Raw genomic sequence first — 72,089 nt, forward strand, 5'->3', positions numbered from 1 at the left:
TAATGCCTTTACCAGCAACAAAAGGCACAGCACAACACTCACAGTTAGGTTTTCAAGTGTGTCTGAGCAAACTCCCTGTCTGCTCTCCCAGGTGAGACAATCAGCCCTCAAAACACTAGGCTTATATTGGCCACCCTCAGGTGGGAACCCAATCAAGCCTGTTACCAGGCTGCGAGGACCAAAACCTGGAGTGGCCATGGGAGGAACCCTCCCTCTCCTCTCACCCACAACCCCCAGGTCCCAAACCGGCTTTTCAAAAAGCCGAGACTCAAGCCTGCTACACTGCAGACTTTCTCCTGGGGATTTAAAACACATAAGACAGGAATCTGGGATAAATGTCCCTGTCACAGACCACTTTACCAGTGATCTTATCACATATCCCCCCCCTTTGTTTCGACCTATGGGTCGGAAAACAACTGAAGCCCCCAAACAATGAACGCGTGACAACGCGTCTGCATTAAACAACAGGCCCCCTGGCCTGTGTTCCACTGAAAATTTTAAAGTTTGTAACGCCAAGAACCATCTCGTAATTCTCGCATTACTGTCCTTATTTCCGGACATCCACTTCAAAGGGCATGGTCAGTGATCAATTTGAACTTTCTTCCAACCAAGTAGTACCTGAGAGCCTCTAACGCCCACTTTATCCCCAACGCCTCTTTCTCCACTGTGGCATTGGGTAGGCATCGAATTTTGAAACACTGTTCAACTTTCGGAAGTCATTGCAGAAACGCACACTCCCGTCGGGCTTTGGAATCAACACAATGGGACTTAACCATTCACTATGTGATTCTGCAATAACCCCTAACTCTAGCATATTTTTAATTTCTTTTGACACCGATTCTCTTTGTGCTACTGGTACCCTATAGGGCTTTAGATTTACTGGAGGGGCTCAGTCAGCCGACAGTACCGTTCTATCTTTCCAGGGCTTTAACAGATTTTTATGGTATATCTGTTCCGGATTTCTTTTCCCCGGCTGGTAAACTTTGTAATTGACCTGTCCCACTCTTTCTAAGATTTCAAAGGGCCCTTGCCATTTAGCCAAAAGTTTATTTTCCACAGTGGGAACCAACACTAACACTCTGTCCCCGGGAGCAAAGCTGCGTAACCGAGCATTGCGGTTGTATACCCTCTGCTGTGCCTGTTGAGCCTGTTCCAGGTGCTCTCTCACTATCGGCACCTCTATAATAGGCAATGGAACTAGTGGACCCTTAAAATGTGATCTTGGAGCATGATACTGACACTCAGGGCAGGATGCGCAAAAGTCAGATACCTCTTTACGAAGCCCGGGCCAGAAAAACCTCTGCATTATTCGCTCAGTGGTTTTCTCTACCCCTAGATGGCCTGCCGTTATATGACCATGGGCCAGATCCAACACTGTTCTTCTGTAGGCTTTGGGAACTATTAGTTGTTCCACAATATCTTCCCCCTTCTTAGTCACCTGATATAACAATTCCTGACACATTACCATGTGGGGATAGGACAAAGGACTATCAGGGTCTACGGGTTTACCATCAACTACTTTTACATTCTCCCTGGCTTTTACCAAAGTAGGGTCATTCAACTGCTCCACGGCAAAGACCTCTCTTCTGACCTCTAAATCAGGCAGACGATCACCTGGCCCAACAACACTTCCCACCTCAATGGGAGGCACATCAGTTGGCGGGCCACCGTCACGCTCCGCATTCTCTAGTTCGCCAATCATAGTAGAAAAAGGGAATAACTCTGACTCAGAAGAAACTCCCTCCTCCACTACATCGACAACCTTCTCAAATGGATCAGGGTTGTTCACCTCTGGAACAAAACGGCTTTCCCACAATTTCCAGAAGTGAGCAAAGTCTCTCCCCAATATTGCATCGTACATAAGACCAGGCATCAAACCCACAGAAACTATAGCAGAGCCACATGGTGTCTCGATGTTCACCTTGGCAGTAACATAATATTGATTATCCCCATGTATGCAGGTCACACCAACAGTTTTCCCCTTATGCCTCAAGGGGTTCACCAGCTCAGCTTTTATAAGTGTCACCAAGCTACCAGAATCTAACAGTGCCTCTACTCGGTTGCCATCTACAGTGAGTACACACATGTGCTTATCAGTCTCAGCCTGCCGGTCAGCCGTACAGGCTGTCTGTGCAAAGAAAGACCCCCTGCGGTAGACATGAGCAGTATCACATTGCATAGGTTCAGTTGTAAGTGAACAAGTAGCGGAAATATGGCCGAAGTCACCACACCGGAAACACTGAATCATATTAATGTCTAGTCGTTTACGGGGCAAGAACCTTCCTGGCCTGGCAGGCCTGTCTCCAGGTTCTACACCCTCAGTCTTAGGTACATCCCACCGCCCAGCACCCTTCTCCCCTGGAACAGTCTTACCAGTGTCTGTGGGAGTTCCCCGGTGCGCCATCGGGGCTTGGTGGGGCATACTCCTCAGCTCCTCAGCCACCACGTACCTCTCCACTAGCTCGACCAACTGGTCCGCGGTCTTAGGGTCTGCATGGCTCACCCACTTACGCAGAGTCACGGGTAATGATCGCAGGTACCGGTCCATCACGACCCTTTCCACGATCTGTGGTCCCGTCAGCGACTCGGGCTGTAGCCATTTTGAGGACAGATGGACGAGGTCATGCATCTGTGAACGTTGAGCCTTGTCCATATGGAACTCCCAGCGGTGGACCCGTTGGGCACGAACAAAGGTGGTGACTCCCAAGACTTGCCCACTGCTCCTGGGGCCAACTCTCCCTTTCGGCCGTTCTTTCAAATGCGGCGAGATAGGCCTCCATATCATCGCCCGAAGTCATCTTTTGGAGGAAGTGACTGGCTCGTACGGAGTGAGTGGTGGTGGGAGGACCAGTATTAACATCTCTGGGCCGGGCGACCAGGTGCTGTACCACCTCTCTTATGGCCTGGCTGTTTTCCGCTAAGGCCTGGCGGGTTTCCTCAATGGCGACCTGTTGAAGTCTGTTAGTCTCCTGCTGAGCTCTGGTGGATTCCTGCTGAGCTCTGGTAGATTCCTGCTGAAGTTTGTTTGTCTCCTGCTGAGCTGCTGTAGCTTGAAGCAAGGCCTTAATAATGTCCTCCATTTTGTCCTGGGGTGTAGGTTGGAAGCTGAACCTTGCCTCTCTGAGCATTGGCTGACGCCTCCTCTATGGGACTCCAAGGACACAGTGTTATTTCCACACTCACAAATTGGGTGTCTGTCCCTTTAATTTTTAAACGGAAAGTTTTCCTCTCGCTGCAACTTCAGTGTGTGTGGGTGCCCGCATTCTCCACCATATTGTGACACAGTCAGATTAGGAGGTCCCTGTCCTGGGTAGGAGACTCCTTCCTTACACACACACACAGCAGCAGGGAAGCAGCACACCAGTCTGGATGCGGGTACAAGCTGGTCGGCGCCAGTCTTTATTGTACAAATGTCAGAAATAACATAAAGAAAACATAAACATAAATCCTAGCCCTGTCGGGGCACTAACTTCACAGGTGGTTCCCTCACTACCAGAACCTGGCAGGGCCTAATGCCCTCACCAGCAACAAAAGGCACAGCACAACACTCACAGTTAGGTTTTCAAGTGTCTCTGAGCAAACTCCCTGTCTGCTCTCCCAGGTGAGACAATCAGCCCTCAACACACTAGGCTTATATTGGCCACCCTCAGGTGGGAACCCAATCAAGCCTGTTACCAGGCTGCGAGAACCAAAACCTGGAGTGGCCGTGGGTGGAGCCCTCCCTCTCCTCTCACCCACAACCCCCAGGTCCCAAACCGGCTTTTCAAAAAGCCGAGACTCAAGCCTGCTACACTGCAGACTTTCTCTTGGGGATTTAAAACACATAAGACAGGAATCTGGGATAAGTGTCCCTGTCACAGACCACTTTACCAGTGATCCTATCACGTTAAATAAATATATATATATATATATATATATATAAAATATATATATATATACATGTTTGGAGAAAATTTATTAAACTCATAATTGCATATACACATATATATTTTTTATCACTGTTTGAAATAGGACAGGGTAAATAAAATAAAGGCTGTTACATTGGTTCTGTATCACAAGAGAGAACCTCAGAAAGGATTACCACTGATTAATACAAATTGTTAATTTTAAATTTGTTAGTCTTTTTTTTTACATTTATAGATTGTATTTATAATGGCAATCTTAATTATGCTAAATACTATTCCAGCAAACTGTGACCCTCCTTGTTTCCCACTGTAATACTATCATATAAAAAAAAAAAATTTTCTAGGGTTGTTGTGTGAATGGCATTGAAATATTGTTAATCAGTAAGACTTGGATTGCGGTTAACAATTAATTCCTATAGTATATTTAGCATATTTACTAAAGTACGGATTTTTAGAAGTGGAGATGTTCCCCACAGCAACCAATCAGATTCTAGCTATTATCTTCTAGAAGGTGCTAGATGAATGTAAATTAGAATATGATAGGTTGCTATGGGCAACATCTCCACTTCTAAAAACCCACATTTTTTAAATATACCCCCTAGTATCTGTTAAGGGCTGACAGAAACAGGAGATATATATAAGCTGGATTTGATTTTTTCTGCAGTTTCATAAATTGAAGACAAGGCTTTCTGAGAGATGGGAACTTCAGCCAGAAAGAAATGTGGCAGAGGGGAGCCAAGGAACAAGTTGAGAAACTATATGGATCACACTGTGTCAACAGCTAATAACAATGAATGGAGCTATTATCAACTCACAGCTTGGCAAAAGACTTGCATTAATTTCCAAAGTGAAACCCATTTCGGTTTCTCACTGAAAATTTATACAATTTATTTTTTTAGGATGAATTGGAGTATAAATAATTACTTTCATCCTTTCAAGTACTAAATGCCAGATTTATCAAACATTAATATAATCATAATGTATTAGATATGTTAGAATGTCTAATATAATACCCCCTTCTCTACATTTTATATGGTCCTGCTGTATTAAAGTGCATACTGTGCAAAGTGTGAAATTCTGTATATTTCTCTATTTATTAATTAATAGGAACTCCTTGGCTGCACGATACCTGTATGTGCAAGAGAACGGACGGCAAGGTACTGTTCATGAGAGAAAAGTGTCTAAGAGCAGTCACTTGTTAGACTTCAGAACACCTTACGCCACACATAGTACCTAACTGGAAGAACAAGCATTAATCCAGAAATGCTGCCCTTCATTTTAATTTGTGGCTCTCAGTCATTGCCTTTATCTACAACTAAACATTTACCCTAGTCTATTGGATGAATTTTATGCATAGGGTGATGACAAGTATAAATCTCCTTTTTGAAATGCTCTCTGAGATAATCCTAAAATGAAATCAGGATAAAAGACTATTGTATATTTAAGTGTTACGCTTACTTGAAGAGAAGTTTGTGAATAAAAACTATTAGGGGATCTGTTTGAGTTACAATAGATCATAATTTGAAAAAGCTTATTTGTACAGTATCTACAGTACTGTGTATCAAGTGTCCCTTTGTCAAATACTGTACTTGTTTTTAATAAATTGTACATTCTCTTACAATATGTATGTTATGCTTTAGGAACACAATAAACTGCTAACATTTCATATTACACAACCTGAATAACCTTGAGCTAGCCATTGGAGTCCAGTGGTTAGTCTTGACAATTCTCTGTCTGCTCTCTTGGCACCTCATCCTGTCTTCCAGGGTCTGACATGTGGCTAGTACTGACAATTATCTGTCTGCTCTCTTGGCATCTCATCCTTTCTTCCAGGGTCTGACCCATGGCTAGTACTGACAATTCTCTGTCTGCTCTCTTGGCACCTCATCCTTGCTTCCAGGGTCTGACCAGTGGCTAGTACTGACAATTATCTGTCTGCTCTCTTGGCACCTCATCCTTGCTTCCAGGGTCTGACCAGTGGCTAGTACTGACAATTATCTGACTGCTCTCTTGGCACCTCATCCTTGCTTCCAGGGTTTGACTTGTAGCTAGTACTGACAATTCTCTGTCTGCTCTCTTGGCACCTCATTGTTGCTTCCAGTGTCTCACCTGTGGCTAGTACTGACAAATCTCTATCTTCTATCTTGGCACTAAATCCTTGCTTCCAGGGTCTGACCTGTAGCTAGTACTGACAATTCTCTGTTTGCTCTCGGCACTACATCCTTGCTTCCAGGGTCGGACCTGTTGTTATTATTGACAATTCTCTATCTGCTCTCTTGGCACCTCATCCTTGCTTCCAGGGTCTGACCAGTGGCTAGTACTGACAATTATCTGTCTGCTCTCTTGGTACCTCATCTTTGCGTCCAGGGTTTGACTTGTAGCTAGTACTGACAATTATCTGTCTGCTCTCTTGGCATCTCATCCTTTCTTCCAGGGTCTGACCCGTGGCCAGTACTGACAATTCTCTGTCTGCTCTCTTGGCACCTCATCCTTGCTTCCAGGGTCTGACCAGTGGCTAGTACTGACAATTATCTGTCTGCTCTCTTGGCACCTCATCCTTGCTTCCAGGGTTTGACCAGTGGCTAGTACTGACAATTATCTGTCTGCTCTCTTGGCACCTCATCCTTGCTTCCAGGGTCTGACCAGTGGCTAGTACTGACAATTATCTGTCTGCTCTCTTGGCACCTCATCCTTGATTCCTGGGTTTGACTTGTAGCTAGTACTGACAATTCTCTGTCTGCTCTCTTGGCACCTCATTGTTGCTTCCAGTGTCTCACCTGTGGCTAGTACTGACAATTCTCTATCTTCTATCTTGGCACTTCATCCTTGCTTCCAGGGTCTGACCTGTAGCTAGTACTGACAATTCTCTGTTTGCTCTCGGCACTACATCCTTGCTTCCAGGGTCGGACCTGTTGTTATTATTGACAATTCTCTATCTGCTCTCTTGGCACCTCATCCTTGCTTCCAGGGTCTGACCTGTGGCTAGTACTGACAATTCTCTGCTCTCTGGGCACCTCATCTTTGCTTCCAGGGTCTGACCTGTGGCTAGTACTGCCAATTATTCAGTGTTCTCCTGAAAATCAGTTTCCTTCATCACCGGATGAGCACCTTGTCATTGGATCATCTGGGATCAGTATTCAGTATTATGTGAATAAGCAAAAGGTTAACATGTGAGTAGAATAAAGCTAAGGGTGTCTGTCTAGGTGCTTAATGAGAATACACATGTACCTCAACTTTTCCTTTTTGAGGGAATTGGGAGGGATCCTCATCCACTGATTCATCTCTATGAAGAAATGCTGGGGACTGTATGGTACCCTGCTCCCCTAGCACAGCTCATATTATATATTATCAAAACATATAATTTAATTGAAGTACCTGTATAACATTGGATATTATTTTAGAAACAATCAAGTTGAAGTGTTTTCAAATGATCCTTATTAAATGCCCAATCAGAGATGAAACAGCACACCTGACACAATGTGTTTTTTTTAAGTACAGATTTATTTCTACAGTATGTGCATGGATGATTAATGTTTGGTTTTAATAAATGAGGGAACTCTATATCTAACTAACCAGCACATCGAGGATGATGCAATGATGCAGAGAGTGCCACAACTGAGGTCACAATCGTAGGCACTAAACAGCTACAATTGCATGCATATGCAAAGCTGTAATTATGGCAAGATGCATGAGGGAGTAACATCATATGTGTCCAGCTCACACCAAGCATACATCATATAAACTCACTGCCATGATTTTAACCATTTGAATTACTTACAAAACACAGATTTTACTATTAGTCATCAATAAAACTTAAAAATAATTTTCTAATGCAGTAGAAACAACTTTCCATCTTGTGCATGAAAAAGGTTTAGTTTTCTAAGACATGCATTAGCTTTTCACGCGAGCAGGTGTCTACCACCATCAGCCCTTGTTACACTGCAAAAAATATGGCTTTTTCAGGCATATATGTATCTGTGTCCTGACAATTATGTCAACACGCTCTTACTGTACTTGGTCTAGGTTAGAATGTCCCTCCCTTCCCTGTATCACCTCTCCAGGTACAAGTGGGTAACAGTGCCAGAATCACCCAAATCTGCAAAGTGCATATGTGCCCTCATTTCAGAGAATGTGCAGAGATTTCACACAAGATATGCTTTGCAAACTGATGTAATTCTCACTCTGTACCATCCTCATTGTGTTATGATTATTAAAGAATATTTAAAAAGTACTGCTTTTTAGCATGAAAAATGTTTCTCACATTATTTTGTAACCGTCTGTAAGATTGACATTGGAACAGAGACAATAACATGACTAATTTCCTGTTCTCAGAAGATTGCCTAAAAGCATTAAATCCAGGTAAAGCATCCAGCTGTTCCGGCTGCTTGCTGTGAAGTTGGGAACTCCTCCAGAAATGGCATAGTTCATGTAAATTGTTTAGATCTAAGCTCTTTGAACAAAATCAGGCACCCTGTGTCTGCTCAGTCAGTGCCGTGGCCACTCAGTCTTTTTGATTACTTTTTCTCAGTGGGCTTACAGTAAGTGGTTTTATTACTTACAACCTTGAGAGGAAACTCAGTAGTCTCCATAATGTCTTTCATAGTTAACTTTGCTCATGAAAAATAGTTGATTGAATGTTCAAAAGCAAAATGTAAAAGTTAGCACTATAACTGGTGATATAACTATAGTAAAAGAGTCACTGATATGTATTACTTACGAATGCTTAAAAAAATAACACTTTTCCCCCTTTATCTTTGTTTCTAAGATGTTTCATAAAATATATCATGACTGTTGGAGAATATGCAAAATACTACTACATTTAACAAACTAATTATTTACCAATATCAGAAGAACATCTAATTAAGGCAGAGGTTCACAAACTCAGTCCAGGTTTTAAGGATATCCATGATTCAGCACAGATGGTTAAATCAAAAGACTAAAGCACTAATTAAGTCACCTGTACCCAAGGATGGTGGCTGCCCAGATGGAGGCGTTCCCATGAGAACGCCTACCGTCTGGGGGCGGCCCCACTGATCACATGTGATGTCAGTGGGAGAGCTTTCGGGTCTGTTTGAGCCGAAAGCTCTCTGGGGCTTGCGGCAATGAGACCCTACCACAAGGGTCTCGTCGCAAGCCCGATGGTCATGATGGTCTTGACCATCTTCTTGGCCGCTCGCTATAGCTGTGGGTGGTCACGAGCGCTCTGTCAGAGTGACTGGCTCTGAATCAGGGCCAGAGTTTGTCAACTTCTGAATTAAGGGAATGTTCAACAAGTATTCAAGGTTTGTAACTTTGTACACAATAATCTCACATGCTGTATAATAATATAACTCACTCCTTCCCTGGATGTCTGCTGGAGTTCAGTTATAAAACGATTTAGGGTAATGGTTCCAAAATACTTTCCTCAAGGCACCAACCATATCAGTCCAGGTTTTAAGGATATCTATGATTGAGCACAGATAGTTAAATTAAATTAACTGAGGTACAGTACCAATTAAGTTATCTGTTAGAGGACCTTTGATTTTTAGGGGTATCATTATTTAGTAATCTGATGTCCTTTTACCAACATTTTTGTGAGAAATAGGGCTTAATACCACTTCACCAAATGTATGAAGTGGCATTTTGTGGTGAAATCTCTATGCTATAGAGGTGATGTACACAATCAATGTATCAAGCAACAAAAATCTTACATTATCAAGGTTTCTGCATCCCAAAAATAGCGTTATGCAGTATTGCGCACTACCATAGATGGGAATCAGCGGGAAAGATCATCTTCCTCTTCCCTTGTAGGCTTCAAGCCATACCAGTGTGTGATTAGAGGCATGTTTTAAGTGCAGCATGAATGAATGATACAATATAGACAATGGGCCTGATTTGGCAGCAGACACAATGACGAATATTTACACAGTGATTATATGCCATTGCGCATGCGTGTAAGTCACACTGCACAGGCATCGCGATTGTTCTGTGCGATTATGCACAGAGAATCCAAAGCAAGTGTCATGTGGTCATCGCATTTGGTGGAAGTAACAAGGTGTTGGTTAGGTAAACACAGGCATGTCGGACCGTTTGTACGCCGTTTCATGGGCATGCATAATTTAGCCATTGCGATTGCATTCTCAGCATGAGAAGTGTCTGCGTGTGAGGAGAGCTGCAGTGTTTGCGGCTGGTCAGACTTGCCTTAACTGTTGCGTGACCGGCTGATATGAGTCGATGTTACTGATGTTAATGCAGAAGAGCGGCGGGCGTCTCTATGCATGGGTAAACTTTCTAAGCATCAGCATATTTTTGCAGCTGCGCTCTGTGCGAAATTACAGCTGCGATTAGTGTCCGCTGCTGAATCAGGCCCAATATGTTAAATGCATATTTACAATAAAATAATAATAAAATATATTAATTCCCAATACTGTTGACACAGAGCCCAACTTAAGAAATGGCTATAACTGAGCATACTGTTACACTGCCATTCCAACTCTTATATGCACATCATTCCTTCTAAGAAACAAGGGAGTATCATATCAGCATAACTCTCAAGCAGTATATGGAAATACACATTGTCAGAGAAATAAGAACAACACCCTGCTGCTAAAATATTGATAAATACTGACAAAATGTTACTGCATAAAGTTGTGATGTCATCTGTCATTAATGCTTCAGGCTTAAGACCTCATTCAGACCCGCACGCAAGCGGGTCGATGGCAGGGCACTGCGAGAGAGAAATTATCTCGCTCTGGGGCTCACTACAAAAGGGGTGGCTGTCGATGTTGATCAACAGCTCGCCCCGTTTTGTAGGCGTGGTGGGGAGGTGGCCAGGCAAACAGAGGCGTTCCTGAAGGAACACCTGCCGTTTGTAGGTGGCCCTACTGACATCACCAGTGATGTCAGTAGGGTGCTTCCTGCTCTGTTAGAGCAGGAAGCTGCCTGGGGCTTGCGGTAGACGAGACCCTACCGCGAGGGTCTTGTCGCAAGCCCCGATGGTCGCAATGGTCTCAACCATCGCGACCATCACCTAGTCACTCGCTAAAGCTGTGTATGGTAACTCACAGCTTATCCAGCAGCCAGGAGGCCGCCTTTCAAAAGAAAAGCGGCCGTCCTCATTCAGAGCGAGCGCTCGCATTCTGCGAGCGGCACTGAATGAGGTCCCTAGTCCTTCCCATCCTTTGCCTATGCGCTCGCAAGCAGGTCGATAGTGGGGCACTGTGCATACACCACGTGCACATGGCACATGCGCAAGCCCGGAGCGAGAGAGAAATTCTCTGACTCCCGGGCTCGCTACAAAAGGGGCGGCTGTTGATGTTGATTGACAGCTCGCCCCATTTTGTAGGCATGGTGGGGGGATGGCCAGTCAAATGGAACGCCTGCTGTTTGTAGGCGGCCCTACTGACATAACCAGTGATGTCAGTAGGGTGCTTCCTGCTTTGTTAGCGCAGGAAGCTGGCTGGGGCTTGTGGTAGATGAGACCCTACCACAAGGGTCTCGTCGCAAGCCCCGAAGGTCGCGATGGTCGCGACCATCACAATCATCACCTAGACACTCGCTAAAGCTGTGGGTGGTAACCCACAGCTTAGCGAGCGGCCAGGAGGCCGCCTTTCAAAAGAAAAGCGGCCACCCTCATTCAGAGCGAGCACTCGCATTTTGCGAGCGGCTCTGAATGAGGTCCTTAGTTCTTCCCATCCTTTGCCTATGCGCTCACAAGCAGTTCGATAGTGGGGCACTGTGCACACACCACGTGCGCATGACACATGCGCAAGCCCCGGAGCGAGAGAGAAATTCTCTCACTCCCGGGCTCGCTACAAAAGGGGCGGCTGTTGATGTTGGTCGACAGCTCGCCCCATTTTGTAGGCATGGTGGGGGGATGGCCAGTCAAATGGAACACCTGCTGTTTGTAGGTGGCCCTACTGGCATCACCAGTGATGTCAGTAGGGTGCTTCCTGCTCTGTTAGAGCAGGAAGCTGGCTGGGGCTTGTGGTAGACGAGACCCTACCACAAGGGTCTCGTCGCAAACCCCGAAGGTCGCGATGGTCTCGACCATCACGATCATCACCTAGACACTCGCTAAAGCTGTGGGTGGAAACCCACAGCTTAGCGAGCAGCCAGGATGCCGCCTTTCAAAAGAAAAGCGGCCGCCCTCATTCAGAGCGAGCACTCGCATTTTGCGAGCGGCTCTGAATGAGGTCCATAGTCCTTCCCATCCTTTGCAGATAGTCAAACCAAGTACTGTAGTCTTACAACCATTTTATTGAAAAACTTTGGCTGCAAAGCTTATTTGTTATTAACACACAATACCTTTAACTGCATTTAAATAATTGTGTAGTAGGAAAGCCACATTTCCAGTATATAATAGAGAAAAATGGTAACACTATTTTGCGCTGCTAGAGGAGAAATGAGAGCAGCTGTTTAGGGAGGGTATGCACCTCCTAGCTTAATCTAAGACAGTGACACATTATCATATATGGCTTCACAGAATACAAAAGGCTTATTAAACACACAAATAAACAATATACACAATTAAAATTCAAATATGTCAGCGGGAAAGTGCTGTGTATATATGTAATTGTAAACCACTGATTAATCCAACATTTAAGTTGGCCACTAACAGAGAGATCCAATAATGAAATCAATACAGTCTCTGATGTAACAATAATATATATATATATATATATATATTTATTATTATTATTATTATTTATATATATATATATATACATATATATATATATATATATATATATATATATTGTTTCCAACATACCACCCCTCATCGGGAGCTGGTAAGTAGGCACCCATGGGAGCGAGTAGACCGAGAGAGGGACGGAGTGGGACAGAGTGGGCAGTAGATGGAAGGGAGGTGGGACGGAGCAGTGGGCAGACTGAGCAAATGCCAGGTCAGAAATAAAATCATAAAGATTTATTAGATGGATTGAACAACACAATGTAGATGATCCCTGTTGATCTTTGTCACCAAAACATAAAGCAAAAATCCCTGCAATTCACGGGGCTGGTGAAGGGGAACCTATTTACAGTACCTTGCTTAGAAAAATGCGGCCATAGAAAAAAAAGACTACAGTATATGATTTAGAGAATGGTATTCAGTTCAATGGATTCACCAGGTTGTACAGAATTGATTAAGAACATCCAAAACACCTCCTGACAGCACAAATCCTGAATATGTGTCCCCCCTAGAGGTTACTGGAAAACAATCAAGACCTACCCTCTTAGATGAGGGGGGTTGCCGCCACTGATCTGTCAAGTGCCAGGACTGGCGCATATGCTCTAGCAGCAGGGAGCCCCACATGCGCATGTCACTGGCTTCCAAAAGTCTGCATTGTCTGCAGCCCCTAAGAGCCGGTTAGTGCTGGTGGAAAGGCAGAGTAGCGGCTACCTCCTGGAAGCTGCTCTCTGCTAATAGCAGCCCGGACTGGCAGTTCCAGGGAGAGGAGACACCTCCCCCTGAGACTGCCTGTTTTATATGTGACTGGCAGGTAATGCTTCCAATAGGAAGCCACTGCCAGTCACATTGTAGTCAGTGCAGTCACAGACTGCACTGACTACACTGAGGTGGTGGATTTTATTGGGGGGGGGCTGCAGTCCCTAGGCAAAATCTACCACTGATCAAGACCACTAGGATCCCATTATCGAAGGTATGAAAGTAATTGGAAAGACTGTATCAGATAGTTATTGTGTGAACTATGCGGATAGCAGCCTAGGTGTTTCAGATGTACAAGAAGGGTTGTCACTAAACTAATACAATAGCCAAAATAAAGTTTCACACAGATGCGCCCTGGCGGTAATATCACCAACACAGAAATGGGGTAAAAAAATATCAGCATACATCCCTTTAAAAAAAATGCAGTTTATCCAAATGGTTTTTCTGTATAGTTTTCTTTCTCCTGACTCAATAAACACTGAAGAAGGAGAACCACATAGTGTAACACTGTATAGTATTGTGTATTAACGAAATCAAATATTCAGCCAACTTCCGGTTGGGGCTAGAGGGTCGTGCATTGTCCTCACATTTTAAAGATGAACATTCTCATGTGACATTAGACATATAAAGAATTTTTATGGGCTTAAGAAAATAAAGGGAAGTGAGAGGAATAATGATATTGCAAGTCTTTTGGCTAGGGCCGAAATGAAATTTACTTATGACTATAGCACTTTATGCCCTTCATTGCTGAACAAGGACTGTCAAATTAAGTGGTTTTTATAATTAGAAGATGTTTTATTGATAATTTTCTGAATTTCACTTGAACAATTGTTGAATTTACAGATGAAAGCTATATTATTTCTAATTCATTCTGACCACTAGAGGAATCATTTCTGTCTGTAAAAGAGTAGATCAACCTTGTTACATCAAAAGCCTGTTTTAGGAAAGATTCTGGATGTCTGTTTAAATGAACTGAATTAACATCTTGCAAGCTTGAGTCTGAAAAACTTTTACCTGAGAGCATTTTCTGCATAGGCACTTCAATTGGCTTTTGGGGAAGTTGGATTTCCATGGCCTACAATGCACACTTCTATAATGAAGATAGGAGTTGTTACTAACAGGATTGATTTCATTGGAGGTATGTATCATGGTGCCTCGAGGCTCATGTCCATGAAGTCAATACAATTTAGATGTGAAGGATAAATTAAACGTGTTGGTGTTGAGAAAACAACTATATTGCATGCTGTGGGAAGATCCCCATCTCAAATGATAAAATTTAATAAATGTATCAACCATAGAAGACCAGGGAAGCACCAATGTCACTTCTCCCACACATGGTGGTCCTCGAGCCCCTTGCCCCCCCCCCCTTCTTGTGTAAGCTGGAATCACGAGGCATGAACCTTCTCCCCTCACCTGGAGATGAAAGGTGTCAGAAAAAAGACAATTTTAACATTTTATTATTAATTTTGTGAGAATGTAAGAAATACAGTCCAATGCACAGAGGTTGTGTTGCCTCCATCACAAGAGAGTCAAGCGGCAATGGAAAAAGCACCAAAATCATGCTGAATGTCTGTACAATAATTTGACATCCAATGTAAGGAAGGCATATGTATCCCTTCATGCAATTTTAATTGAATATAGTTGAGAAAGTGGGTAGTGTCTCTGAGATGAGACCTCAATGGAGAAAGGAATTCATATAAAAAGAAAGATTGGAGGTTAAGGAATGATCTGTGGATTGTTGAACTTGCATCTGTTCCAGTCTACTCTAGAGGGCGGACACATATTTAAGAAATTGTGAAATCAGGAGGTGTTTTGTATAGGTTTGACTGAATTCCCTATACCCTGATGGACTCATTGAAGCAATTGAATTGAATACTATTCTCTGAATCAGATACATTATCTATGCCAGCATTTTTCCAAGTAAGGTTGATAGGTTCCCCTTCACCAGCCTTGTGAAATGCAAGGATTGTTCTTTTATGTATTGGTGATATAGATCATCTCCAGTGTGTTTTTCAATGAATCTATTACATTCTTATGATTTTATCTGTTAATATTTTTGTTGCTTTATTATAGCATCATTCAGATACATATAGCTAGAATAGTTCTGAATTGGGTATTATATATAGATCTTATTGTACAGTATGAACCTACATTAGATGTTCTACTGTAAGACTGGTGCATATTGTTGTGACTATGGGCCTGATTCATTACGGATAGCTATTAAGATCGCAGCTGCGATTACGCACACAGACCCACTGCAAAAATATGCTAATGTTTGCAATCGCTATGCCGTCGCAGCCCAACATAAAGATGCCCACTTCCCCTTACTCACATCTGTAATACATTGCAAGTCTATGAAACCATCGGTACCATTGAGTACCATCAGAACCTCATGCGCAATTACAACAGGTCTGACCTTACACAGAATTTGCAACCTCATCGCACGTAGTGAGAGTTCAAGCTGCATATACCATCTCAGTGGCTAATTTATGCACGCCCCTGTAATGGCGTTCAAATGCACTGACATGCCTGTGTTTCCCCGACCACCCCCCTTCAACAACCTGTCAACAGCCCCAAATGCTCACTACCTGTCAATCACTCTGCAATGAGTCTGTGTGGTCATTGCAATCACAATTCAATCGCAGTGATGCCTTCACGCACTGCAATGCATACGCAACAATCTGCCGTCTGCGTGCGTAATCGCACTTGTGATCCATAATTAACCAGGCCCTATATCACATCTCTACTACTGTTTCAAATCTAACCATTGTTTTTATTATATCATTTATGATGAAAAATAGATTTGTTAATACTCAATCACTTTTTCTATATATAGCTTAGTGATCTAAATATCAGTGTATTGTAATTCTACTTTTACTATTATTGATTACTTAACTACAGCTTACATACATGACTATAAATTGTTTATTTCAACTAAGATGACTTAGTCCTTACACTGGCATTACTATATCAGCTGTTCTGTCAAATGGCCAAGTGGGACACAGGGCCATTACTATATCAGCTGTGCTGTCAAATGGCCCAAGTGGGGCGCAGGGCCATTGCGCAGGCACAGCAGTCGCGAGTCACATGGCTTATGAGCTGGCACATGTGCCAGAGCCCTGTGGTCCATAAGAGGAACACTGGGTTCTGATGCTGACTGCGCCGGAGTGACGTAACGCAGGCACGGAGTTGTCTTTCACATGCTGCTGGAGTGGGAATGATGGACACGGGATCATGAGTGGCACTAACCGCTTTTTGGATGACGTGAGTACATTTCTTTTATGGTATTTGGATCTATGTCAGGTTTTTTATGTTGCTGGTATGAAGTATTGCAGGAGGGGTACTAATAGGCAGGGTCTGGCCAGGTACATTTAATGATGGTTGTTGTGAAGTGAAGTTGGAGTGACTCTATGAGAGTCCAGATTATATGGATTATGGATTGCATGCCTTGGTAACGGGCTATGCTTAGACCGAGACGTCGGTTTTCTATTGCAACCTGGAATGAACTTCTTTAAATCAGATGACAAATAAAACTGCTGATTTTTGTCAAATCTGGTGAGTGCCCTTGTTACTGCATTATTGTTCAAAAGGAACACCCCAGTGATTGGAATTGGAGTTAGACGTGAGTGTGGCGCTATAATTGATAACTCTATATAGTGTATAGCCGGGTGTGTACAGCGGATATGTCTATTAACTACGCCGTTCACAAATATATCCAACTGCTGTGCAACACAGCAGATGGCCATCTGCTGGTGTGTATGGGTGACCCACTGATCACCCGTACACATGCTGCAGGGAGCCAGTGGTCATTGACACCTCAACATGGTGGGCAAATTAAATGTCCGCCCAGTTGAGCTGTCAAGCCCGGCACATTGAGCAGACAATTGGTAAGTGTATATACACTTACCAATTGTCAGATAGGTCGGCAGGTTGGTCAAACGGGCGACCCTTTGGCCTAGTGTGTACCCAGCTTCACTCTGTTTGGAGATCAGGTGTCTGGTGATTGATAAAGAAGAAAGTGGGGTGCTGTTATGAATTCAGTACATTTATTACTAGACTGAAAATATAAAAGGTAGGGTGTACTTTCATGTACACAATAAAAACAACTATTGTACTCTAAAACACACAGGGGTAAAGTTACTAAGATCTGTGTTTGTCCTGATTTGCATTTTCGGGTGATAATATAACTTTTTTGCAAATTCGGGAATTTACTATCATTAAAGTCGAGTGATTTCTACATTTTTTCAGGTTGAAATTGGGTGGTTTAATGCCGAAAATTCGTCTGTTTTGAACAATAGAAATTATATCATCATCGGCTTGGAAGTACTTTTCACTTATTTCATACAAATCGGGAATTTACCATTGTTCGTTTTGCTAAAGTCACCCGTTTTACACTCAAATCGGGGACTCAATAGAAGTTTTCAATGCACCACCTCCTGAGCTGCGAGTTGTCATTCAACATACACAAATCAGTGTGATTTGTGCATGATTCTGAATGAAATGTGTGTAGTAAGAGTTCATTTAAAAAAAAATGACGTGAGGTCCCCCCCCCCCAAAGCCTAACCAGCTCCGGACTTGCTAGCCTGTCTTGGTACCTAAAATTATGGGTAACAAAATTTGTGGGGTTCCACTGTAAATTAAGTACCAGCACCAGGCCGCAGGGCTAGTCCTGGTTTTAATTATAGGGGGAAAAAATTGCATAGGGGTACCACTATAATTAAAACCAGCACTGGACCCTTTCTAGTGGGGTGCTGATGCCACAGCCAGGGCAGCCCAGCCCCAGCATCAGTCCTGACCGCTAGTCAGCATAGGCCAGGAATCCCTGGGATTTGGGGACCCATAATATAAAGGGATGGCCTGGGCACAGGTACTTAACACGCTATATCAATGTGGTAATTAAATGTAAACCGGCAATTAGTTAATTTCTTAATATGATAAAGATTTAACTTAAACGAATATATTTATGCCTTTAACCAGTGGTGCTCCCCTTTGAGTCAGTGAATCAAATAACAAGAAAGAAAAGAGAAAGAAGACTCATTGTGTGGGGGCACTCTAAATAATTATAAAACTTAACTTTTATTAGATCTATCTCAAGATCTGACACAGTTACTCACAACACATAACATATATACATACTCAAATACAAAATATATTAAAATATTGTTGACTTCCAAAAATTGTTCAAACAACCGGCTGTAAGAATATATGCTTAAGCAAAAAAGCTCTTGTATATCCAATCTCTTGACTGTTATATTCTTTTTAACTGCCTTCAAAGGACAGACTATCTACACCAAATATCCTTATATTTCAGAGATTCCAGAGCATAAACAGACTTATTGCAGAGAATCCCAACCTAAAACCACCAACATAAGCCTATTTGTACATGCATTCATCAAAATTCAATAGCCACATTGCTCAAATAATATTTTACTCTTGACGAAAGTTACAGCTGATGATTAACACCAATGTCATATGTATTTACTTCATGCGGTCATAAATTAGGACTATATGACCATATAAGCTTAAATGATGATTTACTCTTAAAGAAAATCACATATAGTTATTTACACCAATGTCATGGATATTTTATGAACGCATTTATCCAAATCATATGACTGAAATTGCTCTAAAAAATTCTCAGCTCATCAGTATATTTTTCCAGTATATGTGTATTTAATTGAGCATTGAAGAGCTCAATATGATGATAGATTAGTTCTGAAAAGTGCCTGCGTTCATATGAAGAGATAATCTGCTTTTGGTCACATACCCGTCGGTAGAGGTGATCAATGAGAGTTACCTACTTCAATGCAGGTGATCTGCAAGATTCCCTGCATCTGCTGTCAGTTTCCAGAGATTGAAGCTGATGAGAGTACAGAAAGATAAGTCAACAGAGGAAAAATGTGCTACCTTACGTATTGAATATCTCAAAAAGCAGGTTGTGAGTACAAGGGTGAAAATATTAAATAACATAGAATATACATTATATATGTATCTGGCAATCTAATAGTTTCAAATAATGTGGAATGATCATTGCCCTAATAGCAGCTTTTATATTATAACCTTAAATTCCATTATTCACTTAATTCACTGAGAGATATATGAAGAATATTGTATATATTTTTTGATAACAAAAAAATAAGAATAAGATATAGAAAAAGAAAAAGAAGAACCTCTTTTCTATGCAAACCCAGCAAGATTCATGCAGCATGTGCAATCCAGAAGGATTACAGTGAATGCTCAATGGACAAATGCTGGATGCCCTACTGGGAGGAAAAAGATAAATAGCACTCCTGCTCAGATATGGGGGAGGGATTCCCTTTGTGAGGATAACCCTCACTATCTTCTGAGTGCTACAAGAAAAAAGAATAAAGTGAATAAGTGTTACCAATCAGTAGAATAATGGATATGTCTGGTAAATCGGCTGGTACTTATGCAGGGATCCGATGTGCGCACTCTGGTATTCCCTCTTTCAGACCAACGCGCGTTTCACCCTGGGGGCTTCCTCCTGGGTCCGTGTCTGTGTTCATGAGCTATCCCCCTTTATATCCAGTCACAAATTAGTGTGAGTAGCGTCCGGTGCTGGTGGGGGAATGCACCACGGAGGTCACATGTAAATCACATGATCTCTCCAACAATGTAAGCACTCCTAGTTTACCAAGCTTAGGGGTTTCCCGAGTGCAACGTCATCATAGGTAACGCCTGTTCACGTGACTCATCGAGTCAAATGAACCTGCATGGATCATCCTGCATTGAGGGTTTCCGAGTCTAATATTGTTATAGGCGGGTCCTAATGCCGTAAACAACCGGGTGAGGTTGTTCCATCCTCACAAATTCCTACTGTCATTCACAAAGACAGGTAAAGTTATATGTAATCTTTCCTTTGGAAGACCACATATAAAAGAATATACCGAAGATAACTAATATCATAGTAGGATCATATTTTTGTCTGTAAAATAATTTGCCTTATTTACTCATTGTCAAAGCCAATGTTTTATATGCATAAGTAATTTATTATAGCCTTTCAAGTTGGAATAATAGGAAAAATAAGAAAAATAGGAGGAAGAAAGGGATGAATATCATACCATATCATATATTTCATATGCTACTAAATATTATAGAATGAATATAGCTCCCCATTAATAACCACTTTGTGATCATAGTCCATCTATCTGGACTGTCTTTATTCCCTCTATTAAAGTAATATGAATTCCTTAAAGCCAGGGACCGCCTTTCATTAATTCCAAAAAGTAAAAGTCCAATTTAAATATGTGCAGTATTCTTTTACCTTATATTAATGAAATAAAAGTTACATCAGAAAGAGGGGGAAGAAAAAGGCACAATGTTTGAGATTGTATCAGTTAATGTAGAAAAGTGGGGAGGAGAAGCAGAGAATAGAAAACAGAGGAGAGATGAGATAAATTGATCACTCAACAAGTGAAAAATAAGTGTATTATATTAATATAACACCCATAATTTCAGAGGAACGCTCCAAAGTTAATTTTCTCATTTAGACCATGCGGTGTAAGAGTCTTTAAGGAAAAGATCCATTCACTTTCCTTCCGTAGTAATGTTTGTGTCATGTCCCCTCCATGAATGCTCAGGCTGATCTTCTCTAAGCCAAAAGCACTAATCACATTTAATTGCCCATTATGCATCAATGAGACATGTTTAGCAAGTGTCGTTATTTGTCTCATCTTATTTTTATCTGTTTCAACATTTCTGATGTTTCCCGCATGTTCTAGTATTCTTTGTTTTAGTTTTCTAGATGTCATGCCCACATATCTTAGGCCACAGGTACACTCAATGCAGTATATAACACCACTTGTATTGCAATTAATAAAAGTCCATATTTCTCGAGTTTTACCGTACCTATCCTCTATCTTCTCTCTACTTTTCATATACATACATGCTTTGCAGTTTCCACATGCATGGGATCCTTTGGCCATATTTTCCGGGGATTCCTTTCAAAATGACTGTGGACAATGGAATCCCTAATGTTTCTTGACCTCCTCCAACTCATCAATGGTTTACGAGGTAATTTTCCTTTCAGGTCATTGTCCATAAGAAGGATGGGCCAGTTCTTGATGGCCAAGTTCTTGATATCTCGCCATTCTTGGCTATAATTACCTACAAAACCTATTCCCTCTTCCTCAAGTTTCTTTTCTCTGTTAGATGGAAAGATTAAGGTTTCTCTTTTGATCTGTGAGGTGTATCTTTTTGCTCTTTTAATTGAACGATGACTATAGCCCCTTTCTCTTAATCTTTGAGTTAGTTCTTTGCTTCTTGCTCTAAACATTTTTTGATCTGAACAGTTCCTCCTTAAATGGAGAAACTCTCCTTTGGGAATATTTGGAAAAGGAGGAGGAAAGAGGGAGCTTGTACTGTGTAGGAGGCTGTTGGTGGCTGTTTTTTTGCGATGTATATCAGTGACAATATCCCCATCCTTATTTTTTGTTATCTTCAAGTCCAGGAATGTTATTTCCTTCTGACTAATCTCCGATGTTAAATGTAAGTTCAAGGTGTTGTCATTAAGTATGGAGATGAACTGTAATAATGTTTCTTCTGTACCTTTCCAAATTAGGAAAATGTCATCAATATATCTCAGCCACATTATTATGTTTTCTGTATATTGATCATTTCCTTCACAGAAAACACACTCCTGCTCCCACCATCCCAAATACAAATTTGTGTACGTGGGTGCACATGCTGCACCCATCGCCGTCCCACAAATCTGTAGGTAATATCCATCATTAAAAGTAAAATAGTTCTTACTCAGTACAAATTCCAGAATTTTCAAAAGGAATTTGTTGAAATCCCTGTCACCAGTGATGTTTAGGAAGTGTCTCACCGCTTTGAGTCCATTCTCATGGTTGATGCTGGTGTACAGGGATTCAATGTCAAGATAGGCCAAAATCCAATCTTCCTCTAATTTCACTCCCACTAATTTCCTTAGTACATCTGATGTATCCTGTACATATGAAGGAAGACTCACAACAAATTCTCTCAGATGTAAATCAATAAACAAACTTGCCTGCTCGTTCAGGCCACCTATAACTGAAACAATAGATCTTCCTGGTGGCTCATCTCTCCTCTTGTGTACTTTAGGCAGCATTTAAAAGGTAGGTATCTTGGGATTCTTGACTGTAAGATAGTCAAGTTCTTGTTTCTTTATGACTCCTTCCTTAAATGAGTTATAAATTATCCTATCATAATGTACCAGGAAATTTTCAGTAGGGTTTAGGAGAAGTTTTTTGTAACAGTTCTCATCTGTTAATTGTCTAAGTGCTTCCTTGACGTAAAGTGTTTTGGGACAGATAACTACATTGCCCCCCTTATCAGAGGGCTTGAAAATAATGTCATCCCATTAATCTGTATAAGGGCTTCTCTTTCTGACCCACTCAGGTTGTTATTATAGAGGGGTATTTTTTTAATGTCTTCAAGCAGTTTATCCAAATCATTGGACATCATTTCCCTAAATACTTTTACCTCTGGACATATAGTCTCCTGTGGGAAAAAGGAAGATTTATTTTTACACAAAGGTCTTATATATGAAAAATTCTCCAAGGTGTCATCTATTTGTATTGATTCCAAAGATTCCAAAATATCAATTTCTTCTCTCTCCTCTTCTGTCCAATGATGAGAGGCTTATTCATCTCTTTCTCCCTCTTATTTTTATTATTTTTCCTATTTTTCCAACTTGAAAGGCTATAATAAATTACTTATGCATATAAAACATTGGCTTTGACAATGAGTAAATAAGGCAAATTATTTTACAGACAAAGATATGATCCTACTATGATATTGGTTATCTTCGGTATATTCTTTTATATGTGGTCTCCCAAAAGAAAGATTACATATAACTTTACCTGCCTTTGTGAATGACAGTAGGAATTTGTGAGGACGGAGAAGCCTCACCCGGCTGTTTACGGCATTAGGACCCGCCTATAACAATATTAGACTCGGAAACCCTCAATGCAGGGTGATCCATGCAGGTTCATGTGACTCGATGAGTCACGTGAACAGGCGTTACCTATGATGACGTTGCACTCGGGAAACCCCTAAGCTTGGTAAACTAGGAGTGCTTACATTGTTGGAGAGATCACATGATTTACATGTGACCTCCATAGTGCAATCTCCCACCTGCACCGGACGCTACTCACACTAATTTGTAACCGGATATAAAGGGGGATAGCTCATGAACACAGACACGGACACAGGAGGAAGCCCCCAGGGTGAAACGCGCGTTGGTCTGAAAGAGGGAATACCAGAGTGCGCACACCGGATCCCTGCATAAGTAGCAGCTGATTTACCAGACATATCCATTATTCTACTGATTGGTAACACTTATTCACTTTATTCTTTTTTCTTGTAGCACTCTGCAGATAGTGAGGGTTATCCTCACAAAGGGAATCCCTCCCCCATATCTGCACCAGGAGTGCTATTTATCTTTTTCCTCCCAGTAGGGCATCTAGCATTTGTCCATTGAGCATTCACGGTAATCCTTCTGGATTGCACATGCTGCATTAATCTTGCTGGGTTTGCATAGAAAAGAGGTTCTTCTTTTTGTTTTTCTATATATACTATATTCTTGATATATGTCTCAATGAATTAAGTGAATAATGGAATTTAAGGTTATAATATAAAAGCTGCTATTACTATATACATTTGTATAGGGCAATGATCATTCCACATTATTTGAAACTATTAGATTGCCAGATACATATATAATGTATATTCTATGTTATATAATATTTTCACCCTTGTACTCACAACCTGCTTTTTGAGATATTCAATACGTAAGGTAGCACATTTTTCCTCTGTTGACTTATCTTTCTGTACTCTCATCAGCTTCAATCTCTGGAAACTGACAGCAGATGCAGGGAATCTTGCAGATCACCTGCATTGAAGTAGGTAACTCTCATTGATCACCTCTACCGATGGGTATGTGACCAAAAGCAGATTATTTTTTAGAGCAATTTCAGCCATATGATTTGGATAAATGCGTACATAAAATTTCCATGACATTGGTGTAAATAACTATATGTGATTTTCTTTAAGAGTAAATCATCATTTAAGCTTATATGGTCATATAGTTCTAATTTATGACCGCATGAAGTAAATACATATGACATTGGTGTTAATCATCAGCTGTAACTTTCGTCAAGAGTAAAATATTATTTGAGCAATGTGGCTATTGAATTTTGATGAATGCATGTACAAATAGGCTTATGTTGGTGGTTTTAGGTTGGGATTCTCTGCAATAAGTCTATTTATGCTCTGGAATCTCTGAAATATAAGGATATTTGGTGTAGATAGTCTGTCCTTTGAAGGCAGTTAAAAAGAATATAACAGTCAAGAGATCGGATATACAAGAGCTTTTTTGCTTAAGCATATATTCTTACAGCAGGTTGTTTGAACAATTTTTGAAGTCAACAATATTTTAATATATTTTGTATTTGAGTATGTATATATGTTATGTGTTGTGAGTAACTGTGTCAGATCATGAGATAGATCTAATAAAAGTTAAGTTTTATAATTATTTAGAGTGCCCCCACACAATGAGTCTTCTTTCTCTTTTCTTTCTTGGGAGTTGGGGACCCCCCAATAAAGGGATCCCCCTCTCCAGGGCACCCCTGGCCTAAGCTGATAGCCTGGGGTTATCCCCTCCACCCTGGGGCGGTGGGTAGCGGGTTGATAGTGTATGTAGTGTGTAAAAAATAGATTTAACAACATTGTCTTTACAGTGAAACTACTGGTCCCAGCAAGCCTCCACCGCATGCTGGTACTTGGAGAACCACAAGTACCAGCATGTGGCATTAAGGGCCCGCTGGTACCTGTAGTTCACCTGTAAAGAAATGTGTAAAAAACTCAAAAACACACACACCGTGAAAGTATAGTTTTATTTCATACATACACACACACACACACACATACTCACCTAAATTACCAGGAGTGGTCCTCTTGTCCAAATTAGGCATCCAAAGTATTCTTAAAACAAAATACAACATTACCCGATCCACGCAACACATAACAACCAGGATGGTTGTTATGTCCCGAATGAGATGATCAGATGCAGCACTGGCCTTTGTAGAGTCGTATCTGAGTGTTCATTGGCTGAAAAAGGTGAGCCCCCGCCTCTGTCAGCCAATGAATGGCTCCTCCATTGAAGTCAATGGAGAGCCGCAGGTTACTAAAGTTTATTCTACGGTTCCCACCATTGACTTCAATGGAGGAGCCGGCTCTCTAAAGGCAGAAGCCGTGTCTGAGCATTTCATTCGGCAGATATCAACCATCCTGGTTGGTATCTGTTGCATGGATCCCGATTTTCATTTTTGGATGCCTACTTTGGACAAAGGGACCACTCCTGGTAATGTAGGTGAGTATGTGTGTGTGTGTATGTATGTTTTTTACACATTTCTTTACAGGTGAACTACAGGTAGCAGCGGGCCCTTAATGCCCTGCATGCTGGTATTTGTGGTTCTCCAAGAACCAGCATGCAGGGGAGGCTTGCTGGGACCTGAAGTTCCACTGTAAAGACAATGTTGATAATTCTAGTTTTTACACAATACATACACTATCAACCCGCCACCCACCACCCTAGGGTGGCGGGGATAGCCCCAGGCTATCAGCCTCGGTCAGGGGTGCCCTGGAGAGGGGGATCCCTTATGGGGGGTCCCCAACTACTCATGGATCCCTGGCCTGGGCTGACTAGCAATTAGGACTGATGCTGCTGCTGGGGGGCCCAGGGAAAGCGCTCCCCTGGCTGTGGCATCAGCACCCCGCTAGAAAGGGTCCAGTGCTTGTGTTAATTATAGGGGGACCCCGACTCAATTTTTCCCCCCTATAATTAAAATCAGGACTGGCCCTGCAGCCAGGTGCTGGTACCTAATTTACGGTGCAACCCTACACATTTTGTTTTCCGCAATTTAAGGTACCAGGACAGGCTGGAAAGTCCTGGGCTGTTAGCCTTTTGGGGGGGGGGGAAACCTCACGTAATTTTTTTATTAGAAATTTATCCCTAAAAATAAAAAAAAAGAACAAACAGTCTGCACATATTTCACTGATATGTGCAGGCTGCTTGTTCGGGATACAAATTCAGCCGTTTAAATCGGGACTTCAAATCGGACAAGATCGACCAAATACACCATCTATCAAAATGATCCTGGCAAAATTGGGAGCTTGGTAAATTCCCGATTTTTTAATCGATTCTATCCAAGTTGAAACAGGACAAATCGGGACCACATCAAATCTTAGTAAATTTACCCCACAATGTGATCTAATATAAATAATAGTACACAGACAGTGGCTAAAATATCTTACTTCATGAAGGACTAATGAATGCAAAGGTATTTCATATATATAAAATTAATTTAGAAACAAACAATGTATACAGTAGTATAAAGTTAAATAATGTTGCCAATAGTCACATTGAGTTTTTCAGAATCAAATCGTTCACAGATGTTGTGACACTAATACTTATTAGAGGCTCTGTAAAATTATCTGAAATAGTAGTAAACTTCCAACCCCGATATTTAAAATCATACAAGTCCGTAGATGGAGCGACTGACATAAAGATGGAGGGACCCATATACTGTAAATGCAGCAGCAGATATCTGCTGTTTTTCCTGGTTACAAAGCAGCGATGGATAATATATTTGGCAACTCCTTTTGCAGAGAAGCCGGGAAAAGCAGGTGGAAGTAGCCATCAGACAGAAGGTCCAAAATAGTACCTATCCGGTTGTTGATCAGCTGCACATCGACGGTGTGCTCCCCCCCATGCAGTACTGAACTGAGTGCAGCTGCAGTATAATTGTGCCCAAAGGCTAGGTTATCACTGTCCCAAGGAGAAGGCGGTAGGCAGCTGGTAATGACATGCTGGGGGCATCACAGTTTCTCTATAAGCAGTATAAAAGCTGGTAACAGGAGTGTGACTGCTGAGAAATAGTCACTCTGCTGTGGATATAGAGGCAGGTGTCCATAAAAACAAACCTTTACACGTTTCTCCAGGTAAACACACTCATAGTTTTATCAGAAGGCACTATATCTAGTTGTCCTGTGATTGATTACTCAATTAGTAGCATAGACTACACCTGATACCCTGCTATTTAGTCTGTATGAGCCCAGCAGTCATTGCTGGGTCACTGATGTTAACTGATGTATCAGCCAAGATTTCTGGATTCCTGTTCCTGTTTTGCTCCTTTGTACTCCAATGTTTCTGGACTATGCTTTACCATGAAATCCTGTGTTCTGTGGCTGCTAAGCAAATTAACTACTGCCATTACCCTAATGCTGTTAAGTATTAATGTTTCTCGTCTTATATTCCTATGAGCTCCTGTGATCTGCCAAGTTTTATTTGTCTTGCTTTGTGCATCCTACCATTACCATTAGACTCTGCATACCTGCACTGCCTTGCTATTGTATTTTGCCAAGAATAAATATCACTACATGCATTTTGCTATATCCTGTAATTTACTGAGCAACTACACCCAGGTGGTTCATAACAGAATGACCCTGCCAAACAAACCAATGAATGCCTAAGAATTTGTTACTTTGGCTTCCCCCCAGGAGAAGGTTCAGTGTGTCCAACCCCAGGAGAATGTTCAGTGTGTCCAGCCCCAGAAGGGGGTTCAGTGTGTCCAGCCCCAAGATGGGGTTGAGGGTGTCCAACCCCAAGATGAGGTTTAGTGTGTGCAGCCCAAGGAGGGGACTCCAGCCATGCCACCCCAGTGGTGGACTCCAGTCATTTCATCCAACTGAGGGACTTCAGCTGTGCCATCCCAATGGGTGATATCTACAGTACCTGCCAGTTCCTGAGAGGGTACTGTACCTCCAGTCTGCTGGTGTGTCTGAATTGCCTCCAGACATGAGGCTCAGTCTGCCCTCATCTTTGTGCTTGCATGTCAGCCACCAAACTGAATGATCCTACCCTTGGGCATGAGGTTTCGTCCACCCTTGTCCTTGGGCATGAGGCTCCATCTGCACACTTGCCCTCGAGCATGAGGTTACACCCATCCTTGCCCTCGTGCATGAGGTTACACCCATCTTCATCCTCAAGCATGAAGTTCTGCCTGCCCTTGCCTATGGACATGAGGTTCCATCTGCCCTTGCCCTTAGGCATGTTTCCATCCACCCTTGTCCTAGGGCATGAGGATCTGCCCTTCCTTATTGTCAGGCATGAGGTTCTGCACACCCTTGTCTTCAGGCATGAGGTTCTGCCCACCCTAGCCTTCAGGCATAAGGTTCCGTCAGCCCTCCTGTGAGCTATTTGTTGAAGGTGCGAGTGTGCTCATCCTTTCTCTGTCCTTGTGCTTGTACTGATAAGCTCTTAGAGGGGACATGTCTTATTATTATGAAAGCTTATGTTAGGATATCACCAAGTTAGAGTTCTATTAATCACAATGTAGTGTTCTGTAGTTTTAAAACCCTTTGTAGGTCCATTATGATATATACATATTTACGCCCTGTATTGTGAACATCCTATAATAATATTATATATTAAAATGATGTTAGTGTAGAGTGCTTATTAGCTTACTTAGCAAAGCTTCTGTATTCATTTTGGTTGCCAACTAGTTTGGAAATAATTCCTGGGCAGCCTGTCTGATGTCAAATCTTATCTCCCGTGCCAGACTCATTTGCTGTTCTGTAATTAATAAGGCTTTGATACCTGATGGATCTTAATAGGTCTGCAGGAGACCTGTTCAGCTGGATCTCACTTTGAAGTGCAATAACGGAATCATAAGGGACATATAAAACACAACAAATAGTTCTCACATTTATAACAATCTCTCCAGTACATGAATCTATTACAAGATTTCTCTCTTCTTTAATGCATTTCATTCTTTGAATTCAGTTGTCAACGTACTGTAATAGTAAAATCTCTGAGGTCTTCCTGTAGACCATTACACACTAGAACTAATTATATAGCCTTAGAGATGTGTAAACTCACTAAAATTCAAACCATTTATTTTGATATTTCACTCATTTTTCCTTGTCTGCAAAACAACAAACAGACAGCTTAGTTTTTTTGTGTTCAACACATTTTATTGATTTTTGTATGTACAGAATCAAATTCAGAATAAATATCTAGCATAAGCATTACGATACAGCAAACAAAAATCGATTGCCGTAATCTAAAAATACTTGAATAAAATAGTTTTAGTTTATTCACATTCATAATACTAGGCAGAATAAGTAAATCAAAAGTTTCGAACAGTGGGCCTGATTCAGACCCGCTCACAAGCGCTTGAGTGCTCGCAAGCGGGTCGATGGTGGGCTCTGCGCACGTGCAGCGGCCACTCTGCGCACGCGCAGCAGCCGCACTGCGCGTGCGCAAGCCCGAGAGCAAGAGAGAAATTCTCTCGCTCCGGGACTCACTGCAAAAGCGGCGGCTGTCGATGTTTGACAGCTCGCCCCATTTTGTAGGCGTGGCTTCACAAACAGAGGCGTTCCCAAGCGAACGCCTGCCATTTGTGGGCGGCCCCACTGACATCACCAGTGATGTCAGTGGGAGAGCTCCCAGCTCTATTAGAGCCGGAAGCTCTCTGGGGCTTGCGGCCACGAGACCCTACCACAAGGGTCTCGTCGCAAGCCCCGATGGTCGCGATGGTCTTGACATTCAAGACCATCATCCTGGCTGCTCGCAATAGCTGTGGGTGGTCACCCACAGCTATGCGAGTGGCCAGGAGGCCGCACAAAAAAAAAAAAGCTCCCTGATTCAGAGCAAACGCTCTTTCAGAGTGTCCAGCTCTGAATCAGGCCCAGTATTCAAAAGAAAAGTGTCAATGTCTTATACACTTTGACCATAATTGCTATACTTTTGGGAATGTATCAGGGTATATATAACAATTATTATGTGTTGTACATTGAAATACACAAATAGCAAGAGCAACAACCCATTTTAAGTTGAAAAAAAAACAATTATATCATTTAACATTTAACATAGTTTTATAAAAATATCTTTCATTAGATATTTCTCTAGCACACAGGTTCTCAAACTTGGTCCTCAGGACCCCAAACAGTGCATGTTTTCCATGTCTCCTCACAGAATCGCAAGTGAAATAATTAGCTCCACCTGTGGATCTTTTAAAATGTGTCAGTGAGTAATGAATACACCTGTGCACCTGCTGGGTGAGCTGGAAAAAGTGACCTGTGTGGGGTCCTGAGGACCAAGCTTGAGAACCTCTGATCTAGCAGAATAAGACAAACATTGCAAAGTACACAATAAAAACATTTATATATTACATATACCCAGGGGCGTAGGGAGGGCGGTTCCACTGGAGCGCAAACTCCAGGCGCCTTACTTATCAGATGGCGCCCTGAAGATGGACTCTGGAGCAGCTGTGAAGTAGCTGACAGCCTGTGCCGGGTCCGCAGCAGCAACAGCAGCTCCTGTCCTGCCTTCCTGCTCTAGTGAGAAACTCCTAGTCACTAGAGGAACTTGTGCTGAGCCCTGATTGGTGGAGCTCAGCACATGTTCATCTGACCCCAGCAGGGGCGGGGCTGCAGCAGCATGTTGATGAAGAAGAAGCTGAAGGGTCCACATTAAGGTGAGAGAGGTTATACCCCAGTAGTTACGTCTATCACCCTCCCTGCCTGTATGTACTGTACGTATGTATGTGTGACCATCCCTGCCTGTATGTATGCATATGTGTATGTGTGTATGTATGTATGTGTGACCCTTCCTGCCTGTATGTGTGTGTGTATGTATGTATGTATGTATGTATGTGACCCTGATTGTATGTGTGTGTGTGTGTGTGTGTGTGTGTGTGTATGTATGTGTGACCCTTCATGCCTGTATGTGTGTGTATGTATGTATGTGACCCTGCCTGTATGTGTGTGTGTGTGTGTGTATGTATGAATGTGTGACCCTGCTTGTATATCTATGCAGGGCCGGATTAACAATGGGGCGGATGGAGCTACAGCTCCAGGCCCCCAGTGAAAATAGGCCCACAGCATTGCAGATCCCCTGTAAATAGGAAAAAAAAATCCTGCTAAAAGCTGTCAGCGGCTAACTGAGATCTGACACCACACACCTCCCTGGCCGCTCTGCCTGCCTGGAGATCGTGTTGAGTTCAGGGCATCGAGTCTTGGACAGTTCCTGCCACTGCATTTAACTTTCAGCATCTAGAGCTCAAGCTCCATCAGTCACTTCCAACCCGTGCAATGCCCGATGGGAGCTGTAGTGTCCCTGCACGGCAATGAGTGCAGTAACTAATGGACATCTATGGCCATGAGAACTACACTTCCCATAGAGCAGCAGTGGGCGTTGCTACGATGCCTGCGCAGAACATCCTTGAATGTAAGTAACCTGAATGTACAGTATGTGTGTAATATGTGTGGCTTGAAGTTGAATGGAGAGGTATAGGGGACGAGTATGGCAGTGATAGCCGGGATGTCCAGCTGCCCGAATCTATAGTCATACAGCCAGCACATAGGCGGCTGTCGGGGACTGGAGCTAGATCCATGACAAGGGGAAGATGCATGGCACCTAGAGATCCTGCTGCCTCTAATGGAGAGCTAATGCTTTCTTCCAGGTAACTATTGAGATGACACCAGGGTCGCTCAGCAGTCTCTACTGCAAGCTCTCTAGCTGGGTTAATGAGCTTGCACTCATGCACCACTAAGTACCCCAGCAGCTGCATCACTTACTAAGACAATTAATGTAACATTTCCCCAAATGTGTCCCCCACCCCCCTATTTTGCCTGGTGGGTGCTCAGGGTTAAGTGTACAGCAGCCTCCCCAATGGGCAGAGAGTGTTTCCCCCAAGGAATCATGCTGTACACTTGGCCACCATAATACAAAAGGCGGCACAGGGGAAGGCTTCACAGGTCCCACCTATTATCTCAGAGCCTCCTCAGATGTGTGATGTCATGCCACCCCACTACCGTGGCTGAATAGATAGAGCAGTTTAGCTCCATAAAGACGGCCCCTGCCTTCTCCTCCTCTTCGTGACCCAGTCCTGCTGACCCAGTAGTTCCAAAAGCCTGCTGTAGCGCTGTACTGCAAGGTATGCTTGTGTGCAATGACAGAATCTGTGTATATATGTATTCTATACATTTGTGTATGTATATACAAACTAGGGGTGTGCACCGGCCACTTTTCGTGTTTTGTGTTTTGGTTTTGGATCTGGATCTTTCTTCGTGTTTTGGATCTGGATTGGTTTTGCCAAAACTACCCTTCCGTGTTTTGGGTTCTGGGTTTTGTGTTTTGGATCTGTATTTTTTTGAAAAAAAGCATAAAAACAGCTAAAATCACAGAATTTGTAGGTTTTTCTGCTCCTATGCTATTATTAACCTCAATAACCTTAATTTCCACTCATTTCCAGTCTATTCTGAACACCTCACAATAGTGTTTTTATGTCCAAAAGGTTGCACCGAGGTAGCTGGATGACTATGCTAAGCGACACGAGTGGGCGGCACAAACACGTGACCCATCTAGGAGTGAAACTGCAGTGGCAGACAGGATGGCAGTTTGAAAAACTAGGCCCCAAACTGTACATAATGCAAAGAAAAAAAAGAGGTGCAAGATGGAATTGTCCTTGGGCCCTCCCACCCACCCTTATGTTGTATAAACAGGACATGCACACTTTAACAAACCAATCATTTCAGCGCCAGGGTCTGCCACACAACTGTGGCTGAAATGATTGGTTCGTTTGGGCCCCCACAAAACAAGCTGGCAATTAATCTGTCCCTGCACAAACTGGCTCTACGGAGGCAAGATGTCATCCTCATCCTCCTCATCCACCGATTCCTCACCCTCTTCAGTGTGTACATCCTCATCCTCACAGAGTATTAATTCGTCCCCGCTGGAATCCACAACCACAGGTCCCTCTGTACGTTCTGGAGGCTGGTCTCCCTGGAAGAGTTGATAATTCATTTTATGAACATCATCTTCTCCACATTTTGTGGAAGCAACCTCCTACGCCTTTTGCTGACAAGGTTCCCGGCTGCACTAAACACTCTTTCGGAGTACACACTGGAGGGGGGGCAACTCAGGTAAAATAGAGCCAGTTTGTACAGGGACCTCCAAATTGCTTCTTTTTCCTGCCAGTACAGGTACGGACTGTCTGACATGCCTACTTGGATGCTGTCACTGATGTAATCCTTTAACAGACAGACGCACGCTTGTCGCTGATGCTTTGAGGATGCAAGTGCGGCTACAGCCCACACAATTCACAAAGACAGAAAAAAAAAGAATATTTTTATTGTTTGTGGAGCACACTTTGAGGGTTACACCACCCTTTAACAGACAGACGCATGCTTGTCGCTGCTGCTTTGAGGATGCAAGTGCGGCTACAGCCCACACAATTCACAAAGACAGAAAAAAGAAGAAGAATATTTTTATTGTTTGTGTAGCACACTTTGAGGGTGTCACCACCCTTTAACAGACAGACGCACGCTTGTCGCTGCTGCTTTGAAGATGCAAGTGCGGCTACATCGCACACAAGTCACAAACACATTAAAAAAATAGTTTTTTATTTTTTGGAGCACTTCGAGAGTTACACCACCCTTTAACAAACAGACACACGCTTGTCGCTGCTGCTTTGAGGATGCAAGTGCGGCTACAGCCCACACAATTCACAAAGACAGAAAAAAGAAGAAGAATATTTTTATTGTTTGTGTAGCACACTTTGAGGGTGTCACCACCCTTTAACAGACAGACGCACGCTTGTCACTGCTGCTTTGAGGACAGTATCATATGCAGTGACAGTAGACTTGTCAGAAATTGTTGGCACGTCCTTCAGTCCGGACCAGATGTCTAAACCAGCCCTTGACTTATGACACAGGCACACGCTTGGCGCTGCTACTATGTTGATGCACGTGCGGCTACATCGCACACAAGTCACAAACACATTAAAAAAATAGTTTTTTATTTTTTGGAGCACTTTGAGAGTTACACCACCCTTTAACAGACAGACGCACGCTTGTCGCTGCTGCTTTGAGGATGCAAGTGCGGCTACAGCCCACACAATTCACAAAGACAGAAAAAAAAGAACAATATTTTTATTGTTTGTGTAGCACACTTTGAGGGTGTCACCACCCTTTAACAGACAGACGCATGCTTGTCGCTGCTGCTTTGAGGACAGTATCATATGCAGTGACAGTAGACTTGTCAGAAATTGTTTGCACGTCCTTCAGTCTGGACCAGATGACCAAACCAGCCCTTGAATTATGACACAGGCACACGCTTGGCGCTGCTACTATGTTGATGCACGTGCGGCTACATCGCACACAAGTTACAAACACATAAAAAAAATAGTTTTTTATTTTTTGGAGCACTTTGAGGGTTACACCACCCTTTAACAGAAAGAAGCACGCTTGTCGCTGCTGCTTTGAGGATGCAAGTGCGGCTACAGCCCACACAATTCACAAAGACAGAAAAAAGAAGAATATTTTTATTGTTTGTGTAGCACACTTTGAGGGTGTCACCACCCTTTAACAGACAGACACACGCTTGTCGCTGCTGCTTTAAGGATGCAGGTGCGGCTACAGCCCACACATTTCACAAAGACAGAAAAAAAAGAACAATATTTTTATTGTTTGTGTAGCACACTTTGAGGGTGTCACCACCCTTTAACAGACAGACGCACGCTTGTCGCTGCTGCTTTAAGGATGCAGTTTCGGCTACAGCCCACACATTTCACAAAGACAGAAAAAAAAAGAACAATATTTTTATTGTTTGTGTAGCACACTTTGAGGGTGTCACCACCCTTTAACAGACAGACGCACGCTTGTCGCTGCTGCTTTAAGGATGCAGGTGCGGCTACAGCCCACACATTTCACAAAGACAGAAAAAAAAAGAACAATATTTTTATTGTTTGTGGAGCGCACCTTGAGGGTTACACCACCCTTTAACAGACAGACGCACGCTTGTCGCTGCTGCTTTGAGGATGCAGGTGGAATCTAGACGGGATTTGGAACCGGGGACACACTGCCTCCATCAATTGTCTAAATCCAACTGCACTAATGGCGGATACCGGATGCACTTCTAACACCAACATAGCAGTCAAGGCCTCAGTTATACATTTTGCTTCAGGATGACTGCTGTCGTACTTCATCCTCATCGCTAGGGACTGTTGGAAGGTCAATTGTTTAGTAAAAGTAGTGATGTTCCTACTTCCTCTCTGGGATGATGAACAACTCCCAGCAGCAGCAACAGCACTAGGAGGAAGTGGTTCTTGATCTTTCCCTATTTTATTTTTATCGGAGAAAGTTTGGTCCTCCATTTATGTTATATTGATATATACGTGCGGCTAAAGCGCACACAAACACAGAAAATATTTTTTTATTTTTGCTGGAGAGTAGTGCACTTTGTGGGTTACACCACCCTTTAAGAAATGAGCCAGCCGGCTCTTTACTTATGGGACACAGGCGCACGCTTCGCGCTGCTCCTTTGTTGATGCACGTGCAGCCACAGTGCACACAAGTCACAAACACAGAAAATATATATTTTTTTGGTTTGGAGTGTACTTTGGGGGTTACAGCACCCTTTAACGGTCAAGCCAGCCGGCCCTTTACTTATGACACAGGCGCACGCTTGGCACTACTCTGTTGATGCACGTGCGGCTACTGCGCACACAATTCACAAACACAGAAAATAATTTTTTTTTTGGTTTAGACAGGAGTGTACTTTGGGGGTTACAGCACCCTTTAACGGTCAAGCCAGCCAGCCCTTTACTTATGACACAGGCGCACGCTTGGCACTACTTTGTTGATGCACGTGCGGCTACTGCGCACACAATTCACAAACACAGAAAATAATTTTTTTTTTGGTTTGTACTGGAGTGTACTTTGGGGGTTACAGCACCCTTTACTGGTCAAGCCAGCTGACCCTTTACTTATGGCACAGGCGCACGCTTGGCACTACTTTGTTGATGCATGTGCGGCTACTGCGCACACAATTCACAAACACAGAAAATATATATTTTTTTGGTTTGGACTGGAGTGTACTTTGGGGGTTACAGCACCCTTTAACGGTCAAGCCAGCCGGCCCTTTACTTATGACACAGGCGCACGCTTGGCACTACTTTGTTGATGCACGTGCGGCTACTGCGCACACAATTCACAAACACAGAAAATAATTTTTTTTTTGGTTTGGACTGGAGTGTACTTTGGGTGTTACAGCACCCTTTAACGGTCAAGCCAGCCGGCCCTTTACTTATGACACAGGCGCACGCTTGGCACTACATTGTTTATGCACGTGCGGCTACTGCGCACACAATTCACAAACACAGAAAATAATTTTTTTTTTGGTTTGGACTGGAGTGTACTTTGGGGGTTACAGCACCCTTTAACGGTCAAGCCAGCCGGCCCTTTACTTATGACACAGGCGCACGCTTGGCACTACTTTGTTGATGCACGTGCGGCTACTGCGCACACAATTCACAAACACAGAAAATAATTTTTTTGGGGTTTGGACTGGAGTGTACTTTGGGGGTTACAGCACCCTTTAACGGTCAAGCCAGCCGGCCCTTTACTTATGACACAGGCGCACGCTTGGCACTACTTTGTTGATGCACGTTCGGCTACTGCGCACACAATTCACAAACACAGAAAATAATTTTTTTTTTGGTTTGGACTGGAGTCTACTTTGGGGGTTACAGCACCCTTTAATGGTCAAGCCAGCCGGCCCTTTACTTATGACACAGGCGCACGCTTGGCACTACTTTGTTGATGCACGTGCGGCTACTGCGCACACAATTCACAAACACAGAAAATATATATTTTTTTGGTTTGGACTGGAGTGTACTTTGGGGGTTACAGCACCCTTTAACGGTCAAGCCAGCCGGCCCTTTACTTATGACACAGGCGCACGCTTGGCACTACTTTGTTGATGCACGCGCGGCTACTGCGCACACAATTCACAAACACAGAAAATATATATTTTTTTGGTTTGGACTGGAGTGTACTTTGGGGGTTACAGCACCCTTTAACGGTCAAGCCAGCCGGCCCTTTACTTATGACACAGGCGCACGCTTGGCACTACTTTGTTGATGCACGTGCGGCTACTGCGCACACAATTCACAAACACAGAAAATATATATTTTTTTGGTTTGGACTGGAGTGTACTTTGGGGGTTACAGCACCCTTTAATGGTCAAGCTAGCCGGCCCTTTACTTATGACACAGGCGCACGCTTGGCACTACTTTGTTGATGCACGTGCGGCTACTGCGCACACAATTCACAAACACAGAAAATATATTATTTTTTAAGTACTTGGGGGGAGCACCTCTGATGGACAGAGCACCCCCTGGACAACACTACAGCACCACTTTAGGACTGGGACACTGCACAGGACTTTGGAGTGGACACAGCCCCTATGGAGAACTGACTGCACTACACAGTCCAGCCAGCCCCTATGGACTTTGAAGTAGTGGACACAGCCCCTATTAACAACAGCAGCACAGCACAACACAGCCAGCCCCTATGGACTTTGAAGTAGTGGACAACAGCAGCACTACACTACACTACACTACACAGCCCAGCCAGCCATAACTCCCACCCTCCCTCTTCACTGTCCACAGCCGAGTGAGAAAATGGCGCCGACGCGGGTACCTTATATAGGATCCAAAACCCGCGAGACTCGGAAGGCGGGATGATGACGTTTTGCCTCGATTTCAGATCCGAGTCAGGTGGTAAAAGTCGAGCCTGACTCGGATCGGGGGGGCTCGGGGGGGTTCGGATTTCAGAAATCCGAACCCGCTCACCCCTAATACAAACACATAGTATATGACCACAGGGCCTGAATAAGATATGTAGATAAACCCAATGGTATATGTACATATCTGATGGTGGCGTGCATGTGCACAATGGGCCCTCTGATCACAGTCGCAGTACTCCCTGAGCCGCAGTCTGCTGTTTGGGGGCAGATGGTCGCAATGGTGATCTGAGGCAGTATCTATGGATGCTGCAGTGGGATCTCAGATGCAGGCAGGAGGTGTCTATATCCTACAGACACCTCCTGCTGTATTTGCATTCTAGTTGGACATATTGCACAGGCGCTTCCTTGCAGCTGAGCAATAGCGTCCACATCTGAATCAGGCCCATAGTATGAAAGATGACATAATGAGACCCTTGTTATTATTAATATGCCATATTTTGGTCGTATGATTATTAGTTTAATTATTTTCATGAAACAAGGTTCGCAGAGCGCACATAGCGTAAATTTGCTAGGTCACAAAATACCCTCACAACAATGTAAATAAAATAATTCTAAATATATAAATTCTAAATATATACAATGTCAATTATGGTGAAAACATGGATTTATTAATTTTACACCATAATCAACAATGTATATATTTAGAATTAAGATTTGTGCTTTTTCAACCTATATCTCCTCACATCACTAGTCACACCCCCTGCACATCACGCAATAGGCCCTTCATAGATTTCAGCTCCAGGCCCATGTGAACCTTAATCTGGCACTGTATGTATGTATGTATGTGACCCTGCCTGTATGTGTGTATGTATGTTTGTATTTATGAATGTGTGACCCTGCCTGCATATATGTATGTGACCCTGTTGTATGTGTGTGTCTATGTATGAATGTGTGAATGTGTGACCCTGCCTGCTTGTGTGTGTATGTATATATGTATGTATGTAACTCTGCCTGTATGTGTGTGTCTATGTATGCATGAATGTGCGACCCTGCCTGTATGTGTGTATGTATGAATGTGTGACCCTGCCTGCGTGTGTGTATGTATGAATGTGTGACCCTGCCTGCATGTGTATGAATGTATGCTTGTGACCCTGCCTGTATGTGTGTGTCTATGTATGTATGTATGTATGTATGAATGTGTGACTGTTCCTGTATGTGCATATGTCTGTATGTATGTGTGACCCTGTATGTATGTATGTAAGTGGTTATATTATATAGTACACCCTTTATTTATTTTTTTGGGGGGGGCATGGTAGCACACTGGCCACATACAACACCTGGGCACCCTGGCCACATACAACACCTCTGCATATACTATAATAAATGCAGACATGTAATTGACCAGCCTATATGATCTGCCTGTTCAATTTATTATTCATATGTGTGTGTGTTTTTCACATGAGCTTAACAGCAGACAGCTGCTGATTAGAGCTCTCTGTTTAAGGAGCTGCTGACCAGTGTAGAGATGCAGACACAGCTGTCTGCATCTCAGGGGAAAAAAATGTCCATCAGAGTCAGCTATGTTCAGGGGGAATCAGTATGAAATCCGCCGGGCTGACGTCCGGCGGATGTAATACTGATGCTGGAAGCTCGACAGGACTAGATCCCGACATGGTAAGTATCTAATCTATCCCTAACCTTCCCCCCTCCTAACCCTAACCCTCCTTTAGGGGTGCCTTAAACCTTACCTGCCCCCCAAGTGCCTAACCCTAACATCCCCCCAGGGCTGCCTAAACCTAACCCCCTCTCCCTGCACCCTAAACCTAATGCTCATGAGGGGGTGCCTAATCCTAACTTACCTTGGGGGTGCCTAACCCTAACCCCCCCTTCCCCTAGCCTAACTCTAACCCTCCCGGGTGGGTGCCTAACTCTATGTCCCCCCCAGGAGTGCTTAACCTAACCCTCCCCCCCGTGGCTGTCCGCTGCTGCCGTCCGGCTTACCTTCATATGCTGGGCGTCAGTCTCGCAGTGTAGGGCTAATGATAGGCATTGGGATTTCGACGCCTATCATTAGTACCTTGCCGAGATATGACAGTTGGCTTCCTGACTGCATACCATTCAGGGGGCACTGTTAAAAATTTTGACATGTATAAAACTTGTGTGTTATTATTAAGGTGCTACCCGGCTTACGCTAGGGGCTCAATGAGGCAGTTTGCTGCATGTTCAGAGCCTTCAGGCACTGTTAAAAAATTTTACTAAAATAAAACTTGTGTGTTAAAAAAAATAACATCATTAGAGTGCCACCCTTATATAAGGATTACTGTGAGTCGATATGGATCAGATAGAAGAGCAGGAGCAGCAACCCAGTACTAATGCTATGGCTACTGTCAGCAGTCATGGGAGTATTTCAACATCTTCTGTCGTAAAATTGGCAACATTCCATACACCACACACTATGGCAAGTAAAGGCTCAAGCCATGGCCTTTCCTTGCAAGTGGAGTTCCTGCTACTGATGTTTCATGCACTAGAATGCCTATTGGGGAAGCCAAACATAGTCAGGCATCTTCTGAAACCTAACATGCAACACTACTCACCCAAGTCTACATGTGTCACCTATAAAACAGGCAAATCAGTTCACCAAACCCACACATATACCGATCTGCACACGATCCCACCATGTGTGCAATTTCCCCTGAACTCTCCCCCGGCAGCTCCTACACACGATTTGGAGTAAAAAGCAGTAAGATCTATCGTGCATCTTAATTTTTTTTTTTCCCCAGTGCATTTTGTCCCAGATTGTCAGATCTGCCCAACTGCACGGCAGATCTGATGATGCGATGTGCGACCAGCGGGGACGCGCATCGCATTGTCATCGTGAGTGAGGACTCACGATTTTCTCATGATATGGCCATATTTTACACGATCTGTCGTCACGATTCGTCGGAATCGGCCAGATCGTGTAAAATGTCGCTATGTGTGTGGGCACCTTAAGGCTGAAGAACAAACTGTGTGTTTACAAACTTCATAAATCCCTGAGGAGAATCTGTGTCCATGAGTGCTATGTGTAAGTCTGGTATATCTGACAGTTTATGCTTAGAGAAGCATCCTTTCACCATTTCTTCACCCTCAGCAAAGGTAATGAGCAGCACAAGTAAAGATTATGACATAGAAATTAAGGATTTTAATGTGGAAGTGTAAAAAGATGAGGGGGATATTTTGTGTATCTGATGCAGATCAGGATGTTGACAATGAGGATGTTGTCAAAGTAAGTTAGCTACCAGTGACAGCAGTTATTGCCTGTGATAAAAAGAAGGCCTTTGTCATGTCTGGGTGAAAGGTAAAAAAAGACACCTCTTTTGTGTGGCATTATTTTTACCCAAATCCTGACATTTGTCAAGCCATCTGTGCCATTTGTGAAGCCAAAGTAAGTAGAGGAAGGGACATTAACCATCTAGGAACCTCTTCCCTTTAACCATAATTTGCAGTGAGTTCATACAAAGTTTTTGGAAAAATGTGATAAAATAATAACAAGCAGTCCAGCATCAGTTAGCTCCCGTCTCTCAGCTAGATCCTAGCTCATGAAATCTCCACCACAAACACTTTCATCATCAATCTCCTTATTAATGATTGGCAGTAGTCCTCCTGCATCCAATTTGTGAAGGCTAACTGACTCCTCCCCTATCCAGGATTCCCCATAAAAAAACCTTGCACTCTAGGGCTGCTGTTGCTGCTAAGGGTAAATCTTCATCCTAGAAAGGGACCAAGAAGACTAGTTTTAAACAATTAGACTAGTTTTAAACAATTGACTGTGAAACAATCCTTTGGAAGAGTAAGCAAGTATGAAAGCAGCCATCCAGTTGCACCACTGTTCACTGAAGCCATGACAGCTATGCTAGCATTAGAAATGCATCCAATGAATGAGGTTTTAGACAGTTAATTAAGGTTGTATGTCCCCTTTAAAAAAATCCATATTAAAAAGATAGTCATATAAATAATACATTAAAACGATCATCAGAATCCCATATTTTATATGGGATTTTGATGATCTTTTTAATGTATTATTTATATGACTATCTTTTTAATATGTTTTTTATTGTGACTAATTCATGCATTTTCTATTTATTGAGGACTATTTATATTTGTTGTGCCACCTATCGACGAATTGATCTAAGCGGAAGCAATACACATCCAGAATTAATACAATATTGGAGAAAGATTGGCGCTTTTGTTTATATCACTATAGCAACAAAGGCAAATACCGGATGTTACATATTGCACACGGGAATAAATATCTCCTTATGAATAGAAGGACTTGGATGACACGTGACAATAGGAAGTGACGTTGGATAAACAGGAAACATCGTCCTGACGCAACAAAGGATCATGGACAATGTTGTTTTTCTCTGCATAGAGATCAGCTGTGCCGGCGGTGTTTGGATTGGACAAGGGGGGTTTAAAAGGGTTGCCGCGGGTGGGAGCAGCATCCATGATCTGGACACCTTGAAAAAGACCACCAGATTAGGGGTCAACACACGTTGGTGAAAGAAGTTGGACTTCCTTTTCTGACGGAGGTCGTTTACATCCTGACGGCTCTGGACATGAACGTTTATCAGCAGAGTGCCCAGGACTAATGCTGAAGTAACACATTATGCGCTCATTGAGCTTTTACCCCTCAGCCTTCTGGTAATTACACACCTCTGCCATTGGGGATTTTCCATCTAAGGATGTTGTTTTTTTGTATTTTACACATTGTTATTTGTTGATTAAAACTGTGCTTCACTATTTGCATACTTTTCTTCTCTCTATTGTTTTGCCTACGAGCATATGCCTACAGGTTTACTGAGAGACTGGATACCAACTGCACCATTACTCAGTCTCCTGTCGATTGATTGGATAACTAAAGGGGTATTTTCCCTCATTTATGGAGTGTAACCAAGCGCAGGTTATGTGACTCTCTATTTTTCTTTTTGCTGTCTTAACCACATATATGTGGACAAACAGTACTGATCAAACTAAAGATTACGTGACTATGACAGTCCACTGGGTGGGTGTATCGACTTTACCATCATCTTCTAACATACAATGCGAGCTCATTCTCAGGCAGGCTACTCCCTGTATCATTAAGAAGCAAACCAGTGTCAACTTGTGTGAAAACTCAGAAATGTCATAGCAAAATGGCTATCCCCACTAGAACTCTCCTCAAGATTTGTCATTTCTGATAATGCAAGTAACAGTGGAAGAGCATTACAACTGGGTGACTTTGAACAAGTCCCATGTTTTGCTAACACAATACATTTGGCGGTTCAAAATGTGTAACATAATTATAGGGGTGTACAGGAAAAGCTGTCTGTGGCCAGAATTTTTTTTAGACATTTTTGGCATTCAGCAAGTGCATGTAGAAGATTGTAGCAGATGCAAGTACAGTTCAACTTGCCATGTCATCAACTGAAGCAAGAGGTAGTGTCCAAATGGAATTCCACTCTTCAATTGCTTCAGCAAATTGAGGAACAGCCACAAGCCATCCAAACTTACACAACAAGCCATGACATAATGAGTGGATGGGTAATGTATCTTTTAAAGTGGTAACTAATAAAGGGAGTTCAGGCACTGCCAGGTGGAGTCAGGTGATTCCCTTAATAATACTATTGGAAAAGCAGCTAGAGAAACTGAAGGAGGAGATTAAACAAAGTGATTCCGCTAAGTATGTTGGACTTGTAGATCAAGTTCTTTACTCACTTCACCAGGAACAAAAAGTTGTTGCAGTTGGATCACTACATTTTGACAACCATGCTTGACCCCAGGTTTAAGTCATACATAATGTCTTTCTTTCTAACTGAAACAGATTTTAAGAGATGCAAAGAGCTCCTTTCCAGCAAGTTGTCAGCTCAAATGGCACATGACAAGACAACATCTACTGCTTCAGTTTCTCCTGCAAAAGCTGCTGTCAGAAAAAAACTGACCTTTTCCAAGACACCCAAGGGGTGTGGATGGTGAGTCAACTTAGTGCACCAAAGTGAAACACCATTTTGATATCTGGTCAGGAAAAGAATTGCAATTATTGACACATCTACCGATTCAATCTGATACACAAAGTATCAATAGGATGGTGGAGGATTATTTTAATGACAATATACTGTACAAATTAGCATGTCACACAGACTTTTTGATTATTGGGAAGAAAAAAAGGCAATTTGTAGCCCCTTGTACAAACTATCTTTAGTCTAGTACTTAAGCTGCTCATCCTCCTGTGTGTACTTGGAAAGGGTGTTTAGCACAACCAGGAACCTTGTGAGCAATCAGCGTAGGAAGCAACTTCCTCAATATGTGGAAAAACTCATGTTCATAAAAATGAACTACTCATTCTATGAGGAAGACCTTTGCTGCCAATGCAACAAAGTAGAGAAACTTCTGTAATGGTGAATTCCAGTGGGGATGAGCTAATATTGTATGACAATGATGTTAACACTGATCAGGGTGAGAAGGATGATAATGAAAATTACATCTTCTCAGTATAGAGATGATTATCAATTCTGTTAGCTGCCTTAAGCCCACTGGTAGCTTTATTCTGGTGGCGGGGGGGGCAAATACACCAAATACTTCATCCACAAAAGTGGCAGTCCCTGTCGCTGAAGTGCTTGTTTTGTTAAACTGTGCATATACTTTTCAACATACAACATAATTCCAAGGACAATTCCATTGTGGACCATTTTTCTTTTCATTATGGGCTGTATTTTTGGGGGGAATTGGTGACAATTTTGTTTGCATAGACAATTTTTTTATTTGTTCTTTCTCTAACACGTAACTAATTTGCAACACATTTTTAATAAAAAATAATGTGGTGCCTCACAAAATATAAAAATATTAACAGAATTATGGAGCATATTTAGCATTATTTAGTAATATGAAGAAGATGCAAGGATACAGCTCAATTTTTTCTGCCAAATACTCCACCTCCATTACCTACATTACCTTTGGGCCTCTGAGCTAGTTCCCCTCAAACCCAGCCTCTCTGGTGCACCTCATAAAGTATGGCCAGTTTCTCTTGCAACTCTTGTCAGGAATCCTTGGCTATATTAACAAAAACATTGCAATCTTTCATGGCCTTTTCTCTTCTCAGTTGCTGAAAAACAGATCTCGCAAGGTCACATCTCAAATTAAATTTTCTTCATAAATAAATCAATCCTACACCTCCATTTCCCTGTACTGCCTTCATACCTCTGAGCTAGTTCCCTTTACATTTATACTCTCTGGTGCACCTCATAAATTTACTACAGGGGTTGTTACACAATTTGTAACAACCAGTTTGGTCAGTTTCTCTTGCACCCTTGTCAGGAATCCTTGGCTATATTAAAACCAACATTGTATTCTTTTATGGCCTTTTTTCTTCTTAGTTGCTGAAAAGAAGATCTTGCAAGGCCATAACTCAAATTAAATTTTCTCAATTAATCAATCAATGAATTAATTAATTAATCAATCAACCAATGCTTTACCTGTCTTCCACTACATACTGATCTAGTTCATGATTAATGAAAACATTCTTCTTATGAGGTTGTATAGTTTATTAAACTGCCATCCTGTCTGCCACTGCTGTGCTGCAATGATTCATAGATGTGCTGTATTCTTTTAAACTGCCCTTTGTGCCACTGCTCTGTTGCTTAGTTTAGCTAGCCAGCCTTTGGACAATGTTGGTTAATAATATTGTGAGCTTCGAGGAGGTCACAATTGACTGGAAATGATTAGAAATTAATGTAATGGAAGTCAATAATACTATAGCTGTTTTTATCAATTTTTGACAAAACCAAAATCAAAACATGATGGTGAATTAGAACCAAACCAAAACACACGGATTCGCACACATTTCTAATATTTATACCCATTATCCCTTATGCTCATCATCTTCATTATATATTTTTATACCCATAACCCCCTTGGCCATCATCCCACTTATGTTTTTCCGATCACATATCTCCCAAGTTTTCAGAAGAAAGGAGAGGGACTTTGTGCAGGTGAGAAAAAAGGGTGTGTGGTTTTCATTACTTGTTTTGATCATGTTTGGGGCATGCCAATGCTTTTGGAGCTGCTGGGCATTTCCCTAGTCCTTCTTCTCCTGTGAATAGATGCTGTGCACATGTAAGCTACCTGCTCCCTCACTGGCACAATTGCAGCATAGGCTCTTGCACTGTGAGCATGCCATAGGAGCCTGCATCAGCATCGGACTCAGGAGAGGTAAATATTCTTTCTAAGTTCACCCTTTACATATATGCCCAGGTATGTAAGAGCCTTCTCCCAGAGCATCCAAATGCTATAAATAAAATAAAGGCCACTCATTTTGTGAAGAATAAGTTATTTGTTGCAACATGAGAACATGAGAACACAGTCAACAGTTTAGTCCCTTATTAGGAACTTTGTCACAACCATCAGCACACTAGGAATGGGTAGACAGTTGATAGTTTCATATAAATATACCAATATTTATTGTGTTTGATTTGTAGGGGATTGCTTTATTTACTAGTTTTAGCCACCACATGTAGGGTGGGGTAGGAAGCCAAGAGATCACACAAAGCATTAGTATTTCTTCCTGCAAATAAATGATCATGTGGGAAAACAAATCAATTTCTTTAATGGGGCCAAGCAAACACACTCTGGAATCCAGATGGACTGGGGAAACCATGATATTAGTGTTAAATGTATCCATATGCCTCCAAAATAAATTACTACTGTGCAAATTCATATGTCTTGCTCATAGCCTAACCAGAATAACTAGAAAAAAAATATTCAAATATGTTAATTATAAATCCTAGAATCTGAAGTAAGTTCAGATTACATGTCCAGCAAATCACTATGTAAACAAATAAGGGTTTATTGTATAAATGCTTTAGAGGCCTGCTTTTTGTCACATGATTTTCATTTATTCAGAGATTATTGGTGTCATAGAAGCGAAGTCAATCATCTTAAAAGATTAGCTAAATTCCTTTGGCTAGAATACCTATAGTCCATATTTGTGTCACTCGAAGTTCAGTGTATAGCCCTTATGAAAATGTAATATATCAAAACAACAGTATCCATAATCCAATTTGAGAACATCTTTCCTTATATTTCTAATCACTGGAATTAGCTACTGTAGCAATCAATGACATATACAGGCCCCATTAGCAATATATTCTTCTATTTTCACTTTTGCTTTACAATTCTTTGAAATGGCCATTTTGTTATGTATTTGTGAATTCACATTTCTGAACCTAAAATGTATAAATAGAGTGAGAAAATGACAGTGAATTCATCCTGTAGTAGGGTTTGAATTCTGAATGAATAAAAAATATTTGGGGGATGTTTGCACAGAACACTTAAAGCCACATTTCATTGAAGAAACATGCAAAATTCTACAACCAAATGCAAAATGCTAAAAAAATTCTGTGGAAACACTAAAAGTGTTTCAGGAAAAAAATCACTCTTTCAGACAGTCAGCTACATGCTTATGAAGCAGATATTTTGCGAGTTGTAGCAGTTGATTGATTGGTCTGGGGAAGAACTATAATTAGCTATTGAGATATAGCCTGTGGTTTTGATAGGAAAAGCAAGAAAATGGGTAATTTCCACACGCCAGAAAAAATATGTTCATGTCTTATTCATGCTTAAGCACAGGATTTCAATAATCTTATTCATATATTAATTCAAGATTTCCATTTACTTTAGCACTTTAACTTAACACAGTAGAAAAAATTAGAAAAAACATTAGTTTAATAGTTTTAATATCTGGTCATATTTGAAGTTTCCAAGGCAACATTTTTTTTGTTTTGTTTCATATATATCAGCATATTTTGACAATGAAGAGCTAAGGTAGAAAGAAAGACTAAAAAGGTCAGCCTTTGTTCATAGATAAATGAGCAACTTGACTTTTCATGTATTCTCTATGACATAATTGTTCACTTACAAATTTATACACAGATTTTTTTTCATCACAATCTATGTATTGTAAGTCCCTGCTATAGCCAAACATCTGTGGGAAAGTAACAGGTCTATTTATTAAATTCAGTACTGCTTTAGGCCAATCATTATAATGATGCCATTTATTAAAACAGATAAAGCTGTTCAAGTATAAGTAGATGTTTCTGTTACATTTTTTTTTTACAAAAGGCATTATCCAGTAAGTATTTAGTAAGGATACCGAAAAATGCATCACAATTCACACAGATCTTTTCTGAAGTTTCACGTATAGAAGATTGCAAAACACTTTTATGAGGGAAAATATAATCTCTAAAATGTCCAACAATGTCAGTAACAATAAAGGGTTTGATCAAAAGCAATTTTGTGATGCTTGATTGAACAAACAGAAGGAGGAATCCATGGTAATTAAGAATAAACAAAACATGAATATATAATTTAACAAGTACAAACAGAATCATGATAAAAGCAATAACAATAAAGCTCACTTGTTGAAATACTGTAGCTAAGCACTAAATTGTTACAACTTTTTTTGAGATGGCTTACAATGTAGCCAGGGTGTACTGAACAACCCCTAAAGGGCATATTTATTACCAACCGCATGAGGTCATAATAACATCAAAACTCACAATGCGGTAATGCAAATGACTGCTTGTAGTTATCCTAGTAGGAGCACCAGGACAGAGCTTCCAGACAAGACCTGTGTTGATGAAGCGTTTTGAAGCTACAGCTATCACTTTGCTTCCGGATTGAGATCCGGCGAATCGTATTGCAAATGCATGGCCATTGGGGGATGACGTAGATGCACCCTCTCAGACTACTATGAGCTGAAGATGGTGTTAGCTGCTGGGACCAAGCTCTGGAATGTTTTGCATTGCAGAGCTTGGTTATCTGAGTGTTTAGCAGCCCATTAGACACCTATGGGGGCTGCTTTTGTGGTCATGAATGGAGGGACCATGGCAGATGGCAGATGGCTGAGATATCTACTGCATTTCTTCCTTCTTAAAACCTGGGGATATTTAGCTTTTGTGGGGATCCCACAAAAATGTCCGTTGTTGGAGGGATAGTCCATAAATATGCACCTAGGTATGCTAGGATAAATTTAGATTTTAATATCAGTCCAATTTTAGATGAATACTCAAAAAATTAAACTGTAACTATGAAGACTAATATATGATAAAGGCTTATTAACAGAATTCTAACAGAAGCCTGTCACCCAGGAAATGTCCAGCTGCAAGGCGCATGGCTGAGTCTGGCGCCTGAGCAGCAGATGGGTATGCTACCTAGCCATTCCTTAATAGCTGGGAAGCAGCCTCTATATAGCTCTAGGTCACCAAAAGCATGTACCCCGGTCCCAAAACTGCCCACTGTTCTGAATCAGATGGTCAATGCCCCTCTGCCTTTATCCAGGAAGCCCCTTTGATCTAGTTAACATCAGAATAGGTAAAACTGTACCTAATGTAGTTCCAGTGTCCAATTTGGGAATAAAGTTTTTTCATTAGGTTTAGTTCATTAAATACCTAAGTAGTGTAGAGAGTTTTCACTCCGTTTGTAGAAGAATCGATCAATGAAAGCTGGTTTTACATAATCATGTACTCTCCATCCTAATATCTGAGAGTTGATGTTATTTCTTTGTAATAATATACTTTAATAACTCCTGTAAAGCCAGTTGTACTAAATGTAATACAATATCTTCTATATGACATACAGTAATCAGAAAATATTTTTTTATTGCTAATTATTATTATTATCTATTATTTAATTGGCACCACAAGGGATCTGCATAAGGGCGTTTTTAAGAGAGGGGAGCATGTACAGCCTCTTTTTAGGCCCCATCATCTCTGGCAATGGACTGAGTGCAGTAGACTCTGGCTTAATGCCAGAATCTACAGTGCATGCACTGGTCTCCGGGAAAATGGTGCCCGCACCTTATTCCTGGGGATATCTTTTCTGTGCATGCGAGAGTCACCGGGAAAATGGGCACCGCCTTTTTCTCTGTGATTTCTGCTGTTCTGCAGCCTGGCCTGGAGCTGAGCAGCACTCTGAAGACTGCACAAAGGTAAGTATAAACTAAATATGAGTGCAGGGTGTGCGGTGTGGGCCCCCCTAGACCCACGGGCCCGTGTGCACTGCACTCATTGCAATGGTTCTGCAGCACCTTACAAAGCATGTAAGCATGAACATTGCAAACAAAACACAAGGAAAAAAAATGCGAAAGACTTAGGGGTATATTTACTTAAGTGCACGTTTTTAGAAGTGGAGATGTTGCCCATAGCTCTATAAATATAGGGCCTGATTCAGACCCACTCGCGAGCGGCTGTCCGCTCGCAAGTGGGTCGATGGTGTGCACTGCGCATGACGGAGGGAGCTCCGTCATGCGCATGCGCGAGATGCGACGAGCGAAGGACTTTCCTTCGCTCGTTGTGTCTGATCAAAGGGGGCGTGTTGTCGATGTTGATTGACAGCACGCCCCCTTTGGTGGGCGTGCCGAGGGCGTGCCTCCCAGATGGGGGCGTTCCCAAGGGAACGCCTACCGTCAGAAGCCGGCCCCACAGACATCACTAGTGATGTCAGTGGGAGTGATTTTGGCTCTGATAGAGCCAAAATCACTCCAGGCCTTGCGATTGAGAAACTCAATCGCAGGCTTCGGCTCGCAGTGGCGATGGTCGCGATGGTCAAGACCATCACGACCATCACCCTGCACGCTCGTATAGGCTGTGGGTGGTGACCCACAGCTATACGAGCGTCCAGGAGGACGCTCCATAATTATGGAGGTGGGCCCTGATTCAGAGCGAGTGCTCTGGTCAGAGCGTCTGGCTCTGAATCAGGGCCATTGTTTGATATTTATGTCACATTACCGACAGACATAGAGCTGCTTGTTTAGTCTAAAGGTTTGGTGCCAATATGGGCATGGGAGGAGCACAAGAGGAAAGAGGGCATTGCTCATGAGAGCTTATAGTCTTACAATTGAAACAAAACTTGCTTTGAATTTCACCTATTGATAAGCTGCAAATTTCCATTATCTGTGGGATCAATTACAAAAGCAAAAATAAGAGGTAACAAGGAGCACGCTTGTTTTAGTACTGATAGTTGCAAAGAGTTTAGACAAGAAGCTTGATTTTAAGACTCAAGTGGATATATAGAATTATAACTCCAACATTGATTGTTTCTTCAGTTGGATAATGCAAAATGTATCTAATAAGCAATAAAATCATCTCAATGAAATCTGTCAAACAATAAAAGAAATAAAAGCAAGAACTGATGGTAAAATAGGAGATCTTCTATACACATGAGTTCCCAAAGTATTTCCATTCTTGAAATGAACTATAAGTTTTTGATTTGGTGACATAAATACCCGATATATTCATAAGATGCCCAAGTGCAGGGCTGCCATCAGCAATTGTGTGGCCCAGGACTGACAAAATAGGCGGGTCCCTCCAAACCCCTGTGTTTCTGTAACTCCAGACCTGCAATGTCTCTCCAGCTCCAGCCACCCCCCTTCTGTCTCTCTAGCCAGCCCCCCTTCTGTCTCCCCAGCAGCACTCACTTACCTTATTCAGCCTTCTGGCTGGCAGCTGCTCTTCTTCATCTCGCAGCTCCTCTCAGTGGTGTGAAGCATGCCACATTAAAAAAAACACATTTATTGACCTGTGCATGCCCCATTAACTGGGCCTGTTCAATCATCCCTACACAGGGAGCCAGGTTCTGTGGGCCTTGCACACCACTAAGGGGAGCTCCAGGGACTGTCCAGAGCACCCGGTGGCCCAGGGCAATAGGAGTCAGAAGCAGGCCCCCCTCTATGCCTGGGCCCATGACTCCAGTCCCGGAAGTCCCTCCCTGTTGGCAGTCCTGCCTAAGTGTATGTTCACGCAAACACATGTTGGAAATGTGACCTTTCCCTTTGTACACCTGCTCACATTTGGTGGGAGCGTCCCAGAATCACCACTTATTGGCAAACCATAATTAAGCTATTAAAAAGCACTGTGGGTGAGGATATTCTTCCAATGTAAACTTTTGGCATTTTAACCTTATTAATATGCTAATATTGAAATATAAAAAGTGACTGATAAATCACCTAAAAAATGTTGCAACAATGATTATCCCAATGTTTTGAAAAAACCCTTAATCCACTACCAATTTGGGAATGGTTCAGGACGATCCGTATACGATCCGTATAATAACATTGGCAGTGGTTGGTATTCTGTATATATTTAGTTGATATTACTGGCTAGAGTGTAAGGAATCACCTGTATACTGTATCTAAGCTACAGTATGTGAGCTCCACTTAACACTTCCCCCCCCCCTTCCCTACTGTTTTTCCCATTTGTTTATTGTTGTAATTTACTCGGCCTCAAGGTTTGTCACATCTGTGTGTTTTGTTTCTCATTTTTGTGTAGTTAATCAAAAGCTGTACCAAAGTTATTGTTACATCCAATGTAAATCTATTGTATGTTTATTGTTACTACCTAATAAACACAAACTTCAATTAATATATAATTGGACAACCCATCTTGGCCAGGGAACTTATTTTGCTTAAAAATTATTTGTGGAATAATTTGTTCCTAAAGGAGGAAAGACGACAAGCTCTTTAGCTAGTGCTACAGATCTCAGGGAAGAATAAGGGCCCCTACACACTACACAATTTTTGAATGATTTGGCCGATTCCGATGCATTGGTACAACAAGTCGTTAATATTTTGCAGTTTATGCACTACATCGTGTAGTGCACGCTTTCGTGTGGTTGTCAGTCTCATTGTCTGATCTTTTGTACATGCAGTCCAATCAGACGATGTGGCTGATGACCCCTTGCCGCGGGCACCAGATGGGCAGTTGGGCACCAGATGATACAGTGTGTACAGACCATACGATATGTCGGCCCGTAGGGGTAGGTTTGCGTGTTGTATCGCTGGGTACACACGTCGTTTAGCTTAAGTTTGTCTAGAACATTTTTTTTATGTTTATTTTTCAGGAAAGTATCATTTAAATGACATCAAAATACAGCAAAGTATGGTATTTGACAATAGAAGTATCACATACAAAGATGGCAGATACAACAGCAATATTGCACATACAATGTATGATAACAGAGAAACTGTAGAAAGCAGAACAAATGGGGCATATAATGTAAAGAGCACTGAGAACTTACTGTAGTAAAGACAGAGCCGTGACTAGACTTTTGGGTGCCTGGGGCTAGAAAGAGCATTGCCCGCCTCCCTGATTTGTCCAGTACAGTGGTGAAGGGTTACCAATCCTGTTGTACCACTGTTATCCAGGTGTCACTGCCAAATACAGTGTGAACCCAATGGCTCACACTGTATTTGGATGTGACTGAAGGTGCTTGGGGATGTGGCCAGATGAAGGGTGAGTCGGCCAGGGAGGAGATAGGGGTGGTCAGGAGATGCCAGGGATCAGAGAAGAAGCAGCTACAAGCGGGAATAATGATAAACAAAAAACTGACAGGGCTAAACAGCGCCCCTATCTCTGTGGTGCCCTGTGCCATGGCACATGTCACACAATCCTAGTTACAACCCTGAATAAAGGACATACAGTAATGCAGGGTACACACTGGGAAAAATATCTCCTCAAAATAGCAACATACATCAAATAGGAATTTATCCCACAATGAATACAGTGGGACCACACTATGGGCCTGATTCAGCAAGGATCCCTATTCTGATAATATGCACACTACTCAGTTGCTAATATCAGCCATGAAATGTAAATGTTTGCAATTGCATTGTGATAACAGCCTAATGTAAGAACGCCCACTTCCACTTCCACACATCTGTATACTTGGGCAACATAGCAAATTAATCGGTAACATAAGTAACATCGGACATACGTACAGTGAAGGCAGGTCAGACCCCACTCAGGAATTGCTAACTTCAGTGCACGCTATGAGGCTGCATCTGGTAGTGCAGTGGTTAATTTATGCATGCCCCTGCAATGGCATTGAGACACACTGGCATGCCTGCGTTTGCCCAACCACTCCCCCGTCACCACCAACAAAAGGCACTTCCTGTCAATCACTGTGTTCTGGGTCTGCTTAGCCTCTGCAAATACAGTTCCCATCGCAATTGCTAGTTCGTGCATGCTCACTGCGATGCATATAACTGCTCAGTGCCAATTAATAGACCGATTGCTTGCGTATTAGCAACTGCGTTCCTTGCTGAATCAGGCCCTCTCTTTCTATGTCTACTTCAGCAGTAACAATACAGAGGAGTATCCCGTGTATACAGCTTACACCAACAGTTTTTCATTACTTACTTTAAGGTGCGGTGAGCCTATTATTTAGAATTAGCAGCAGAGTGTGTGAAACCACCACAGCAAGTTTTAATTTTATATCAGGAGTGTCCCCTTTCTCCATAAATTTTTGCTCTTATTAAGGAACCATTGGCGGAAAAAACTAGGTCTCACAATTTAATCACAGGTGCCAAAATTTGTAATCAACATCATAATATTTGTTTGTTCTCGTACAATGTCCTCTCGTTTATTACCAACCCCGAGTTCTCATTGCCAGCTACACATGACGTCAAGACTACATAGACATTTCTTATTATGAATTATATCCTTTTAAGCCCGAAGCCTCGGCTTTTGGAATAGCTCAGGACAATCTCTATTTTCTTATATCCAATTGCTCATATACCTGGCAGGATGTAATCTTAAATTACCTGGGCATTTATATTCCCTCAGATTTATCAGACACTATACCCTGCAACTATTTTATTCTCCTAAATCAATTTATCACACTCACTAAAGCTTAGATTAACCATGAGATCTCAAAGTTGGGTATGCTGGATGCAGTCAAGAATATGCTGCTTCCCAAGATCCTGTACCTCTTTAGAGCCATTTCCTATATAATCTCTCCTAAACTACTTAATACATTTTATGCTGTGGCTTCCACATTTGTGTGGTAAGGGAAATTTCCTAGACTTGGCCAAAATTGTACTGTATGTCCCGGTCTAAAATCAAAGGTGTCGTTTCTGCCCCTAACCTAGAATATTATTAGCAAGAAACTCTCTTATCTCAAATGAAAGATTGTTTTTTCACCAACTCTAAACCTTTCTCTTTCCCTATTCCCCCTCGTAGATATCCTCTGGATTGATTCCAAATAAAGAACTAGAACAGTTCATGTTTTAGAGATATCCATGGTTGAGCACAGCTGACTTAATTAGTACCTCAATCAATCTGATTTAACCACCTGTGCTCAACCATGGATATCTCTAAAACCTGAACTGTTGGGGTGCCTTGAGAACTGCGTTTGGGAACCTCTGCTCTAGACACTTTGGGTCAATCCAATTATATGTGATCTACTCGCGGGTGCGAGTCATCATGACAACAGCTGCACTTGATGGCAGCCTGAACGTGCTCAAAACTGTGTGCAGCCCCATAGGGCTAAAGTCTTTGGACATTTGCTATAATTTTAGAAAAGAGAGGAGGGACTGAATTTCTCCAAAACTGGGCCAGCGCTGCCCTATTGGCAATGAAGACACGGCATACAATGAAAGTTAATCTGAGGGGGATAATGATGAAGGAGAGAAATCTCAGGCGAAATTGGAATATAAATAATTCAATGTCCCAGTGACAGTGAATTAGATTTAAAACCTTTTTCCATACAACACAAACTTCTGGACCAAAAGACATGAACAGCTCAGCTTAAGCAAGTTCAGCCAGAAAGAGGGCCACAAGGGGTGCGAAATGCAGTGCCTTTGCTGGTGTTGGAACGCTGGTGCAATGGCAAAACGCACCTGATTTCCATCTCTCGTGGCTAATTGGTTCACCCCCTTTAATTGCATGGGAGAGTGGAGAAGATTTGTGGAGATTTAGAGCCTCCCTCTGCTTACCTATAACTAATTGCGGTAGATAAGCTCATCCTGGATTTGTCTCTGGTGTGAGCTGGGTATCTCCACATGTTAAGATTTATTTAAATATTTTTCTCTCAAATACTCCCATTTACAGTCCCAATACATTGTAGCGCTTCAAGGGTTTTACAAGTATCTGCAAGTTAGAAATTGGTCACAATCCTATCACTCCAGACTTCTGGTTCAGACCCCTTCTCCACCACATTTAGGGGCATATGTATCAAAGCTTGATGTGAGATAAAATTGTGAAATATATATCACCAACCAATAAGCTCCAAACTATCATTTCTTAAACACAGCCTGCAAAATGTAAGTTAGAAGCTGATTGGTTGGTGATATATATCTCACAATTTTATCTCACATCAAGCTTTGATACATATGCCCCATAGTGTTCAAGCTGTTTTCCTTCACCCTGCTAAGGCAACATTCCAATTTGGTATAAAACTTTATTAACTCCCTCTGAGGTCTACAAGTTAATAGTACACTCCAAATGGGAGGCAGACTTTATCATATCTCTGTCCAAAGAGCAGTGAAAAACAATCTCTGAAAACTTTTTCAAATTTCCAAGTCCATTCTAAAATGCTGATTAAACTCATTCATAAAATATATTTTACCCCAGACAGGCATGTCACAGTTATGTTGGAGGAACTGTAGTGAGCTGTTCATGTCTTTTGGTCCAGAGGTTTGTGTTGTATGGAAAAAGGTTTTAAATCTAATTCACTGTCACTGGGACATTGAATTATTTATATTCCAATTTCGCCTGAGATTTCTCTCCTTCATCATTATCCCCCTCAGATTAATTTTCATTGTATGCCGTGTCTTCATTGCCAATAGGGCAGCGCTGGCCCAGTTTTGGAGAAATTCAGTCCCTCCTCTCTTTTCTAAAATTATAGCAAATGTCCAAAGACTTTAGCCTCTTCTCCTATGTTAAAATGGCTCCAGTGGTCTGAATACTGTGTGGAACACCTTGCCCCACCGGGTTTCTCCTCCAGTTTTGAGTGGCTATTTACCGTCCAGAGTATCCTGAGATGTCGCTCTACGGTTCCCTTGCCTTTTGTATTTAAGTGGTTCTAAGGGCTTTGTTGCTGGCACACTGATCTGGATGTACCCCATCCCCCTATTTGGTTCCCATCCTCCACTTTCCCTTTAGTTTGTTTTCCACCTTTGTCTTAAACCTCTGTTATATTTCTTACACTGTTATATCTCATTGTATGAGATGCACTGTGAAATATTTTTTCAATAAAAACCACTGAAGTTAAAAAGCAGCCAATACTAGGTGCACCCCCTGCCAGACGTCACTGTCTAGAACTTTTTTGATGTCACTGTAATGGTTGCTGAGTAGATATATCCTTATCTAGCTATTATGTAATATGCAGCATAGTATTGTACATTTCTATTTTTTCTATTTTCAAGGACTAGCTCAAATTTATAGACATTTAGCTGGTGAAGCTCATTTTGAAATGTTATTTCTTCACTAGTAAACTGAGAGGCAGGAAACATTCAAGGTTTTTAACTCTGAGAGATTATTCTGGCTATTTTCCTTTCTTTCCTTTTTCCCACTGATGCTCATTTTATCACATGCCCATCACTGTCTTATAAGTGTCCCACATGTTAATATTGAAAATTATAGTAAGTCATGACAAATATATGGGAAAATAACTCCTCATTGTTTTTGTGTGTGAATTGATGTAATTAGGGTGGTAATAATAGATATTCATTCCTCAAGGAGAAGAAAGAACATATTTTTCAGAGGTGGTGATTAACACAGCAGCATAGTCAGACCATGTAATTTAGCCAACATTTGAGTCTTCAATGCTGTAATAAGTAAATATTATTATTTTTATTAACTATTACTTTTAGGACACCACAAAGTGTCCACGGCACAGTACACGTTGTTTGTGTGTGGGAGCTGAGGGTAGACATAAACATATAACAAAGCAAAAGAATAACAGATCAAATGCACAATATACAACAGATAACTATAGCATGTATACAACATTTACTAAGTGGTGGGTTCTAAATCCCAGCATTTTTGTGTTGCAACCTGCCACCTTACCAAGGCCAAACCGCAGAGAAACCACACTTTAGAATAGAATAGCTCAGAATTTAATATCAAAGCAATATCAATGTTTTAGACCATGAAAACAATAGAATAGACTAGATAGTCCTAATTTATCAAGCAAGGTTTTTTTAAAAAATCTGATGTAAATCTGCCAGCAAACCTTCTCATAGACTTGCCTGTGGCAGGTGAGTGAGGAAGAACCACTGATTTGTGCAGGCTGCATTATGTTTAAAAGGATAGAAATAGTTAAAAATAAAAAAATGTATAACTTGCCCTGGATCTCTCAGTCTTGTCTGTTATTGGAACAATGGGGAAAATGGCATGGGGTTACCCCTATTTTCCAATAACCAGCACTAGGCTGAACCATCTGAGGAATAATGCTATAGCAGGGAGACACAAAGTGTGGGGTCTCTGTGCCATAACGTTAACCAGCCCCAAACTCGTAAGGCCAGGGCTCGAATCCCTCGGGAAGTCAGGATTCCCCCCAAAAATTAGTATTATTTGCTGTACACATTATGTCACATTGACATGTCATTACTTGTCTATTATAGTATTTTGTAAACCTGTTTTTTAACTATTGTTCATAGCTCAATTGACACTTTAGGGTCTGCTGTTTTGTCTTACAATGTCCATTCCAAATTACACACTTTAGCTTCTAACTCTCCCCATTTGAGGCCCTGTTCACCGTGCATTTTGAGATCTGGCAGAGTGAGTAGCTCTGATGGTACAGTTCCAGTATTATCCCAGTATTGCAAACTGTCCATGATAATGGAACCATAGATGACAATGGTAAGACTGAGCTCAAAATGGGACTATAAATCACTCACTTGTAAGAACAGGGAGGTCAGTTAGAAATAGATAAGTGAGTACACTTATGTTTTCAGTATGTATATATATATATATATATATTATTGTTACAAAACCGTGAGTAGTCACATTTATCCTGTACTGCGGTGCTTCATCAAGGTGAGTCACTCTGTCAAGAGCACTGTCACTACATTCCTGAGAGTCATGGACACAGCCATGTTGATTCTGATCAGGTGAGCACTAGAATCCAACCTCTTCCTGTCTGCTGCACTCACATGACCACCTCCTCCTATCCCTTGCAAGAGTGCCCTATTTAAATATGTACTTGCCACTAGCACATTGTCGGAGCAATGTGGTTCATTACCTCTCTGCATGCTCACTCACCAGTGTGTATATGCTACCTCCAATACTCTGTCTGAAAATGTACTGCTATCAGCTGGATTCCTGCAAAGCCGCTGCTGCTTCATCTACTCTGCAGTCCTGTATTGTGACCAATTTCCAGTCTGCACCTTATCAGCCAGGTTCAAGCCTCCTGTCCCATTTCGTTTCTGTTATTGCTATCACCAGTCCCAGCCTGGTTCAAATCTGCAGTCCCAGTCTGGTTCTGGTATTGATATCAGTGGCCCCAGCCTGGTTAAAGCCTCCAGTACAGTTCCACTATTGCTATCACCAGTTCCAGCTCGGTTCAAGACTCTGGTCCCATTCAGGTTATTTTATTGCTATCCCTGGTCTCAGTCTGGTTCAAGCCTCTACTCTGGTTCTGTTGCTGTTAGCTTCATTCCCAGTCCGGTTCTATTACTGTAACCTCCAGTCCAGTCCCAATCCGGTTCCAGTTAGGCCCAAGCCTGTGTGTTACCTTTTGGTTTCATTCTGCGCAGCAGTCTGAAGTCTTCTGGGTGTACCATAGACTTTCGTAGTGCTTCTATTGCTAAACCTTTAGCCTACAGTGATCCTGACTTCAAGCAAGTTCCCTGAGTGCAACTTTCCTGCTTATTGCGGATTCATGTGGACTTTATCTCCACTGCACTTCAGATTATTTTGGTGTTCTGCAATTGTATTCAGGGTAAGGAGTTCAGTTCCACTTAATTGGATTCAGGGGCAGACTGGGAGCCTTCCAGATGTCACTGACCTCTCTGTAGGCACCAGGCATTTACCAGATGGGTCACACAAATGAGTAGATTCCTGATCCAACCACCACTATTCCCCTACGACTCATCAGCCCAGTACAAGGGTCCTGATCTGAAAATCCTAAATGTGAAATTATAGAATATGTAATAACAGACCATTACTGGATTCTGGACACTGAAAGTCATGTATGTCACAAGTCTCCTGCCTCAGAGATCCGTACATGCTGTAATGTCTGGTGGAAGAGGGCTCTGGCCTCTACAACAGCTACACCTCTGATGTTCCATATGGGAAGGACTTCTGCAGAGTGCTGGTGACTCATACTGATAATGGGGGAAATGTATCAAGCCTTCTAAAGAGAAACCTACCCACAGCAATCAATCAGCTTCTACCTCATTTTGTATAATGTACTTGATAAATGCTACCTTAAAGCTGATTGAGTGCTTTGGACTAATCCTCCACTGGTCCACTTCTCCACACTTTAGAAGGTTCAATACACCGCACCCAATGTCACCAGCTTCAGCACATACCACCTAAGTAATAGAGTAGCAGTGTGGGCTGCTGCTGTATAGTGCAGTGCAGCGCATCACTGTGATCTCCCATTCATCAGATTCTGCAACAGGGTAAGAGCTTCACCACTGGTAGATACACCACTGCCAACAGTTCATTTGAATACAAATGACAGAATATCAGCAAACTACACTGTACAATTATGTACTTGTCATCTTACGCTCTCATATTTTTATATAAAATGTACAAATATGAATTATGTAACATTTGTTCTCAGCAGCCTACATATACACACAGTATGTCAGAGCCTGCCAGCAGACTTACATACAGTACACATTAAAATAGCCACAAGGACCTTATTAAAGCACATTCTTTTCATTAGAAACATCAAATCACTTTTAATCTTACAGAAAAGAGTCTTAAGTGTTAATTCTCTGATAAGAGGTCTTTCTCTGGCTTAGCAACTACATTTAATATGTGTTTGTCATGGGATTTAGACAAGAGTTTGAAGGGGCAAGGGATTTTGCTATTTAATGTCAGGTCTGATCTGGTACAGATTTCATGTTCTTTCTATGTGCTTTTCCTAGCAGCTCTAATACATCTCAGTACAATACCACGCAAGCCTTTCACTAGGTGAAAACCATGTCTACCCTTCATTACATGGGCAGAGAAATTACTGTCACTGAATAGTCACTTCACAGCAGATGAAAAGGGACAGTTATTTCTTTACCTAGCCATGGTCACACATGAGTGATAACAAAGAAGCTATAATCTCTCCAGACTGTTCCTAATTCTGCAAAACACGTTTATGATAACACGGCTGCAACCCATGGCCCATAAAACCTTTCCTAACTGTAATGTAACACTGATGGACGAGCAGAACTGACCATTAGCCCATGAAACATATCATTAACTCAGGTACCAATCTGTGCAAGGTTTTTCTTTCCAGCCATGACAGCTAGAAAAGTAGAACAGTAATATAGAACGCTGATCATAAGAAGCCTCTAGTAATTCTATAATCTTTTCATAACAGCTATGCATGCTAAATAATGGGCAAGTTTACTCTTTACCAGATTATTTATTACCAGTTATTTATGTAGTAAAAAATTAAACAAAGAGAAGAACGAGCTCTAGTATCTGGGACACACTCTGAAAGATATATGCATAAGTTAAAATAAGTACAGTAGTGAAAAGGTGAAATATAAGCAAAAAAATAAAAAAAATAATGTATAAATATAAAAGTTAAAAATACACCACAAACCAATGAATACATTTATTGTGATAAGTATCACAATATTGATTGTCACATCAAAGGAAAAAAAGGTGATATCACTTAATATTGATGAAAATAGGGTAGCAGATGTCCCTATAATATGCTCTGATAATACAGTTGCTGAGAATAGATAGAGCCTGAGCACTTGTTTGCTTAGAGATCTGCTTTCCTCTGCTGTGCCTGGGCAGTGATACAGGGGATGAGAGTCACCAGTACTGGCTCAGTGAAATATAGATATCTGTATAACTTATCACTATTTATGATTTTTTATTTTACTCACTTCTGCACTTAACTCTCACTTTAAAACCAATCTATTTTTTTTTAAAATATGATTGGCAGCCACCATCATTGGTCACATTGACCAAAAATAATTTAATTTGGGACTAGACCAAAAACCTGTGACACCCCTGCAAATACCCTGCGGTGATCAGCACCCAGTTTGGGAACCAATGCTTTACAGGGGTGGGCAATTACTGCAGCCAAGGAGCCACTTAACAATATTTAGTGAACTGTTAAGAGCAGCATAAGATTAAATATAAAATAAACTCTAAGGGGCCTATTCATCAGCAGAGGCCGGATGGACCTGAGTTCACTCATGCGCAGGGCGCACAGTGCTGAGGAAGGATCTGCTCATATCCCTCTTCGCAACCCCGGACCACCTTCTCATAGAAAGGAGTGGGTTTCAAGGAACCAAAACCATCTGAAGATACTGTTGATTCCCGCAAGGAAGCTCTCAAAATTTTCAGAGTTTGCTGAATACTAGATAGCCCCAACGGGCCGCTATTAATTAATTTATGTTTCCGCATGTGTAACAGGTCCAAAACAGATGATGAATAGGCCCCTAAAGAATTAACTCAGTAATACGAATGAAAACTCTGATGTACATTAACCAAAGAAGGGAATTCTACATCACTAAAAGTATACTTTTAGTGCACAAATAAATAATTAACCAACATGTGTTTATTGAAGTCTGCTAAAGTAAATATGTGTATTTGATTTAAATGTTTTCTGTCCCACATGGACCATAAATTGCCAGTTTGCTAACCTGTTGGTGCAGACAGGAGACATAACCACCCTGTGCCCAGCATATGTATATACACTAAAGCTGCAAGCTTCTATCTGTTGATCTGCTCTGCTAGAGAGAGCGACAGTTTCCAGGGCAGTGTACTGTATGTGATGAGGAAGCCTGGAGTGCAGATCAAAGGCGTTCCAGAGTGGTGCAAATTATCAGTGGTCCATCGATCTGTTGGGTTCATGGTGTACCTCCTGCACATTAATAAGCGGTGAAAACAAGCAAGCCAGTAACTAGTGAATTACAGGCCATATTTTGCCCATTCCTGCTCTACAGCATACAATTCCAGACCTCTTGGAGATGAGTACATATGAGTACTAATTCAGAAAATATACTGATATAAATTTGCTGCATTACAGAAATTAACTTTAATTGGAATTATTGTGAAACTACTCAGTTGTTGTGAAATGCCTTGGAAGAGCTAGTATATGTGAAGTGATGCATTTTATACAAAATGAGGCCATGTGTACACAGCCATTTTTATTCCCAGTCCCACCTGTTGTACATGAGAGCAGAAGAGAAATGGATAGCTGTGTAGCGCTGTTGCATTAACTGTGTAATAGAGGTTACATAACTGGCTGTTGAGGAGACTTTTCAAGCAGTTTATGAAACTGGAAATGTGGTGTGCATGGAGGATAAAGGTGCAGGCTCATGTGCAACCAGCAATGAGTGGGGAGTTGGAATAAAGTACTCCTGGAGTTATGAGAGCACTAGCAATACCGAAGGCCTCCAGTTGTAGACAGAGAGTGTGGAGCAAGAGTTCCACTGCAACACATGCTGAATATCCTCTTATGCATTCCTTAACTAATAAGATAAGTGTATTGAAAACATCCACTTATCTTTATATCAGAGAAACTTAAATAACATTTGTCACAACACTGGGGGTTTGTAGTTTGGAATTGGGACCCCTGGTGCTAGCTACACTTGTAGGAGTGTAGTCAAAGCGTCAGGCCTTGATAATACTTCTCATGTGAACCAATGCTACTAGTTGGTGTAGCGAAAAAGTGGATTTTGCATCCGCACGGGCATAACTGCACGTGATTGCGTCTCCAAAATCCGTAACTTTCCCTTGTAAATGTATATGTACTGTTGTGTGTGTATAGGAAATGACAAACCTTTGAAGATGGACAGAAACGTTTAACCAGAGGTTATAGGAAGTTTGTTTCCCTGCCAGCCATAATTATGTCAACTTGTATATAGCCCATAAGAAGGATGTCCAGGGAAATTACCTGACAGCTGTCCAGATCCTTGATAGCCAGTCTGTAAGAGATCTGTGTTCTGTGTATGGTCAGAGATCAAAGACGGGGGCTGGTTACAACCCCACAGGGAGTCAGGCTTACAGGCCAACGAGAGACAGACAGACCAGCAAGGTGTCGAATCTCTCGCCTGACCTATGAGCTTCAAACAAGCTAGAGATTTAGCAGTGACCTAATCCCTGCTCTGGCGACCAAAATACCCTGTGTTACAGTCAGGCTCCAGAGGTGTATGTTTAACTACTTAATCCATGTGCATGTTTATTGACCTAAGCCCACTTCTCAAACTTCAGAAAGGGCTGAAAGATAATAAAATAACCCCTGCCCAAATGATAGAGAAACCCTGTAGTCCGGCTAGAGGAACAATACACTCTGAGCTGAGAAGGGTTAAAATTACCCCGGGGAAGGGGGTTGAGGAGGGATACTGGAAAAGCAGCTACTCTGGTAGTTCAGTGTTCATTCTAGTAGAGGCTATCGACACGGTACAGATTGATCCAGGGTTCGTCTTAGAGACCGCCTCGTCTCAAAAGCTGTTCTATCCATCGCGATGTGAATGGTCTGTTTTCTCCCATTTTGTTATTTTCTTTGGTTTACTTGAAATTGTTATTACCTGTGTTTGTGACTTTTTGTAATATCCTTATATCCTTTGTAATTTTTGTATATAAGCTTTGAAGATATTTCTTGAATTAAACTAAAATAATTTTAGTTCTTGGAATCTGTGTTTTTATGACCTAAACGCCTCATGTTTGGCATGTTACCTATATTTAAATATTGATAATTTGTGTGTACAGGTGAGAGCAGAAGCTTGCCTCACACTTTAGCTTTAAATTGGTCCCTGCTGGTGGCAGATACCGGAGTTAATAACCACACGCACTGAGGTACCGGTGTAAGGTCATGGCGGCGACTCTCAGATTGTTGTATCTGAGAAGAGTCATCACAGCGGTCCGTGACAGTTGGTATTTGGGACAAATGGATACAGGACAGATATGGGTATCTGGATACCCTGTGATAGTGATAGAGTACACTGGAACAGTCTGTGGACACATTGAAGTGAGTGCCAGAAGTGCAATGGAGTGTAAATGTGAGAAATGCTGGACTGAGACTAAGGGCCAGCCCTAGGGGTGTTGGACCAGTGCAGTCGCACAGTGGTGCCACCCATAGAGGGTGCACCCCTCCCCAACATCCCGATTTCAGCGGGACAGCTGTTCCACCTGTGAGCCGAAGTGGTCCGTGGGTGGTCAAATCGGGAGGTTGGGTACCCCCACCACCGCAGCTGTGCAGCGGGCCAGACCCCGGAGTCAGAATGGATGCTGCGCACATGCGCGCGGCAGCCATTCAGTGATGGGAGAGGGGCTGGGGGAAGCCCAGTTACTGAGGCTACCCCCATCCTGACGTTGTTTTAGGCATGCCATCCAGGCATGCCTCCAAATAACATCATCTAGGGGGCATGGCCTATGGTAATTAGACCATGCCCCCATTTGACGTCGCGCGCGATATAAGGGCATCCTATTAAGAGCCGGCACAGGATGCTCTGACCCCTGGAGCCAGCCTTGCTGACACTGCAGTACAGCATAGGCAGGCTACAGGTGACATCAGAACTGTGTGCTATGCACAATGGTAGCAGATTACAGGTGATGTTGGAACTGTGTGCTATGCCCAATAGAATCAGGGTGCAAGTGATATCGGAATGGCATGCTGTGTACAATAGAATCAGGCTGCAATGATTTATGCTGTGAAGCAATAATGGAGCAGGTTTTCTCTATAGCACTGAGGCTAAATTCTGTGTAGCAATTAATGGAGCAGGTGTACTGGACCACACTGAGGCAGAATGCTTCTGAAGCAAACATTGGAGCCTGGTAACTAGAACAAGCGCAAAATACTATTATCCAGACCCTCCAACATGACCCATTCCATTAGGTACAAAATGCTCTGCTCCTGGTCTTCCCTCTTAATTTATGATTGCAGACACCTGTGGTGAAACACCTGTTTTATCAATTTCCTAGTTCAACACAGGTGACAGCAATCATAAATTAGATGGGAAGTCCCAGAGCAGAGCATTTTGTACCTAATGGAATGGGTCATGTTGGAGGGTAGGTTGTTAGCTATACTGTAGACTGATTACTGGAACAGATGCAAGATGCAAATAGAACCAGAAGCCAGGTTACTGATCTTTAGGCAGAGAAGTTGTTCTGGAAATTTATAGCAGTTCCTGGTTTAAATAGTGCACTCTAATAACTGATAAACTGAATGAATCATATGACCGGAGTTACTGGAGACTGGTTTGTCAGGGTGAATCATGTGATACTGTTCAAGATGGCAGCACTCATGATGCAGAATGGCAGGAACTGTATATTACAAATGAGTTACCACAAGTCTCAGGGATGCTGCAGGCAGCCTGTGTGGACACAGATGGCAGTAAGGTTATACCACCAGTCCCGATAATGGGGACTTCAATGTGTGACAACACTGAATAAATTAATTTAGTGGTTAATTCAAATTTCTGCCAGGTGGAAATATACTGTAATACTTATAAAGATGGGATTTATGTATCATCAATATAACAAAATAAGGACTGAGAATTGAGAGAGGATTATGTTTGTGGCATTTGATCAGTCAAAGCCTAGCCAATTTGGTTATTAGACTTGTTGCTATTGAAGAGGAAACCTTAAAGAGATATTGTGTAATAGCTTGGCAGGCCCATATTATGGTTTTACGATTGGCCACATAAGACTTGGGACCTGAGTCAGACCTGCTTGCTAGGATGTGATTGCTTGTAGCTGGCCGATATTTGCATTCTGCGCAAGCATCACAATGCGCGTGCACGAACCACTGCAACAGATCAGGAAGCGCTCGCTCACCCAGCATAGACAGCCCAACTGAATGAGTGACAGAAGAGGCCGTTTGTGGGTAGTAACATGGGCAGGCCACTAGAAACGGGGGAGTGAAGGTACGAACGCAGGCGTGGTTCAACTATGTGTTTCAACTAGAGATGAGCGGATTCAGATCTCAGAGATCCAAACCCACCCGAATTTCGGGGATCTGGGGCGATCTGAGTGACGCTCGGATCTCCTTGCCTGCCCCGGATCCCTCGCTGTCGGGTCACGAGGTTTTGTATTGAGCGGGCTTAAGGCTGATTGGCTGAGAGAGCCATCTGCTATAGCTCTCAGCCAATCAGCGTTGAGCCCATTGAAAATGAACACTGAAGAAGAAGATGGCGCCCACCATCCCCCACCGCCTGACACCGTCGGCACCCCCCACTGCCGACACCACCAGCACCCCCACTGGCAGCATCCCCCGCTGCCGACACCAATGATGCCGACACTGCCGGTACCCCTGCACTGGTGCCCCACATACTGAGGACACCGTCAGTGACCCCCACACTGCCGACACTGCTGACACTCCCACACTGAGGACACCACCAGCACCCCTGCACTTCCGACACTGCCAGCACACATGCACTGAGGACACCACTGGCACCCCTGCTCTGCCGACACTGCAGGCACCCTGCATTGAGAACACCCCTGCACTGTCGACACAGTCAGCAAACCTGCACTAAAGACACTGCTGGCACCCCTGCACTGCCGACACAGCCAGCAAACCTGCACTAAAGACACCACTAGTACCCCCGCACTACTGACATCACCGGTACCCTTCACTGAGGACACTCTCAGCACTGGAGCACTGCCATTCCATGTACTGAATACACCGTCATCAACCCAGCTCTGCCGACACTGCTTTAACAGTAGGTGCACTATTGGTGTATCCAACCCACACTGTATAACACACTGTATCTGTGTTGAAAATTAGAAACTGAACTGCCACATGTTAGTGCCGCCCACTGTGTCACTTAGCTTAGTCAGCCAGCTAGCTGGATGCAACCTTTTGGCTTTAACTAGATGATGCAAATAATATTGTGAGGTGGTCAAAATTGATTGAAAATGACTGGAAATAAATGTTATTGAGGTTAATTATACTGTAGGAACAAAAACAGGCCCAAATTATGTGATTTTAGCTGTTTTTTATGATTTTTTAAGAAAAAAATCCAGATCCAAACTCAAAACATGAAAACAAAACACAGAGGTGAAGTTTTTGCAAAACCAATCCAGATCCAAAACCAAAACCAAACACAAGGGTCGGCGCATATCTCTAGTTTCAACGCCATTTCATAGGCATGCATAATTAACAGGCAGTGTCATTGTACATGTCACCTGCTTGTATTTCACACTGAAGTGATCACAGTGCTTGTGGCCAGGTATAGTCAACCTCAAGCGCTGTGAGCACATCTGATGGTGCACGATGTACCAATATTTTCATGCTCTTACAGGAGATGACGTGCGCAAGTGGGCGTCTTATGAATGGCTGGTGGGCATCTGCATACACAAAGTGATCGCTCGCCAAGACATAGGGGGCGTGCTAATGCCTTGCCATGCAATCGCCTGCCTTGCTGGGCGTGAGCTGGATTTGCATATGCTGGGAGCGAGCGATCGCATCTAGCGAGCATGTCTGAATCAGGTCCTTGTTTAGAATGTTATTGGGATAGTAATGGCTCTATTGATTCAGAGATAACCTTAGAGATTCATATAATGTTGGTGTTAACATTTACAGTGTACTTTAGGAACTTATTAGTTAATGAATGTTTACTGCACTGAAAGTGTTTATGTTTTACCTTGCATTGTTATTTTAGTATGTCCCTTCATTCATCCACCACTTTTTCACTTAATATTTTAATTTCACTCATTGTTCCACAGAAACTACCATACTACTTCTTTATTAACTGTGGTAATAGAAATGACAAGGTGAGTTTTTCCCCATTTACATCTGTGTTATCTGTGTTTTGAGGAAAAATGTATGAAGTAAATTTAAAAATGTATAATAAAAATAGTTGCATGATTAATAACATATCAGTCATTGCCCTAATGAATAAGATAGCTATAAACGTTAACATATAATAAGCTTTAACCTTTGACCTAATATTAACTTAATCTTAATCCAAGCCTGTCCTAACATGACTAACATACTGTAGACAAATATACTGTGTTACCTGTATTCCAGCTTCCATTGTTGGATTCATCTCTAACCACTGTCTGCTTTGTCAAGATCAGCACTTACTTGAGCTTGCATGATGTGGGGCTAACACAGTTAATAAAAAGAAAATCTGACCTGTCTACAGAGATGATCAGATTACACTCCCCTGTATCACTCCCACTTACTATTAATTTGCCACCTATAATTTCCACCACAGAATTTGGTTCAGGAGCAACACACTTTAAGTCAGAAGTTTCTGATCTCCCTAGGCAATTACAATTAAGTCTGAGATATCTTACCCAAAGAATAATCTGTAGTTCAGGTATGTTTCATGGATAAGCCAAATTCATAGGCAAATGGATCTGATAAAAATCATAGAGACCAATCTTATTAAATGGAGTTTAATATGATAAAGATACAATGCTTAAAGAATATACAAAAGCAATTAATAAGAATGACATACAAAGATAATCTTAGGCAAATAATTTTCTTATTAACAAAAATGAAAAAATAACAGAACAGTCTCACATGAATCTGTTTGCGGGAATACTGTACGGAGCAATTCCCAATGTACAGATGCCATGTGATGGGTAGGCTTGCAGATTTATGTATAGCCCATTAGGACTGCCAGCAAATGGTCCAACAGATAATGGTAAAATTGTGGGGTATTATAAATTCTGGGCTTGCCCTCTCAACATCATGAGGTTGGCCATATGAGTGTTACCCCTCCATACTTTAGTGACATCATGCTCTGAACAAAGGACCATAAAACCTAAGTAGGGCTATGTCATAGTACACTAAGGCTATGTGATATGACATGTAGGCTATGTGCTATGACACTAAGGTTATGTCCTATGGTTATGTCCTGTGACTATAAAGATATGTCTCAAACCTATGTGTGATACCCCTGACTCCACTGGAGCAAGAGGATTTAGTTTAGTAGGCTTCCACTAGGTGGAACTGCAAAGCACCAAAATGAGACAAACCAGCAACAGAACAGGGAGGCACTGGTTGCACATGTGCAGAAGAGTTGAGAGACATAGTGGATCAGAGTAGCAGAATGAGGTGTGGTGCTGCAGGTCTTAAGAGAGAAACTGGACAATTCTGAAGTAGTACAGAGTGACATTCAATACCCACTGATTGTGCACTGGGAACCACTATGGAGCGCCAGCAGAGTGAAGCTGAGATCCATAGTCAGTGTGTTAGCACTAGGAGCCGCAGCTAAGATCCGTGAAGGGAGATGTCCCTGCATAGATACTGAGAATTCTAAGAACTGTAAATGCTATTGAGTGTTAGGACTCACTTTGACATGAGTCATCTTGGATTACCCTTGCAAGTGTGTATTTCGAAGAACAGATGCACAAGTGGAATGAAACAGTAGCTGGTTTATTATACGCTTGAGGATGCATTTACACAGAATATTCTTAGAATGATAGGTTCACACACAGTAATGTACAGTACAGCAGGATGAATGGTGCAAAAATAGAGTCAGGGAAAAGACAGCACAAAACAGCTCAATAATGAGAACTCCAAGAATAAGAAAACAATACTGCAGGCAGGGCTTAATAGTTGAGCAGAAGCAGATTAGCCACACTGGGGAATAACTGATGACAGTCTATAAAGAGATGACACTTGCCACTGGAGTGCAGACTAAATGTAGACTTCTCTGGCAGAGATTGGCAACAGGAAGCTTGCTGAATACATAGACAGGAATAGCTGACTGTGCAGAAACTGGTATAACATGTAACACTGTAGACAGGTATAGCGGATGTGTTGCAGATTATAAAACCATAGACAGGAATGGCAGGTTGTGCTGAGACTGTAGTAACTTGTAATGCAGTATAACAGAATAACAGATTTGACTACAATGTAGAATAACAAGATAGCAGACTTGACTTGCAAAGAGTAATAACAAGATAGCAGACTTGACTTGTAATGCAGTATAGACAGTGGCAATAAGGCCCGTAACATGAAAAGCACTTGAAGTGCTAATGAAAACAGCCACAGATACTCACAGGAGGAGCACGGATAGCAAGGATGTAGACTGGCCTGTGAGGCAGCATGGAGCTGTAATGGACTGTAGATTTGGAGCAGGAAGAAATCTGTATAGAAGTGCAGATTCTGAGTTGTATGGGAGCTGAACTGGGAGCCAGGAGCAGGATTATTTCAGATAGTAGCTGAATTGAAGTGGAGAGACTCCACTTGCAGCATGAGCTAGATTACTCTCAGGTAACTTGAACTGATAATCTGGTACTGAGTGCTCAGAGAAGCTGTATAATAAACAGTTGTAAAAGGTGCAGATCATTAGCCAATTCCCTCCAGCTGCAGAGAGACAAACCATGGAATGCTAGGAGCACTAGCAGAAGTGCAGCATCACTGGTGAAAAATGATACTAGAGGAATCAACACAAGGAGAGCACATCCACTGTAGTAAGAGTAGTACTGCTGCAGATCGTAAAAATGAGAGATACTGAAAGCCATTCAAATATACAAAACCTTATTGAGAGATATTGAGAACCATTTAGAGACACTGAGAACCATTGGAAACTATTGAGAGCTATTGGGAATATACAGTATGGAGAGATATTGAAAGTATATTAAAAAACATATTGAAAGTATTGGGTAACCCTAACCTATGCAAGGGACTAAGCTAAAGATCTGAGTGTGCTGAAAGCATGATATAATCATTGTTTGAGCTGCTACTGAGTCAGTGACAGTTTAAGAGTATAAAGAGAGGAAGCCATTTTGCTAGAGAATCTTAAAAAGAATTAAGAGCAACTTTGGGACTGAGCTATTGATACTGTAAAAAGCTGAAAATAAGCGGCCCTTGAAAGTGGAACCATATTTATTGTCCCTTATTATTGGAAAACCAAAGCTATTGTTTCTCTGGAATCAGGAAAGACAGAGATTGGATGGTAATCTTACTACTTTTGCCTACTGTACTCCAACAATGGAACTTTGTGCTTGCTTTCACATAAACAACTGGTCAGTTTTAGGGTATTGCTAATTGTGATGAGTAATAATCTGTTTTGCTATTACCTTATATACATATTTTATAAAGGTTATTGTGTGTCTAGATAATACTATAGTGAAACCATTGAAACCATTGAGAAATTGCATCTTCTCTTGTCATAGCAAAAGAGATGCTGCAGCAGTTTTATTAAAAAAATTTATTTCACTATCCAAGAAAGTTATTGCCTAATCACTAATTGTCACCATTCTGTATA

Source organism: Taudactylus pleione, unplaced genomic scaffold (assembly GCF_031769625.1).
Source record: "Taudactylus pleione unplaced genomic scaffold, aTauple2 ptg000391l, whole genome shotgun sequence".
Classification (NCBI taxonomy): Eukaryota; Metazoa; Chordata; class Amphibia; order Anura; family Myobatrachidae; genus Taudactylus; species Taudactylus pleione.